This window comes from Alligator mississippiensis, chromosome 1 (genome assembly GCF_030867095.1).
Source record: "Alligator mississippiensis isolate rAllMis1 chromosome 1, rAllMis1, whole genome shotgun sequence".
Taxonomy (NCBI): domain Eukaryota; kingdom Metazoa; phylum Chordata; order Crocodylia; family Alligatoridae; genus Alligator; species Alligator mississippiensis.
The window spans coordinates 22,427,205-22,488,428 of NC_081824.1; the positions used below are offsets into that span (position 1 = coordinate 22,427,205).

A 61,224-nucleotide genomic window follows, 5' to 3' on the forward strand; every position below is an offset into this window, starting at 1 on the left:
CCACCCTCTATCATACATTCAGAACCTGAAGTAATAGGATCTGCTTTACTTTAAATCACTCCTGAAGAAACAGGCAAGTGTCTGCATAATATTTAAGGCAGCTCTGAAACAAGGAAGGCAAATGCCTAAACCTTCAACTCTCTTCACTCCACATAGTGTGTAGGAAAGGAAGAGAGAGGGAAATATATACAATAGCCTGATTTAAAGTAAACAAAGCTAACTGCATCTCTTGGGACCTATAAGTTTCCAGATATTTTTTTATTTCTTAATGTTGTAATGAGGTGTTAATGGGCAGGGAGCATTTGCAAATGCTAGGAGACAGAACTGAAGGAGATCACTTAGGGCTTGTGAATTTCAAACTGTTTTTTCTAGACTTTATTAAATGCCTCTTGCCTCTAACTAATGATCAGTGCCACCCAGGAATCAGCAAGAATGATATCTAAAGCAACAAGGATAGGAAGGAGTTTAATTAATGAATAACATGAATAAACAGGTGAATTAAATTGCAAGTTTATGGCTAGGAGGGAGCATCTGCAAGTGACTTACATCAGTATAAAGATGGAGACTTTGCTTTCATCCTCATTGAAGTGTAAAGCCTTGAGAATGCAGTCAAAATACAGCTGAAAATTGGTTTGAGGCTTTTCTGCTGTTTGTAAAAGTAAAAGGAGAAGAAAAAGATACAGCTAGTAGCTAAGCTAAAGGGCAATGGTGCTAAATCTTATACTGAGGTGAGTGTTTGTACTTCTGTGAATGATGGACTATTGCCTCTTGAGTGCAGGCTGTACTAGCTTGATTTTCTTTTTTTTTTTTTTTTTTTTTTTTTTCTCTCTCTCTCTCTCTCCAACCCCTGTAACTTTAAGAAGCTCTACTTCTGGAAATTTCATATTATAAAATCAAAATCACAAAGCCTGCTTTAAGCAAGTCTTGAACTTGTTCAAATATAGCTTTGCCCAAGTTAAGAAATCTGCTACTAATCCAAACTGATGCATATATAACCTTTCTTTTGTAGGTTGTCACTACTAATAGGGGTATTAGCCTCTGAAACATGGACCCAAGATAGGCCAGGTAACTATCTTGTGAACTGCCTTGAAACTGCGTATACTCCTTTCTGAGCTTGCTGTGGCCTTTCAGTAGGTGGTGCTCTGTGCCTTAATGCCCCAGCTGGGTTTAAGAGGCTGCCAGTATGCGGCTATTCAGCTTAAGCTCCTTGGCTTTAACGTTAAGCACTAGTGTCTCTCTTAAAGACCTTTCTGTTTAGGAAGTGCTAGTAAAGAAGTGTTGAGTCCCCAGATGCTGATGGACAAAATGAATATTCAACAAGAGAACTTCATTCATTCAGTCCTGTTCATTGTTTGTGCTGTATCCTAGAGTGATGAGGGAATAAGGACTCTTTCTCAGGCTCAAACTATTGACACTATCATGAAAGTCTCTGTTTCTTCACTTGGCTAAGACTGAGCCCTTTGTTAACTCTCAGTCCGCGTAAACAGTGTAAACTAATGCTTCTTCACAAAATAGGACTTGTTTTGCCTAACTAATGTAAGGCTAAGGAGGAAACTTGAAAGAGAACATGCTGATGTAGAGCAGTGGTTTCCAAATCTCTTCAAACCAACAGAGCACTTCTTGAAGCCCACCATGCACCCTTCTCAAACTCCTAGTTAAAAATGGATGAGGACAAGTGCAATTTGCAGACCAGCGTTTTGAGAACTACTGCTCTGGAGTCGCAATTACCCACATCCATATGCTGCCTCCCAGTTCGTTATCAACCCACTGTCTATACTACAAACTTGCCAAGCTGCTCCATGTAGGCTGCCTCTGCATCAGAAGAAATGTAACCATGTCTGTATGGCAATATGAGCAACCCACCTAACATGGTTGCTCAGTAGTGCTAATTTTCCTACCCTCAGCACCATATAAATGCAGCTTCACTGCTTCTGGTTGGCAATGTGTGGAACATTGTGATATATTTGAGGGTATCACTTCCTGGCATGTTAAGTTTTGTCAGTATAGATATGCTGTAGTCCCTAGTCTTTTCCTAGCAGATCTCAGTCCTGCAAATACCACTACATGCAACTATGCATGTGGATGTACCCCGTCTTCAATAGGATTCTCTGTACATGAAGTCACTTCTACAGAAATGGTGGGGTTTTAACTTCTAACAATAACCTAGTAGGTTCTAAAACTCCTAGATAATGGCAAATCTCTCTGGATGATATTCAACTATGTTATAACTGTAGGTTCTGAAAATCCAACTCTTACTGGAAGTGCCATTTGCCCCCCTGGCAAAATATAACATAATAAATATAAGAATCTGGAAGACTTCGCCCCTCCATAAAAAGGCTAAATAGAATTGATGTAGTCAGTTCTTTCTATCCATTCTTCACTTGTGTAACTATTGTTTCAGCACATTGCTTCAGCTGGACTCCTACTTGGGGGAGGAAAAAATGCCTTTTTTCCAATTTAAAACAAAAACCAAAAAAAAAACCAAAACCCTCTTTCAGAAAGGAGGCACATTCAAGACCTGAACTCTAAATCTACTTTTCAAAAAAATTATGTAAACTACTTGGTTCTCTTTCTTTGAGATTCCAAGGGTTAAAATGTGGCTATGGAAAAGTGTCAGTTGCATGAATTACCTGGGGGTTACCTGGATGGAAGATGTTATAGAAACAGAAAATTGCTGATAGTCTTATCAACAATGTCAATACAGGGTTCATGAGCTCAGAGTGCCTGGGGAGCCTCTTGAGGATCACATTGAGTGCTGATTACTTTGATAACAAGTATCTGACCTTTGCTGCTGTTGGTAAGCTAAGCATGGGGTCCAAAGAGGGGAGGGGGGGGGGGGAAGGATGGTCCTTCTTTGGGGTGGGGTTGGAAAGAAGCTGAAATTTTACATGGCATACACTCCAGAACAAACCTGAAGTGAGTCCATTAAACTGGCTAACTCTGTGCAGTAATATCCAAGAAAATTTAAAAATGGATATCTTAGTGACAAGTACTATAAAGATCTCCTTAACATTTATACCTGAATAACCCATTCACAGACCAGTTTGGCACAATCTGGGAGATAGATGAGGCTCTGGCATCACAGTGTGGCTACACAATAGTCTACTACTACTGGGGTACTATTGAATTCCGTGCTTCCATTTTAAGCTGCTATTCTCATATTGAGGTAAGGCTTCTGTATTTAGTCTATGGCAGTTGTGTTGTCTAGTGATTTGCATGGGTTGCAGTTACTGACCACATTTACCATTTCCTGCAGAAGATACTGGTAATACACTGTATTCTCCATTCCTGAAACTTAGCGGCTATTTTAACATGCTTCCTTAGGCCCCTGGGTAGTTATTTCCAAGTAACTAGGTATATTGTGATAATAGCACTTGAAGCTCCACTACAGAATGCAATCCAGCATCCAAACAAAATCCCCCTTTTTATGAAAAAGCCTTAAGAGACCTATCTATGCAACAGAAATAGATTTGTATGTCTGACTTGGCATTAAGTGTCCAAAAATGTTGGCTGTAAGGTTTTAACTTGTATAAACTCACATTGGAAAACATGGATACAGTTTTTGAAGGGTCTCTGGCATCCATTTGGACACCATTCATTTAATAGTGTCCAGTGCAATATAGAAACGTTTAAATTATCCTGTTGAAACTGAGGAAAGGGACTTAGAATAGGATGGTCATGGCAAGACAAAGATGGAGGCATTGTGAATAAGAACTGTTCTGCCCTTGCAGGGTGATGTGTTCACAGTAACTGTGCAAATCAAAGTGGCTACTAATCCTGACATGAAAAATGCTGCAACTCACTCAAAAACTGTGAGTTGTCTTTATGATTCATGGCATCCAAGAGAGCTAATATGTGAAACCAACTACATGGAGGTAAGTGCTTGAACATCTTGGCCTTTCCTGGGGAAGTAGGATCTTGGATGTGTGCTTGGAAGGGTTGGTTGGTCAACAACGCTTCTATTGGTTTCGGTGTTCTGGATCAGCTATGGCTTTTGCTTTATACTGGCAGTGTCTTTAATGAACAGCGAATAATCTTTCATAACTAATGCTAAACCTTGCAGAGTTGGGAAAAGAAACTTCACTTCATCGCAACTGTAGCTCAGAGTTGCATTTCTAAGCACCCCTGATAAGTACCACAGTGTCCAAGAACTGGACACCTACATTCCTTTAACAAATTTTAAAATGTCACCCATTGAACCTACTGAAAGGTATCTCTTCGAATGTGGTAAGCAAAATGGCAATGAGTAGCGAAGCATTTTCTTCATTCTAAAGATTAATTGACCAATCCTGCCTAAAAGCAGGAATTCTGTAGATGTGCTGGACTGAAAGGTGAAGGGAGAAACTAAGCTGGTTTTCAAAATTATTGACAGACCTTTCCTCTTCAAGGTGTCTGTTAGGAGGAAAGTACCACAGATCATGCCAGAGATGATCGAGGATGAACCTGAGGACTGGGCTCTGGCTTTTCCAGAGGTAAAAGGATGGCTTCTATGCTAGCTATTCTGGCTTCACAATACTCCACCATGCCTATGATGCACAGATAAAGTATAAGAATCCAAGGGCTACAAGTATGATCTGTGGCCTCTAGTGTTAAGTTTGTTCCACAATTTCTTCACTTTAGGAGCTCTTCCTGACAAGATTGGGGGTATGGAGGGAGAGACCGCTTCAGACTGCTTTGAGTGTCCAAAGCCATGTCTATACTACTTCTCCCACTGAGAAAATAAGCCCTTTCACTTGCTTGCACTAGGGCATGCCCAAAGCCTGCAGTCGGCAGCATAAATAGCTCCAGAGTAGCACTGGGCGATAGTCGGGACTTGAAGGAAACTCTCTGAAAAGCTTATTGCTATTCAGAAAGAACAGCAGGCAAGGAATTGCAGATACTTTGCATAGAAAAACTCTTTTTGAACCTTTATGGGAGACTGGCACTACATAAAGAAGAAAAATTTAAGGAAATGGATTGGAGATCAAAAATCCTGTGATTGCTTTTGCTGTTGTCTCTTGATTCAGGCAAGGGAGGGCGCAGCTTCTCTCTGGCAAATTGTGTTTCACCTGCCAGCTGGAAAAAAAGCTCTGCTTGTAAGCGATGCTCAGGATGCTGGCTATGGACTCAACACAACTGATACCAGGATTTTGCTGCGGGTACCATCCAATGCTGCAGAAGCTCAGCTGGTCAAGGTTGGTACAGCTGTTGAAGTCCCGCATAGCGTTGTTCAGTATGGTTCTAACAAGATCAATCCTTGCAGGTTCAAGGAGTAACCTTTTCTGCTGTGAGATCAAGTACATTCTACAAGCAGCGATGGATGATCTTTATGGTAGATACAGCTGTGGCATGTCCAATAGGTGAGACGCCAAATACCTCTCCATTCTAAGCTGACACCAAATGCTCATGAGGCACAAAGATCAGCCTAGCTCAACCCATGCCTGTACTTCTCTTAATATTCCTAAAATTTAAGATGGTGTGGACTACACTAATGATACAATCACTTGGAGTGTTCCAAAAAATGTTCATCCCCTGTCTGCTGGAGCTACTGGTTTTGAAGATGTGTTCATTGAAGTTGGAGTGGATCTACACAAACTCTCTCCCACAGAAATTGCTTCCAGGAAGTACGTTGTATTAAATGACAGTGATGTTATTACCATCAAGATACCCATAGGTGCAGAAGGTGGCTATTACAAGGTTAGTTGCTTTTTACATCAGGCTGCATTTCAAAATGCTAGTGACTGGGGGAGGAGAGGCAAAGTCTTGATCCTCTAGTGCAAGGGTGACCTACCCATGACATGCCACAAAATGGTTTTGTCAGCCTCTGCATGTGGTGCACAGCAGATCAAGGTGCAGATAGAACACAGAGCAGGAGATTGAGCAGGGAGCAAAAAGAGTAGGAGATCAGGCAGGAGGGGATTGGAGTGGTACTTTGGAAGGGTTCAGAGCTACCTTATGGCATGCTGGTGAAAAAGGATGGCCCCCACTGCTCTAATAGGATGGCTGTGGGGGGGGAGTGGGGACATCCAAGGTAAATAACACCTTTTGGTCTCATGAGTGTAATTTGGAGCATAATGTGATCAAAGGTAAAGGTGAGGGTCATCTTGTCTAAATCATTCACTGGGAATGTCCTAACAGCTCCATTAGCAAGTTGTCCTCTGTCTGCCTTGCTGCTGCTGCTGCTGCTGCTGCTGCTGCTGCTGCTGTCTTTCACTCGCTATTTGCTTTCTCTCCCTTGATTTTTTTTTTGAATCTGTAGCCAGCACCAGGGTGCCCTTTTGGATGCTAGTAAAGTAGTGTCCTGGTACTGACTCTTTCTTCCCCCCCCCCCCCCAAAAAAAATAAAATCTATTTGGGCAAAAGAGAATTGAAATGATATAATTTGACATGGAAAAACAATGGTGAGTTGGGGCGGGGGGGAAGCTGCATGTCATTGTCCATCCCATGTGTTTTTCCTGCCCCTCCCCCCCCCGGGGGGGGGCAGGAAATTTTCAATTGGATGTGAATGCAACTTCTGCTCAGCCACACCAAAAGAAAATCAATTATTTTTCCCCTACTCTACTTTAAGATACCAGTTAACCTGGGGAACACCTTGATGGCAAATCTGACAGCTAGTTGCTCTTAGCTGAAGAACAGGCTACCCCCGTTATGTTGTGTTGCCCCCAGTATTCATAAACTTCTTTTGCTACCTAGAGATCCTAAGCCTCTCTTAAGGGGACAGTGTGCCAGGCCCTGTTGAAGTGGGCTGACCTGCTTAGAATTGAGAATCTTCTGCAACCATGTTCCTGTAGAAACTGCTTCTGCAGGTTTTTTTGGCAACTATTGATTCATATAAGTTAGGAGCTAGAAGGGACTTCATCAGGTCCAGCCCCCCTGCTGTAAGGCAGGAAAGACTGCTGAAGTCAGATGACCCCAGCGAGGTGTGTGTTCAGTCATCTTTTGAAGATCTCCAGGAAAGGTGACTGTGTACCACCTCTGGGGGGAGTCTGTTCCAGACTCTGGACATGCTAGCTGTAAGAAGGTTTTTCCTTATCTCTAATCTGAAGTGATCTTCTATCGGTTTATAACTATTATTCCTAGTCTTCCCTTGGTGAACAGATGTTCTCCTAGCTCCTGATGTTTGCCCCTTATATACTTAAAGGTTGCCACCAAGTCCCCTATGAGTCTTGTCTTTTTCAGGCTGAACAGTCCCATGTCCTTCAGCCTCTCCTTGTATATGGTCTGTTCTTCAGACCTCCAATCATTCACGTTGCTCTCCTTTTGAACTCTTTTTCAGCTACTCTATATCCCTCTTGAAGTATGGTGCCCAGAACTGGATGCAATACTCCAGCTGCGGGCACACTAATGCTAAGTAGAGTAGGTGGATGACATCCTTAGTCTTGCTTGTGATGCATTGGTTGATGCATGCCGGAGTGGTATGCACTTTGCTGGCTATAGCATTGCATTGGTGGCTCATGTTCATTTTGTGGTGATCCACCAAGCCTGTAAGTATGTTATGGATTATTTCTCCCCATATGAAGCGCTTTACGTTTCTCGTTGTTAAACATCATCAGGTTTAGATCTGCCCACTTTTTACAAGCCTGTCCACGTCAGCCTGTATCCTCGGGCTGTCTTGGAGCATGATGGCACTCCCCCATAACTTGATGTCATTTGTGAACTTTGCCAGTACACTTTCCGTATCCAAACCATTGAAAGTGAAAAGCACTGATCCGAGTACTGAGCTTTTAAGGACACCACTGGTTACCTTTCGCTATGTTGACTTGGTTCCATCTATTAACGCTCTGGGTCCAATCTCGGAGCCAGTTTCCCAGCTGCTGGACTGTTAAATTGTCCACAATTTCTCAATTTAACCACAAGGACATTGTGGGAGGCCAAAACAAAGACCTTTTTGAAATCCAAGTGTATGATGTTAACCTCATCTTCCTTATCCAGGTGGCGAGTTACCTGATTGTAGAGATGAGGTTAGTCAGGCATAACCTGCCTGCCACAAAGCCATGTTGGCTGTCTTTTACAATACTGCTTTCTGTTGGGCTATCACTGATGGATTCTTAAATAACTTTTTTTTTTTTTTTTAGGGATTGAAGTCAGACTAATTGGCCTATTATTCCCTGGATCTACCTTCTTTCCTTTCATGAAGATGGGCACCACAGTGGCCCTATTCCAGTGTTCTGGGACCTCACCTGGGTGCCACGAGTTCTTGAATAGCTTTATAATCAGTCATGTAATGACACCACCAGTCCTTTCAGCACTCCTGGGTGTAGTTCATCTGGTCCTGCTGATTTTTAGAGAGGCTGGATATCTACTAGGTATTCCCTCACAAGATCCTCGCTGACTTATAGGTGGGTGTTCACTCCTGCCTTGTCCATCCTGCTTTCTATCGGGCAAGTTTTTATTTTTGTTTTTTTTAATATCCTTGGTCTGGTGGACTACCAACATGAAGTATTCATTTAGAGATTCAGTTTTCTCCCGAGTGCCAGTTATCAGCTGTTGTCCCATCACATTCAGCAGTGGTCCTACGTCTTTCTCCCCCCCACACCCCATTTTCCTGCTTCCTACATATCTAAAGAAAGACTTCTTATTGTCATTGACTTCTGCTGCAGTTTTTGTTTTGGTTTCTGCCTTTCTGCTTTTCTAATCTGTTCCCTACAAGTGCAGGCCATTCCTGTGTAATCCCCAGCTTCCATCTCTTATAGGCTTCTCTCTTTCTTCTTTCTTCAGGAGGTCCACAACCTCCCTATTGAGCCAGAGAGGTCTCTCAGCCCTTCTGCTACCCTTCTTACAGAGGGGAATGAATATCCTTTGTGCTCCAAGGATCATATCCTTCAGGAACGGCCACTCTTCTTGGACCCCCTTCCCCAATGGACCATGGTCCCACAGGGCCTCGTCCACCAATCTCCTTGTAGAAATCAGCTTTCCTTAAATCAAGGACTTCTACCCTACTAACTGATTTTTTTTTCCTGCCTTATAATGGATGGTGAAAGTGATAGCTTCATGGTCTCTGTCACCCAGATGACCCTCAATCCTCGGGTTACTCACCAGATCATCCCCTTCGGCCAAAACCAAATCCAGGAGTGCCTTTCCCCTGGTAAGCCCATACACTTCTTGAGTCAAAAAACGCTCCTTGATGCAAGTGAGGGAACTACGTGACCACTCGGATCTAGGTGAGTGCTCTTCCCATGAGATGTCTGGGTAATTTGAAGTCCCCAATGACAACCATGTTACCTGAGCGTGCAACTCCTGCCTTCTGGATCATAATGTATGCATGAGAGATCACCCAGACCTTCAATGCATATGCCTAAGCAGGAGGGGGGTTTTGTTTGTTTTTGGAGGAATGGAAGCTGACCAGACCTTACGTGCCCCCCACCCCTCCCTGCCCCCCTGTTTAGGCTACTGAGACGGTCTGGATTCTGAGTCCAGACACTTGGTGCCTCCATGGCTGTATTTGTATAAACAAATTGAATTGAAACTGGGTCTCCTGTGTGGCAGACAAGACTTTTACCACTGAACCACAGGGGACTCTGGTTTCTCAGCAGAAGAGGGGTAAGCACCCTAATCAAAGCTTTCTCTTAACAATATTGTATTCTATATAATGGATGCATATCTGCAGCCATCTTCATCTAGTATGTATCTACTTGACACTTTCAGAGGTGCAAAACCACACTATAATAAAAGATGATGACTCTTGCTTTCAGACTCATGTAAATGATGGAGAACATGGGACAAAATATATCATCAACATGATTTTGGAACATCAGTGGCAAGATAACAGGTGGGGAGTAACGAAACATACCATAATTAAGAAAATTGAAACTCCATTTAAACATATGCAACTTAACTTGGTTAACAGTAAGTATCTGAGTACACTTTGATCTGGTAGCAGAATTTAGTCCTGATAAAAGTTGATGTCAAGCCACTCTTCCTTAGATACCAATTACAACATCAGGCTGGTCAATGTGACCATTGGAATATTCCTCCCAGATGTGGAATTGGTGAACTTCACCACAGAAACAACAACAGTATCTGTTCCTGAAGCTTTTCAGTATGGCTATGAGATCTATGAGACTACATATCCTAATGGAACCAAGAGCTACATAATAGAAGCTGCGTTTGATGTGCCTAGCATTAAGAAAGAGGTATGGATTGAAGAGCTATTGTAGAATGGTGTATAGTCAAGATTAATACTCAGAGTTGTTCCTAAATATGATATTTTCTGTGGGGCTCTTTTTTTTTTTTTTTTTTCTTCATAGTACATGACTGAGGATTCAAGAATATACACTCTAAACGTTACACTTGGATTCATAATATATCCAACAAGTCAGACGTTCGCTGTTCCAGTCATAATTGTTTCTGTTGTCAAGGATGCCGGTAAAGAAAACACTTAGCCTTATAAATAGCTAGACTTGTAGTACAGCTTGGTTGAATCCAAGAGAATTCCACTTCGGCTATATTTAAATTCCCCCATTTGTCAACCCTTAATTCTATTGCAGTATTGCCTAGTGCAAGAGGATTTTGTGATGGGGAAAACCTTTATCTGACAGTTATTCGTGGAAATGTGGATCAGAACTGGCTTCCATTCATCTCAAACTTGTACCTGTCACCAGAGGCTGCCCAAAAGCACAACTATGGATTGAATGATAATGGCACACACTTCACAGTTCGTGTCCCTCTCCATGCCCCTCATGTGCTGTATGAGGTAAGTATGCATAAATATCCCTGTTGCACAATAGAAGGTGGCTTTAGTAGAGGTAACTGAGATTATAACTTGCAGGCCCAATCCAGTTTAGGGAGTCGTGCCATTGGTCCTAATGGGCTCCCCACTTTTGTGTGTGTAAACCAGGGAACAGTGGTAATGTTAATTGCCATGGCTGTGGGAGCCACAGTGGCTAATTCTGCTGCCATTTGTCCTGCCCCCAAAATTCTGGACCTGTAAGGAGCACAAAGTCAAATGTAGTTCTACACCCCTGATTTTAAGTTCTTGGACTGACCCCCACATGGCAGATTAGGCCCAATTTTTCATTTTTGAGTTAATCATCTCTTCCCCCCCACCCTGATTTTTTTTTTTTTTTTTTTTTTTAAATAGCTAATAAAAAAAAATACACATAACTAAAGTGTACTTTAAAATGGCAAGCTTTTACTGGAAATAATGACTAGGAAAGAAATAAACTCTAATTTTTCAAATGAAATTTTGTCTAGAAATGCATCCTGTCACTTGTCCCTTAACTTTAAGGGAGAAGCTTTTTAATAAAATCTGTTTGGGGGTGGAGCATTGGAGGCTTCCTTCCCTTCCGCCCCATTGGTAGTAGAGGAGAGGCTAATGACACAGTTTAAACTGCTCATTTCTGAACAGGATAAACTAGGAGCACTTAGAAAGCCTAAAAATCTTTCAAGAACTCTTCCAAGAAGGCTTTGGATAGACCCTGTACCTCTTGTACCATCTTACCTAATGCTTCAGCAAACACTCACTCAAGAAATCCATGGGATTGGTAGCTAGTTTCTCCATGCTGAAGCATCTGAAGGATGGTCACTAGAGTAAGCTTTGACCAAGTATGGCAAGCCAAGCTACAAAACGAGGTAGTGCTAAATTGTCAGAACTCTAGTGCAAGTGGGACAAGAGTAAGCAAGGTAAGTATGGCATGCTGTGGTTTGGTTTTATCCCCTGGCACCACAGGAGCTGTTACTTCCCGCTGATTTCAATGGAGTCGGGGTTTCACCCTTAGATTCCACTGTAAATATCACTTCAGTTTCACATAAACCACTACTAATCTAGACCAAAATGCCTGTCACTTAATCTACTGATCAACTTGTGATTTTTCTTCTTTTTTTTTTTTCTCTCTTTTTCTTTTAGGATATTCATCCCTCAGGAATAATGACTTCATTTCATCTCATAATGAAGGATGACAACAGCCTGGCAGTTATGAGAGACTTCTCAATTTCCTGTAGATTTTCTGCTAAAGAATTAATAGGTATCTCCCTTTTTTTTATGTGAATTAACCAGTATGTGATGCATGCACTGTCGTGGGTTGGGTTTTTTTTGGTAGCACTTTTAGTTTGAGCCAATAAAATATTTTGTTCTAAAATCAAAATCAAACTCTTCTGATTTTTTAGGTTCAGAATTTCTCTTTAACTCATGCAAATCCAACCATGCTTCTAAACATTAGAAACCCTGCTTATTTTCAGATTGTCAGTCCAATGGAACAATGACTGTCACTGCAATTAAACTGGCAGGAATTGAAGACCTGGACACCAGCTTGTTTCACTTGAGAGACCGACAGTGCAAGCCTGCTCTGGTGACAGAGAGGGCTGCAACTTTCATTTTCAATGTAAACAGCTGTGGAACAACTAGAAAGGTAAAAAAACTGTAGCTGAAAACTTACCCTATATCTAAAGAGAGCAGATTGCTAGAACAGAGTTACAAAACCACAACCATGAGAAGTGGAAAACTTGTTCCTCTTACCCTATTTCTGACCTTGCGCACTCACTGAAAATTACTAGGAATTTAAAGATTGAGGAAGGTACTGTGCAAGCCAGTCTTCAGTTTTTGATACTTTAATAATGATGGCCACATACAAGTAGCAATATATTTGACTAAGTGGGTGTCAAGTGTTGGCCACAACTAGCAAAGGTCTGAATTCGGATGCGAGGAAGAGAAGGCCACAAAGCAAAGATTGCACTGTAGTAACTGGAATCTACATGCAAAACATCAAGTGAGCCTGTCTTATGGTAATTCACATTACCATAAGACTATGTTTGTTCCCCATACTGAATAGTGTGGTATTTTTGGGGGGAGTTTTTGTGTTTTTGTTATGACACCTTGCTGTGCGTCTGCACATTTGCCATACGGTGATGGTGCTATAGTGCCATGCTTTAGTATTTCCCTCTGGAAGTACTAAAGCATGGTACAGTAACCACCCATACTGCACTGTGCGCACAGGGCACAGCTGGATTTCGCCACTATGTTGTTGTAGCGGCACGCTAAAATGGAGTGTACTGCTACAGCGAAGTAGCTGCTGATCACATGTAAACCCACATGATTGCTACATTGTAGCACACAGTGATGTAGCGTGTTGCTCTGTCGGCATAGGGAGACATGTAGACAGGACCCTTGAGAAACGAATCTCTTCCCATGAGGCACAGTGTAATAGTGGATAATACTCCCTCTGCACATTCAGATAAATGCACAATGGGCTCTAATGTGCAATTGCCCAATCGTACCTCCAGCTATACCACATGAGCATGGCAGAAGGTGCAATTGTGGGACCGTGCATTAGATCCTATCATGCTTTATTCCTGGTAGAGGGGGAGCCTGACCCTATGCTCCCCTTGCATTAGCAATAGGCAAGCTCTTGCAGCTGGGAGCCCACTCAGTTGAGGGGTTCCCAGTCATGGGGCTATCCTCACATACCTCCCACAGCTGGGAGATCACTGCAGTGGTGATTCCTCCTCTCCCAGAAGTTTCATGCACCCCTTGGGCAGAAAAATCTTGCTACATCCTGCAGCTGCTTGGTCCCGGCACCAGGAGGCACACTGCAGCGCCCCAGAGCCCACAGCTGTGGGACCCTAGGTCCTGACAGCTGTGGGGCGATGCCAGGGTCCAGAGCTGCTGGGATGAGAGTTCCAGGACTTGCAGCCCCGGTTGGGCAAGGTGCACCCCTGCAGCTGATTTTTGGGGGGGTCCCAATGCATGGGAGATGCTGCTACACCTGCACACTTAAGTTTTGATAGTGATCACCTCAAAAGTTGGTACACATTTTTTGAGGTCTAACTTTATAGCTAGTTGGAGTTTGTTATTGCATGTTGAGTATTTGCACATGTAGCTGGTCTTGAGGCAATTGCATGATACCTGTAACATGTAAAGGGTGCCCAAGAGGCACATCCATGCACTACTGGAATGTAACTATTCCGCAGCTCTACCCCAGCAACTATCATTGACCAACATGCACACTTCTGGGGTTTGATGGGGTTAAGCTTCTCTGGCAGTCCTTATGCTAAGTCTCAGCTGACACACTACAGGTGAAAAAGCAATTGAGCAGACATGTGAACTATTGATAACATACCGGCTATGGCAACACCTAAGTTTTTTTTTCTAACTAAACCCCAGTCTTACAGCAGTCTCGTTGATATGCTTAGCAATACTGGTCTCTTTCAGTTTGAGAACACAGTTATGACCTATGAAAATGATGTGCTCTACTTCAGACCTGACAGCAACGTGCCAGCATATAAGTGAGTACCATTCCCCTGGAAAGGGAAAGAGGACTTGACCAACTTACATCCTAAATCTCAATTTCTCTCTCCACAGATTGAAATGTATTTGTCAGTATATGATAAATGAGACTATCCTGGTACAGTATGGAGTTAAAAACAACCCAGCACCCAGTATTGAGCCAGGGTTTGGATCTCTTGCTCTGATCTTTAGGCTGTTCAAAGGTAACATTTAATTATGGGGGGGGTGGGATCTAAAAAATGGCTTCATTGTGGGATGGCTGAGGGGAATGAGAGATACGGGATTTGTACATACAGCTTCTTAATGCATTATTACTGCTACAAATGGCTCTGCTCTGCCTTAATACTCCTTGATCTACCATGTGTCCAGGGGGTTACATGGCAAAAATGAAGTCATGGCTTACCTTAAGAAAAGTGCCTTGCAACCGGTGTAAGGTGGTAACAAAACTTGGAGGCGGGGGACAAGTAAGTTGTGCTAGGATACAATAGTAACCCTAATAATCTATTACTCCTATCACTTACCTCTAAAATCTCACTGCTCAGAATCTGTTGATCTTTCTATGTGAGGTAGTGTCTCCTACAAGTGAGGTGAAGAGGAGGATCTGAATCGCCAGGGATTTGGTATCTTCTCTACAGCACTCCTTCCTCCCTTCCACTATCACTTCTTAATTGTATTCCTTCCCATCCATGGGATGATGCCTAAGAACAACTATAGTGGCTTCTGTAACAGAATAATTTGGTGGCATAGGAATGTGACATGCCATGATGCTCAAGAAGGAATTATCTAATATAGGAAGATTTTTTATTTTTATTTTTTTTTAATGTGTTTTCTTAGAGAGGACCTATTCTGATGCCTACAAGGAAGTGGACTATCCTGTAGCAAAATTCTTAAAGGAGGCCCTGTACTTTGAAGTTGAACTACTCAATTCTGAAGATCCACAGCTAGAACTACAGCTAGAAGACTGCTGGTCTACAAATTCCCAAGATGGAAGCAGTCATCCACAGTGGGCTATTATTACAAATGGGTAACCAAAGATCCCTATCTCTAATGTGACTGCCAAAGCTTAAAGATCTCTCATATTGCCTAAAATATGATTGTGGGGTGGAGAGGGGGATGCAGTTGTGACTTCAAAGACAATTGCTCTTACCTTCTGCAACCCTCACTCCTTTCAAGCACATGGAGAGCACCAACATCAGGTATGCCTTTTCACAAAGAGGATATACACCACCACCACCACTCCTGAGTTTTAGATGATAAACTCAGAGCTAATCATGGCTGCTGTCCAGGCCAGTCAGCTATTTCTGCAAATGATTTGGATTACTGCACACTGGGGCAAAAGCTACTCAACCGTAGTTTGGGCTGACTGGAGAAGTCTCAGTTCCCTTCTTTCCTTGCATCAGGCTTTAAGTTCTTGTAAAGATGACTAATATAAGGCCTCAGGTGCTAACTTCTTTTGTTTTTCCATCTATACAGCTGTGAAAACTCTGAAGACTCTTATCAAACCATCTTTCACAATGTATATCACAACTCGAGAATTAAGTTTCCCAAGCATCTGAAAAGATTTGAAGTTAAAATGTTCACTTTCATACAAGACACAAAAGTGCTACTGGAACAGGTCAGAGGCACTTCCTTCAGTCTTTCTATTGCTTGGTGGTTTCTGTAGCTAAGATTCACAGATAATAAGTTAATTTTACTTATTGTTCTGAATAAGATCTAATCCTAGCCAAAGCTGGCAATGACTTCCTCAGGTAGTGATGCTATAGGGGCAGCTAAGGCAAGACCTGAACTTGGAGGATGGCGATCTTCACTAAGGCCTATGCAACCAAACTGTTTGCAGAGTTAGTTGATGTATCAGAGCTTTAACAATATCCTTTCATTCTCTTGTAGCTGTACTTCCACTGCAGAGTGATAATCTGTGATGCTAGGCAGCCAACTTCAGACTTCCTTTGTGCAAGGAGATGTATTCCCAGGAGAAAGAGGCTTGGTACGTATAGGTGAACTTCTTGTAAACTGGTTCTCAACATGTATTCCTATGTAATAGCAACTTCAGTACAAAATCTTTATGGCTGCTGAATGCTACAGATTACTTCAGACTAGACATAAGGGAAAAACTTTTACAAGTCAAGTGCCGAGGGTTTGAAGGTAGGGGTGTGGGTTGTAACTGTGTTTGTCTAAGGACATAGGCAGACAAGGTTCTTTGGGTGAATCTGATATCTTTTATTAGACCAACCCAAATAGTTGGAAAATCGTTATTAGGCAAGCTTTCGTGTTCAAAAACCCTTTGTCAGGCTAAGGAAGTTTCTGCAGTTGGTGTGTGCTCTTCCTGGATGGAATGAGAAGTAAAGAAGCCAGGGGCTGGGCTGGTATGCATGTGAAACAGGCAGTCAGTGAAAATGTAGATTGAGGAGTCAATGGGTGAGACACAGGCTGGGGGGGGAGAGAGAAGGGGGATGAATAGTGGAGAGATACCTGGGGAGTCAGATGTCAGGCAGGTTATGTGTTATAAATCCAATGTCTATATTTAGTCCATGATTTTTAGTATCCAGGAGGTTGAAGTAGAGTTCATAGGCTTGTCTCTGGGAAGAGTTGTGTAAGTTTCCCTTGAGGATCAGGACTGAGAGATTGGAGAGAGAGAGAGAGTGGTTTTCTTGTGAGAAATGTGCCCCCACCGGTAATTGGGTATTTCTGTCTTTGATGGATTTCCGGTATGCATTCATTCTGGTGCGCAGTTGTTGTTTGGTCTCTCCTACATATTTTCCATCAGGGCATTTGGTGCATTGGATGAGATGATATATTTACATTTCTGGAGGTGCAGCTGTAAGATCCTGGGATGCTGATGGCTCTGTTGTGGGGTGTAGTAACAGTGGGGGTGGTGGAGATGTGTTTGGCAGGTTTTGCATTTCTTGTCATGGCACGGTCTGGATCCTTTTGGTGTGTTCTGGGCTTTAGGGTTTGGAACACTCCTGACCCCAGCAGTCTTTCCTGCCCATGTGCAGGGGGGCTGGACCCAGTGATCTGTAAGGTCCCTTCCAGCCCCTGGCAACTATGAAACTTGGTGACTAAAACTGCAGGTACAGTATAAGTATGCACAATAAAATCCGTCTTCAGTGCCTCTTCCAGATAATACCAATCACTAAAATGTTTCATTAGATCGGAGTGTTGAGACACGCATGCATGGGCATGTGGCTTCTGGAGCAGTCATTCTGGAAAGGAAAATGTGAATGTGATACTATTATCCAGCAAGGTAATATGAAAAACCCCAAACTACCTAATGTACTAGAGTGCTGCTATAGTAGTATATGGTAGGATAGTCTGTTACAATAACTCTACTCTTTTTTCGACAGCTAAATACAAGAAAACATCTTGAACCTAACCTACTCTCCATACAAAGACTTAAAAAATGATTGCTTCAAGCTATCTATCATCTGTTCCTCTTGTTCATTTAACTGCAAGTGAAATCTGAAAAGGTACAACTTGCAGTACAGGGAAAAAATAAGACTAGATAGAGAAGTAATATTTAAATAGTTTGCAATACAGATCAGCCAATTAGATTCGAAGTGATCCAAAGATGAATGTCTAGTCTAACATTAAGTTGTTAAGGAGTCTGTGATGGAGTATTTCAGACCTTTTTTTCCATGTCAGTAGCATAAGATGCTTTTTTTTTTTTTTAAGACCTTGGCCCAAAATCAAAACTGACCATTGGATACCCTATTTAGTCAATGTCACCAAGTTGCTAATAAATTTTTACACCTCATATCCATCTCCTGTCTCAAGCTAGCTATGTTCTTTGCCTTCTAAATGGTGATTTTTGAGAATGTAGACAGCACTTCTAACAGATGGTTAGATGTTGACAGTTTGAATAAAGACAAACAATGCTTTAAGAAATAACTCATTTTAATGTTCGATAGGATTGCTTCTCTTCTCTCTACATGGAGTTGCAAGCATTCGTGATAACACATGGGTGCATCCAGGAAGCTGTTACTTTTGTAAGACTGCTGTTTTTAAGAACTCCGAGTCGAGTCTAATCTATTGGGAGGAGGAGGGGGTAGGAACCAGCATACTCTTGCCTGACCTGTCCTTGCCAAAGCTACCATGGAGCTGAGGATGGCAACCCAAGCCAAAGCTACCATGGAGCTGAGGATGGCAACCCAAGTAAAGGACAACAAGAAATTGTTTTTTAGATATATAGGGAGTAAAAGGAAGGCCCAGGGAGGAATAGGACCCCTGCTAAATGGGCAGAAGCAATTGGTGACAGAGAGGGGGGACAAGGCTGAACTCCTCAACGAGTTCTTTGCCTCAGTGTTCCTAAGCGAGGGGCACAACAAGTCTCTCACTGGGGTTGTAGAGAGGCAGCAGCAAGGTGCCAGACTTCCATGCGTAGATCCTGAGGTGGTGCAGAGTCACTTGGAAGAACTGGATGCCTTTAAATCGGCAGGCCCGGATGGGCTCCATCCGAGGGTGCTGAAGGCATTGGCCGACGTCATTGCAGAGCCACTGGCGGGAATATTCGAATGCTCGTGGTACACAGGCCAAGTCCCGGAGGACTGGAAAAGGGCTAACGTGGTCCCCATTTTCAAAAAGGGGAGGAAGGAGGACCCGGGCAACTATAGGCCGGTCAGTCTCACCTCCATCCTTGGTAAAGTCTTTGAAAAAATTATCAAGGCTCACATTTGTGAGAGCCCGGCAGGACAAATTATGCTGAGGGGAAACCAGCACGGGTTTGTGGCGGGCAGATCGTGCCTGACCAACCTAGTCTCTTTCTATGACCAGGTTACGAAACGCCTGGACACAGGAGGAGGGGTGGATGTCGTATACTTGGACTTCAGGAAGGCCTTCGATACGGTATCCCACCCCATACTGGTGAACAAGTTAAGAGGCTGTGACGTGGATGACTGCACAGTCCGGTGGGTGGAGAATTGGCTAGAGGGTCGCACCCAAAGAGTCGTGGTAGATGGGTCGGTCTCGACCTGGAAGGGTGTGGGCAGTGGGGTCCCGCAAGGTTCGGTCCTTGGACCGATACTCTTTAATGTCTTCATCAGCGACTTGGACGTGGGAGTGAAATGTACTCTGTCCAAGTTTGCAGATGACACAAAGCTATGGGGAGAGGTGGACACGCCGGAGGGCAGGGAACAGCTGCAGGCAGACCTGGATAGGCTGGACAAGTGGGCAGAAAACAACAGGATGCAGTTCAACAAGGAGAAATGCAAAGTGCTGCACCTAGGGAGGAAAAATGTCCAGCACACCTACAGCCTAGGGAATGACCTGCTGGGTGGCACAGAGGTGGAAAGGGATCTTGGAGTCCTAGTGGTCTCCAAGATGAACATGAGTCGGCAGTGTGATGAAGCCATCAGAAAAGCCAATGGCACTTTTTATCGTGCATCAGCAGATGCATGACAAATAGGTCCAAGGAGGTGATACTTCCCCTCTATCGGGCGCTGGTCAGACCGCAGTTGGAGTACTGCGTGCAATTCTGGGCACCACACTTCAAGAAGGATGCGGATAACCTGGAGAGGGTACAGCGAAGGGAAACTCGTATGGTCAAGGGCCTGCAGACCAAGCCCTACGAGGAGAGACTAGAGAAACTGGACCTTTTCAGCCTCCGCAAGAGAAGGTTGAGAGGCGACCTTGTGGCTGCCTATAAGTTCAGCATGGGGGCACAGAAGGGAATTGGTGAGGATTTATTCACCAAGGCGCCCCCGGGGGTTACAAGAAACAATGGCCACAAGCTAGCAGAGAGCAGATTTAGACTGGACATTAGGAAGAACTTCTTCACAGTTCGAGTGGCCAAGGTCTGGAACGGGCTCCCAAGGGAGGTGGTGCTCTCCCCTACCCTGGGGGTCTTCAAGAGGAGGTTAGACGAGTATCTAGCTGGGGTCATCTAGACCCAGCACTCTCTTTCCTGCTTATGCAGGGGGTCGGACTTGATGATCTATTGAGGTCCCTTCCGACCCTAACATCTATGAATCTATGCTCTAGTATTCATTTGGAATTAAACTTTTTACCCTTGAGTTAGCAAGCTTCACTAGCATTAAACAACCCTTAAGTTTGTTTAATGTAGAAAGAGACAACACTCGCTATTTAGGCACAAGATGGCTCAAATACAAGTCTACATTAAGACATGGTATTTAGCAACTCAAGATGCTATAAACTATCTTAAAACTGCACTATAGCCAAGATCATAAATCATTTTAAATGGAACTGAATATCACTTAACTTATTACCAGTGTAAATGGGTTTCTCTGAATATAAGATTGTCATCAAAGTTGCTTGCTGAGGAGATGGCAAATAAAAACACAGAGGAGGATTGAAGGGAACTTCCCCTCTAAGGGAAAAGTAAATTCTTCTATGGCCCTTTTTTTACTTAAATAAACAGCTGCTGCTCCCAAGCAAAGAGACATTTGATAATTGTGTACTTATTTAATAAGAATAAGTGGGCCAGAGAAGTAAAACAAGATTTTTACTACTACAATCCTCCTACATAATCTTTGAGATCAAACACTTAGTACTTACTATTTGTCGAAAGGGACTTTGAAACAAAGTGATTCCAACCACAAGTCTGACTGCTGCCAAGCATGCAGTATATGAAGTAAAGCTATGCATTCATTCCCACTAACAGATTCAACAAAAAATAACTTCAATTCTCAGTTGCACACTTACTCCTTACACTTTACCTTGACAACAACCATGCCAGAAACAGAAGAAAATATAGAGAGATTACTTGTATAGTTCAATGAAATGAAGGCCAAAGTGTACTAAGAAAATAGTTCTTAGTAGCTCTTGCCCAGTTATGAGCTAGTGAAATTTTTACAAAAACAGCCTTTTGTTGGGTGTTAAGAACATTAAGAATTGCTACTTACTGGGTGAGACTGTAAGTCCATCTTGCCCAGCATCCTGTCACATAGTGGTAGTGCGTGGATGCTAAAAGGGAGTGAACTAGGTAGGACCAGGGTTTGGTTTTTTTTTCCCCATAATCCTTTTGGCAGCATTTTAAAGTCTAAGAAGTTCTGACTTGGGAACGATAACCCCAACTCCTGTGCATCAATAGCTATTGAAGTCCCTTTTCCTCCAAGAATGTGTCCAATCCCTTTTTAAAATCTGGCTAAACTGTCAGCCTCTACAACCTCTTGGGGCAATGAATTCTGATTATAAAAAATAACTAATTAACTTTTTTTGTTCCTTTTAATCTTACTCCTTGTCAGTACAAGAGCTAGGAGTCATAAAGGGGAAACTGAGAGGCAGCAAATAATAATAACTTCCTATTTACTTTCTCTTTGCCACTTGGTATTTTGTAAACCCTTATTATGTCCCCTCTTGAGTATCGATTTTTCTAAACTGAGTAGGCCCAACCTCTCTTTAATCTCTCCTCATGGAAATCCCTCCCCACCAGTAATCATCACTAGTAGAATATTAAATTAGTCCTTCTTGACATGGGCAGCAGGAACCTTGGAGAGAGGAGTTCTCTGGCAAAATGGGAGAACAGTTCCTTATCCTTCCCCAAAAAAAATCAACTGAGTCATGCACAGAATAAAATGCTCTCCTAGATGTCAATATGCTGTATCAAAAGAACACAAACCAGGCCTGCCCTGGCTCCTCTGAATAGCAACCCCCTTTCTCTCCATGGAGTTTTGCATGCTGAACAGGAATCCTTGGCCTATCACAATGAAAGAGGCAGTACTCTGCTTTCTTTCCTGTTCTCTACCAAGAATATAAATATTTTAATGTGCAACTGGGAATCCTTAAAACTTAAATTTTTACTTTGATTTCTTATAAATGCAATAAAACTCCCATCACTTAAATCACTTGTTTGAATGGTGTCATAGTTTTTTTCTTCAGAGCCAATTCAAGGTTGGAGCAACTGTATAATAAATTCCACTCTTGCTTATGAGGCCCCTGTCCTTGGTCTCTCCAAGTGCCTGAATAAAACCAGCTTTGCAGAGTTGGTTCAGGTGCTTGCTTTCCACTGACCCTTAAGCTGAAAGATTCTGAATGATGTCTCCAGTAAAGGAGGTAGTGGTGCCTGTTGCTATAAAACCAAGGGAGTAATAAAAGAAAGCTACCTGAGAAGAAATGTGAGAACTACAAATCAGAGGACCCTATATACTAAGGCACAACTCCTAAACTATTCTGGACTGAGCACTTCTTCCTACAGGACTTCTAGGGGAAGAGAACAAATCATGTTGCTCTTCTTACATTGAAAGTGTAGTAGGAAAATGTAGCTACTCAGCCAATCCACTAGAGAAGAGAGGCAGTAAGTAGGTGGCTGGTGTCCTAATGGAACGAAGCCTTTAGCCTGCCCAGGGCTTCTAAATGTCCATTTTGGCTGGGGTGAACTGGTAGGTATGTGGGTACCAGCTCAAAATAACATTAAGCATATAGCAAATGTTTATGCTAACTGAGTTGGAGGGTACAGAAATGACAAAAATGCATATTTTTCTCTTTCACTCTCTCAACTTTTCTGGATTATTTTGAATGTTGTTAGTTTGACAAGTGGAGGGATCACCTGAACATGCTCATAAAGCAGATAAGTGACTCTCTTTATAGTACATTTCTATCTTAGAGGGGTGAGGTGGAAACATGCCTCTTTTCTATCCTGGGGGTGGGGGAGGGCGGGGGGGGAGGCAGAGAGTTCATCTTCTCCACCCCTACACACCTTCTCAGTACACTAGTGCAACCTCTTGCAGCTTTGCACGAAAAAATGAGCTCTTGCTCTAGGAAGCTCGTCTATGTTTAGCTTTCAAGAATCATCTGATAAAATGCATCTAAACGTTAAGAACAGAAGTCAGGACTTTGCCCTCCCAACACAGGACCACAAGAACGTAACTACATCTTTATGCTCCCTCTTTCTTCCTTCTCGTGTGTTCTTGGCTACAGCCCCACCCTTCAACAGAAAGAATAGAGAGTGGTCCTAGCCCTATCTGAGAAGCACTGCTCTAAGGCATAGTGCATATACTGTTTGCAAAAGAACATCCTATTCCTCAAAGTGGTGGGCCACAGACCAGTGCCAGTCTGCGAGCCACCGGTCGCCAGTCCGCAGCAAGTTGCCAGGAAAGAAAGAAATATATTTTTCAGAAGCATAACATTGATATGTTATAGCACCACAGTTTGTACGTTCCAACACTCCAGGTGACACCACGTTGTGCAAGATGAGGAAAGAGAGAGAAACAGCTGGTCGCGCATTTGTGTAGCGCTGTTACATACAGTTGCTGCCACCAGCTGAACTGGGCACTGGTCCCTGGACCACTGGAAAAAAAATTGCCGGTCTGCCACATCAGATAGTTTGAGAAGTACTGCCTTAGAGCACTACTGTGCTTGACAGCTAGGATTCTTTTCTTGGTCTACTGGTTCCAGGTATGAGCTTTTGATTTGCAACTCATTCCTCGTACAAAGCGTGTGGTTGTAGCATAGTTATGTTTATTAACACAAAAAAGCATTAAATAAATATTTAGTACTAGCTGAAACATGAAAAACCACTTGCAATTACATTTTTATCACAAAAGTATTCATTTAAATACAGGATTTTTAGTTATCCTTTGACCAAATACTTTAATGGAATCAAAACTTCTCACCCTCAAAAAGGCTACATAAAGCTGTCCATGTACACAGCATAGGAATATAAATACATATTTTATCAATAGTCTGACCTTGTGATTGTTCATAATCATAGAACAAGAGGGCCCTTGTACACATGAGGACATTGCCCCATTTAGTGCTTTAATTGCCCTTTTTAACTATTTAATTGCATAACAATGTACACGTTCAGCAGCATATTTTGATTTAAATGACTTCTTTACCTAGCAAACTAAAATGTGTACATCCCATGTATCCCGTGTATTTTAGTCTGCTATGTAACAAATTATAACGATATTCCTCACATGTACAAGGGCCCTATCCAGAGAAGGCAGCAGGGATGGTGCACGGGGCACTGCAAGCCCAAGCATGCTCAGGGAAGCTTGGGCTTGGTGGGCCTCCAGTGCCCTGTGCCGCATCTCTGCCACCTTCTCCAGCTGCCAGCACACCCAGTCACCCTCCTGCCATCTTCCTGGGGCAGCCAGCCCATTCTTGGGCAAGAAGGCAGTGGAGATGGTGCATGCAGTGCTGGAAACCCACCAAGCCCAAGCTTTCCTGAGCACATTCAGGTCTCAAACCAGGGTACAGCTGCAATCTACTGCCTGCGTGCGCCTGCCTAGAGTATGCAAACTGCAGATCATGGCTCTGCCCTGGCCCTGGACCAAGCTTTCCCCCATCACAAGATCCCAGCTGCTCCAGAGCAGCCCTCTGCCCTGCCCTGCCAGCATGGCAGGGGCCAGTCTTCATGGAAACCCTAGCCTTGTGCTCTCGCAACACAGATGCAGCTGGGGTCTCCATGGAGACCGGCCTCAGCCGTGTGGGCAGGGGCTGCTGGGAAATGGAGTTTGGTTGCTGACCTGTGGGCCTGACTTTGCCCACCCCGATCTATAAAAATAACATGCCTATTCTACCTGTCCAGAGCACTGGCTGGCACTGTCTGGCTGGAGCACTCTGATTGGTTGCCTTGGCAGCCAATCACAATGCTTACTGAAACAACCAATCAGAGTGCTCCCGATATAATAATAGGCTTATTTTGTCTTATAGATTACTTGAACCAAGTTACTTTAGGCCAAGACATGAAAGCATACATCACAGGCCTTATGTGTTTACCTAGCAATCAATATTTGCAAATTTATGGCCCAGTTAGCATAATTCTGCCTATTGGACAAGTTTGGGAGAGCTGCAGTTATATTAACCATATGAAAAGGCAAAATTCTCTTCTTTTGTGCACCCCCTGGGAGGCCTTTCTATAAATGCTATGCCCCTCTTCTTCACTGCAACATAATGAAGCCCAAAATTGCTCCTGAGAAATCTTTCCTTAATCAACGCAAGCCTTTGTAAGATACCTATAGAAAAAGAAACTACAAGTTTCCACAATATTAAAATAATGAATTTAATCTTTAAGGAGCAATTCTGCAGATGCTCCTTTTGGGTGGAAAATTGTGGCTTAGGATTTCAGTCCATAAACATCACAAATTATGTACAGAAGAGTTTCCTAGAGGTTTTCAGCAGCACCAAGAATATATATTACACTTACAGAGCAAACTGTAAAGACCTTGTGCTTCTGTTGGGCATGATGGGTTTTGTCAATGTGACTTGTAGGTGTCTCCTGTGGATAAAAAGGGGTGGTTTTTGGCAGACTGCCATATCATCCTGGCCTTGCCAGCTTTTTCTTTAAAAAAAAAAAAAAAAAAGTGTGTCCTAATATTATGGTTTTTATTTGAAGTTTTGGTGTCTACAAAGTGGTTTCAACCTTAAAACATCTATTCTGAGGAAAACTTCTTGCAAGTATCTGTTTTCCTGGGAGCTGGTAAATTCATGAAGAATATATTGAGCAATAGAGCATGGGAAATGGAATGTGCCTTCAAAAGAAACAGCATATCTATATTATCACCAGTCCAGTACTTTAACATCTGTCCCCTCTCTCAGGGAAAATAAACAGATGTCAACCCACGCAGCAAGCTATTTTGCCAACTTCTCATAACTGCATTAAAAGATGTCTACTAAACTAAACTGCTGTTTCTGCAACTTTTCTTGCTACTACATCTGTTAGTAGAGTAGCAAATGGATGATGACTGTCTGTCCGCTTCTTTTAGGAACCTGCACAGCTCTTTTCCATGCTCTGTGATAACAGCATGATCAGTTATATTTCAGCATTTTTCACTTGGCTAAGGAGGCGACAGCCTCTACTTGCTTATTAAAACTGAGGCTAGAGAAGGAACAAGACAGATCATGATGCTTTTGCTTTGTTAGGTTACTTGCTTGGAAGTGGGAAGATCTGGGTTTCAGTCCTTGTTCGAAGTACTGTTTCATATCATATACTGAGCAATCTGGATAAAACACAGAAGCGGCTCCTGCAGCTACTGAAGTCTTCCATTAGATATAGCCCTGCATAAACACGTTTTTAGATCATAGAGAATTGAGCACAACCAGAAGTAGAGGCATGACATACAGACATGATCCAAGAGGGAGAGCAGTAATGTTCTCAACAATCCCCTCCCTATCTCTTTCTACACAACTCGCTCATTGTCTTGTTCTTGTCTTTTACTTTCCCCTTCCCCTTTCCCTCTACTATCCTCCCCCACTTCTCTCCCCCTCTTGGATGCCATCTCTAGCTAAGTGGGGAGGATACACTAAGTAAGCACTGGGCTAGTGACATAAAAAGGTGGGAAGGCCTCCCTCCTCCTCCTTGTACACATTAAAGAGGCACCTATTATAAATTACGCACATACATGGGCAATCTTACATGCACCTTTAGGTGCATGAAGGCAATATAGGATTTAGCTTTTACTGTTTCCATTTTTTGGCCCTTTAATTAACCAAATATTCTTAAAGGATTGTTTAAAAGGAACAAAGTTAAATGGTCAAATGGGAGTTTGGGAGTAAAATCTGGTAAATTTGAACATGGTTTAAAGAGAATTTGGATTTGATTTCTAAAAAGAGGCAGCTGATCATCTCTATTGCAGTGTTTAGGAGTACAGACTGGAAAATTCCCATTAAAGCAACTGAATTAGGAGGGCATATAGTTGGAAACGATGGTATGTAAAGAACAGAGATTTACTATGAAAAAACAGTTAAATGCTTTGTAAAGAAAATTACAGTAACTCTTTCTCCACCTCAGGCTTCTATCAATTAAAATTCAGGAACCACTTTCCTTGTTTAATATTTAAAAAAAAAAAAAAAAAAGAACACTACCAAACTCTAAGTGTTAATTTGACACCTCCTCACCTTTTAAGTGGATATTTTATGACCACATGCTTTTCCCAGTGGCCTTTGGGGTGTTATTTTTATGTCCCTGTTAACACAAGTTGAAAGGAGATCCATCTTCGTTGTTTATGCTTCATGTCTACTGCACATTTCAACAGGTGAACGATAAAAGGCCAAGTGAAAAGAGAAGTCTGGTGTGATTTGTTTTGATAAGAAAATAGAAACAATAGCAGAAATGTAACACAGACAGTTATTTCCACTTAAAATAAACTGTGGCTGATCAGTGCTTTAAACAGGCCAGGAGGAAAGCAAATCATAGGCAGTATGGTTAAGTCAGAGGGACACATTTCAGGTCACTGGTGGAGATGCTGACATAATATTTCTTGGGTTTACTTTTAATGTCCATTAGCAGTGAATTTATACTGTGGCAGATATATTTTGGCTAACCAAAACTGCTACTCTCGATTTTTAAATATTTAAAATATTAGAGGTTTTTGTTTCCTTAATACCTAATTGTCATTAAATATAGACAAAAATAACTCTTTTTCTGATAAGCATACCCTCAGTTCAAGCATGGTACATAAATGTTTATGTGACTTGAACTCCAGACTCTCCACTGGGACAAAAGGCACCACATCACCTAAATGATCAAGTGATGGCAGGCATGGATTTTGGATATTTAAATTTGATTCCCAGTCCTCTTCTCTCTCTAATTCTTCTCTGCATCAGTCTCCTCTCTGTGAAGTGGGGCTAATAACATTTCCCATTCTGTTGTAAGAGAAAATGCTAATGACTGAGATACCCAGGTAGTGATCCTTTAAATGAGGACGCTATACCCAAGCAAAACGTAGGGTAGATTTGCACTTCATAGATTAACCGAAATCAATGTATAGTGCAAGCTCATGACTAACTATCGATTTTGGTTAATCTATGAAGTGCAAATCTACCCTATACACAAGCTTCAAATGGGCTAGTACAATAGAGATTAGGAGGAAAACTGTCCGTAACTCAGGACTTCTAGACAAGGTCCATGGAGCAGTGGTGTCTGTTCTAGCAAGGCAGCAGTGCCCTCAAGGGACATGCTGCAGCCCAGTGGTGTGGGGTTATCTTTTCCCAACAACGCAGCCCAGATGTATAGCCATAGCAATTGTTTATACACAAATGGTACATCTCACCTTAGAAACTCAAAGTACATCACAGGCTAACTAAACTAATATTTCTGTGAGGGGTGAGGCAGCATTACACTGGGAAACTGAGACGCTCTCACAGAGCCATTGGAAGAACAAGAGGTGACAGGAGTTTTTCCTCCCATTCTCCTGCTCCAGCCAGTGAAGAACTGTCTGAGTTCTAAGTTTCTAAATGTCTGTATTTCCGCCATCACCATAAGAACCGAGAGCCTCATCATCTTCAGTGCATTTATCCTCCTAATACCCCAGTGAGATAAGTAAGTGCCATCATCTCTATTTTAGTGATGGGGAGCAAAAGCAAGAGAGGTTAAGTTCACGTGAGACGTCCAAGGCAGTGAAAAGTGAATTCATCATGGGCTTCCTTAAATCCAAGGCTTATCCTTTATGACTTTTTTTTTTTTTTTTTTGGTTTACTGCATACCTATGAGAGACCCAGTTTTAATGTCATCATATGTCATCTAGACGCAGCACTCTTTCCTGCTTATGCAGGGGGTCGGACTTGATGATCTAACATCTGACCCTAACATCTATGAATCTATGAATCTATATATTCCCAGTTGGATGGGAATAGCCTGTGAGTCCTTCCTGTGAAATATGGAAATATACTGAGAGCAGGCTGAAAGTGGGGAAAATGTCTCATGATTTTGGTTTGTGAACTTTTCCAGACAAAACCTCTGCAGATCCAAAACGCATCAAGTCCCTTTTTGGCATTTCCCCAGAACCCAAACAATAGCATTGTCATAAAATATCTATGAGACAAAAAGCTAGTTTGATGCAAAATCCTGGCATAATTGAAGTCACTAGGAAAATTGCTATTACCATCAATGAGACTTGGATCTGACCTTTGAATATTACCACCCGTACATAAAGAGACTAGTTGCAGCAGTTTCGGATATTTCAGGCAAGGTAGATGTCTACCCATGCTCTTCGTCTAGGTAACTGATCTTCCCTTTCTTCATCAGCCTTCATTGCCTTCTCTCTTCTATCAGAAACAACACCAACACGTCTTAATCCTCTAGATGACGATCATTTTATTTTCTCTTTATTATGTTTCCCTTCCTCATCAGCGCAAGTACAGTGTGTGCAGAGTCCTTGCGGTTTCTCTCATCAATTTAGAGCAAGTCTTTTTAAGAGGGGGTTTACAAAATAATAATACCCTGGCCAAGCAGGTAGCAACTTGCATCCTTGTCACACTGTTAGAGAGCATCAGCATGATATACTGGTCTGATCACAAAACTGAAAAACAGGACCCACCAACTGTCAGCTTAATGCCTACTGTTCCCCTTCATTCTGTAGTTTTCAAGTATTTTTCTCAGGTATTACTTTTCAACATTGTTCTGAATTTAGCTTAATTTTTCTGCATATAACTGTGTACTAAGGGAAGTGATAAGGTGATGCAGGAGGGAACAACTGGTACTGGATACAGTATTTATGTAAAGGCACCCCTTACAAGACACCCCTTGAGAGACTCAATAAAATGAGTTGGAAAACAAGGGGAGACCAAGGATTTCCCACTCAATGGGGTCCATTGGTGATTAACATTAAGCCCACTCCTGTTTGAACATCTGGATACACTCACCAAGGACATTCAGAGGGATGTGGTACATGATGCAGATAATGACTTGTAAAGATGGATGCTTATCTTGGAAAAGCATGGTCTGCATATCATCTGGGAAGAAATGTGATACATGTGAGACACATTTTCAGGTAATAGTGAAGTGAAGCATTTAACAATCAGCATGTACCATCTGCAAGCAAGTTCGAATATCTGGGGCTGAGGAAGCAAAAAGCAAAATAAATAAGACATGAATAAAATAAAGGGAAGTGAGCAGAGTGGTTTGTGATAAGAAAATGCTGATTCAACTGAAGGAAAAAAGCTACCAGCCAGTAAGGCCAATGTCACTAAAGCAATGAAGAAAAAATAGTATCCCATGATGAGGGTGATGGAGATAAGGATGCTCAAGTAAATTTGGATTCAGCAAGAAAAACTATGTAAGACATGAAGAGGTATGGCAACAGGCAAAGGTGACATCAATAGAAGAAAAGCAGAGTAACTGCTGATTGAGCTAATATGGGCATTGTAGTTAGGTGGCCTGAAGAGTGCCTGGGAAAGAGCATTCAGTCCGTGAGAATCAGTAACAGAAGAAAGAAAGGAAAACCAAGAAGAAATAAAAAGAGACGTAAGAACATCTGGCAATAGACAAAAGCTTGTGGCGAATGAGGACTCAGAAACAGATACTACTTCAGAAAAAGATTACTTTTGAGCCCTATATTTTCCAGAAGATTGTTAAATATCAGTATGTAGGTTGGTTCTTCACCCTCATCACTATAGCATCCTATCACATTCCAGTAGTTCATTAAACAACATGACTAACTTTTGTCATGAGAGTTTATTTGTTGTCTCAGCCTTTCTTCCATTGCAGAACTGTGAGCATGTTGCTGTGTTGTTTTGCTAGGGTTTTAGTTGGGGGGGTTGCTTCAGCATACTTCCTGCTCTGAGTCTATGTGAGAGAAGGCAGAACAAAGTTTGCCATACACTGGAGCAGAAGCAGGTGAGATTAGTTCCTGGGGGAGATTGTTGTATGACCTAAACCAGTGGTGCTCAACTTTTTGGCCCACAGGCCAGATGGGCGATGCCCAATCCTTCCACAGGCCAGATCCTGCAGGGCCCCATCTAGCTGTGCAGAGGGAGGAGGGGAGTCGCCCGGCCCCAATCCAGCCATGTCATGGGAGTGCTAATGGCCTGGCCCCAAAGGAGGAAAGGAACATGGCCCAGCCTCATGGGGAGAAGGGGGTGCAGCCCAGCCCCAACTTGGCTGTGTGGAGGGAAGGGGGCGCAACCTGACTCCAATTTGACCATCCAGGGGAAGGGTGAAGGCCCAGCTGTGGGGCTTGGGATTTGACAGTGTGGAGAGGTGGCAATACTGCTACTGTTCCCCTGCTGCCAAATTTCCAACCCGGGGGGAGCCCCGCAGGACAGATTCCAAGGCTACATGGGCCACATTTGGCCCACAGGTCAGAGGTTAAGCATCCCTGATCTAGACCAATGAGGGCTGAGGCATATCACAAATTAAGCCCTGAGCCCTCCCCAAGTGCCACTCCAGGTCCCTTCCCCTGCTCAGTTTGCTGTTTTGCTTTATTCCCTGCCCTACATGCCCCTGTGCTGCCTGCCCCCTCCCCAGTCTGCTGCATGCCACACACACAGGGTGCCCATGCCACTTTTGACATGTGCGTTGCAGATTGGCCACCCCTTATCTAAATCAGTCCCCAAGAAAATCCTGTCTTGCACATATAAGTGTTACCCTCCTGTTAGAAAGTGCTATTGTACTCTAGGATAAAGTGATTCTCATCTTGGATCTTTAGAGGATCTCTGGGTTACTGTTTTTGGTTTACATAAAGAATATGAAAGGCACATTTAAGTGTTTGGTGTATCTGAAATAGAGGTCTGTGTACATTGCATGCATCTGTGCAATATTTTATCTTCTGTCAGATTGTTTGTCTTGGGTTCCACTTTTAAATCTTTGTCTATAGGCCACTGGAGTATTGCATCAGGCTGCATCATGAAACTATCACCCATGTCAAGCCTGAAAAGAATTGCACAGAGCTCTGTTAACAGCAGAAGCCACCAAAACATAGGCAATGATTCTTTGTTTTTGTGTATTGTCTTTCACTGAAGGGTCTCAAAATAATATATTACTGTCAAAGGTTTGATTGATTCTGGTTGTGTATGGTTATGCAGGAGAAGACAAGATTAATGCTACTTAGTATTTTTAGTACAACAGCACCTAGAAGACCCAATGGGGACCAGGGTCCCACTGTGCAAAGTGTTATGTAACCACAAGACAAGAGACCACCCTAGTCCTGAAAAACTCACAACCAATCTTAATAGATTAGGGAAGGTATCAAGGCAGAAAGGAAAAGCAGTGAACGTGGCATGTGCTAGTGTGCCAGTGCTACCTTAATCTAGCCAGTGTGGCTAACAAGGCCTGTTAATATGAGGTGACCCAGTTTTAGTATACGCTAGTAGTCAGAGTGCAAGCTCTTCAGGCAGCCTGCTGACATACACCGCCTTTAACAAATGCAGCCGTTCTATTGTTACCTGGGGCTGTATCTTTAAAGACACTAAGACCGTGTAGGTCCCATTTAGACCCAACAGACATGCTCAAAGCTGCTGCTCACGTGCTACAAAACTCCATAAGCATCTAGGTTTCAGCCTCTGGACATGGGAAAGCCTGGTGCCACCTCCTGCTCAAAGCTGTTGTTTTAGCCAAAGTAACACTCTCAAACAAGCAAGGGGAACACACAAAGAAAAAGCCAGCGAAGATTAGGATGCTTTGCTTGGATATGGAAGACTTAGGTTCAAGTATCTGATCTGTAGGAGACTTGATGCTCAGTGCCTGAACCACCATGCTTTTGAGTATTCTGGGGTGAGTCTCTCTTCTGCTAAAGCTGTTCTATTTTTTTTTTTATAAATAATTAAATATTTGTCTGTGGTGGGGGGTGAACCTACTTCTCCAGTGACTGCCCTTAACTACTGGCCTATAAGCCAAAGATACTGACTCAAATGAAGAATATAATTAGCATATCAATGAAGCATATAAGGTGGAACAGAGCCCATAGGAGAGGTTGAGAGAGACCCATCCCAGCATACCCAATAACCTAGTAATGAGGGGCATTCATTCACTTGGTACCAGAGATGTGGATTTAAGTTTGGTCTTGCGTAGAATAGGGGTTATTTGAATGAGATCTTTTATCTTCCGGGTAATATAACCGCTAGCCTGCTGGCTATTCTGGGATCTCTCTTTAGTTTCTAACAGACAGAAAAACTAGGAAGGGCCCACCTAAGCAGCTGATTTATACTTGCTTCTGCAAGATGTCTAGGGCAGGCAAGAATCAAACCCAGATGTCACAAGTCCCAGCCCAGCGCCTAAATCATGCCCCTTTTCACAGAATGGATGCAAGGAACTCCCACATGGCTGCCTTCAGCATATATTCAAGGGTAGGTTGGCCACAACCTAGTCCTTATAGAAATCCAAGTACTACTTTTAAGGCTATTAACCATTTCCACTAAATTGCAGTGGGAAAGACAGAAGGAGCAGGGAATTATGGAAGGCCAGTGAGATGTTGCCCTAGGGGCCAGGTCCTATTTTACCTTTTAGGCACAATGCCTATACATGTACTTGGGTGGGAGAGGGTGTTTTAATTAGAGTGGTTCCCAAAGAGCCCCTCAAATTAAAATGCTGCAGTGTTACACGTATTAAGCCCCGCACATCTAAAAATGATGACAGGATGTGTTAACCAAAGTTCATTCAACTAGCATCACGTAAAGCACCCCAGCAGCCATTTTTAAACCCTCAGGGGTTCATACACCCAACACCGCAGCAAAGCTGGAGAGCTCTTGTTACAACATGGAGCAGACGTGATTAATCGAGTCTGCTCCGACTCGTTGTAATTAGAATGTTTTGGAGCATGTGTATAGACCACCACTACATGGATTCAGTGCCCAAATGTGATTCTATCCCACCCTACCCAAGCACCCCAAAAACTTTTAATACAGGCGATGAGTGGCTCCTCCCCCTCCTTGCTACTCTTTTGTCACTCAAGTCTTAAATTGTTCACAGCTCACAGGTTTTACCAGAGCCCTGGGAGTCACTCAACTGGAGTCATGAACTAAACCTGCTGGTTCCTACCCAGTTCCTGCTGAGCTAGTTCTTCTCCACGCAGTCCAGCTATGGTCTTATACTATTTAAACAGACCACTTAAAGTTCACTGTGAAGCCATTGGTAGTATCTTAATTCATAACTGATGAAACTAAAGTAATGGAGCTAAATTTCCCAGCTGAAATTATAGACTGTGTGTGCCAGAGCCAGAAATGAAAGCCCATCTTATTTGTTTCTTATTCCCATGCTTTGAATGCAAGACTCTATTCCTTCTGTACCTACAAGTCTGAAAAGCTGTAACATGGTTGTTAAATTTCATCCTGGAAGGTTAAAGAAAGAGGAAGGACTGAAAATTATAGCACAAACTGGGTACAGTCTGCCTCTAGGATTTATGAGGCACTAGTGATTTCTTGCACCTGTGGTATACTGGGCATGGATTACCAATTATTCAAATATTCATTTTGAAAACATACAAGGCTGGTAAGGTAGATAGTTAATATTTGATAGATGACTGCACATGTGATAACAGGTATGTGTCTGTTTGTTTGTTTGTTTTACCTGTACTGTGATCCTACATAAATTGCTTATTTCTCAGGACAGAGCTGAGACAATAAAGCTTATTTCACTCACCACTCAAATTGGTTTGAAAATCCATTTTGAGTTAAAATAAATAAATAAATAAAAGCAGACCTGTGGAATACATGTGGGTTTTCTCTGGGTACTGTACTATTACCTGTACAGGATTCAACTCATCTACATATTTTGGACACCATATAATACATTTCATGAACAGACTTTGTGAAAGTAGCCTTGGGTAAAATAAGCCTAAACTTTGGAAAAGAGACATGCAAGGGTAAATATATTCCCTCTAAACACATGGCTTTCCTAGGATGTACAGGTAGGAGAAAAAAAGCTGTACATTTACAGTAAAAATAATTCTGCAGCACTCCAGTACCCCATCTATTCATCCCACCCATGTGCACAGTAGATTGCACATCCTGATATTCTGTTTAGAAGAATGGTGCAGTGCTGTGTGTGCCTTACATCCCTCAGCCAAGACAGGGTTAACCCTCCTCCTTCCAAGTCACACAGCTCAGACCTGCATTGCAGCAGTGCACCAGTTCCTCTCTTTTTTCATTCCTCCCTGTACTTTACTGGTCTCAGAGTGCACAGCAAGGCCTTGCTAAATCAGTTTGGAGGTACATTTATGAAGCAACTCTTTTTTCTTTCTTTCACTGGACAATGTAAGGAAGGCTATGTGACAGCCACCACCTGAAAGTCAAAGGCATTTAAGACTTGAACTGTTTCCTGGTTATAAGGAAAGGAGGACTGTTCTTTACTGCAGAAACAGCTGATCTGACATGGAGACCTTACAGATACCCTAGAGAAACTTTCTGGATTTCAAATATACTTTGAGGATGACCTCTGTATATTTCTATAGCCTGAAAGTGATTCACTAAGTTAATTTTTAGCTTATAAGCAGTAGGGTTGGTGGGGAAAAGAGGACAAATAGGATTCAGTCTAATTTTTTCTATCCCTCTGATCTGAAAAGTCCTACCAATGAGGCTTTATATGTGTAAACTGCTTCTATAGAAAGCATTAAAAAAGCAAGGAAAATTTAACAGACAAAGTTGTCTTTACACAGCTTTAACGATTAGCATTCAATATTGGGTTCTACAGGGCTCTAAGGATTATTCCTTCATGATCAGAAAATACTTTTCTCTCAAGCACACAATACAAAATAGTGACTAAGAAGCACTAATATTTATTTGTTTACAGTCAAAGGCATTCTTAATGTTACGTAATATTTCTTCATCTGAGATACATTATTGAAGAAAAGTGGTTAAATAGCCAATACCTGATCTAACCATACATGCTCCTCCTAACCCTAATATTAAAGTGCCTACAGATCAACACACTTAGTATTTTGGCATTATTATAATTATTATTATTATTATTATTCCTATTATTATTTACATCCTTAAAAATTCATTTTAAAGCCACTGATTGATTTTGGTCAAATAACCATTCACTATTAAACAGATGGTTGGTCAGAATTGTGATATTGATCCTGTTAGGCAATCCTAACAGGATCAATTTGCCTTCCAAGCAGACTAATTTTAATATCTCATTGAAGCTGGTTATAAAAAACACCAAATATAACAATCCAGAACTCTATATTGTACAAGCACACACAACTCCTTAGACTTCACGCATTTTTGTCTATACAGCAGCCATCCCCTCCCCCTTCCCGTCCCTGGTGATCTGTCCTTATTTCTCAAAATACATTGAATTATTTTTTAAAGAAGAAGTACATTGAAGTTCCAATGGATTTTTAAAGACTCCTTGGAGGAAGGATCTCAAGGTTCCAGTGGTGGGTTCATCAAGGAGGGAATTTATGCCCCTTTGACACTGTTCAGCAGATCTGTGAGTTCGCTGATATACTTGATAGTGTATTTAAGTGTCTGTATTTTGGTGAGAGGCTGGCCTCGTTGGCTGTACACAGGAGGCAGGTAATTGCGTAGGGTGTGTAAAGCATCCGCCAGGGTCCTCATCCTGAGCTTCTCCCTCTCACTGGCTTTCCTTCTGCGTTGGGCTGACATTCTGACCTTGGTGCTCTTCTGAGCCTTCGCCTGCCCAGCGCTCTGTAAGCATGTGGAAGGAAAATCCATCAGGCTGTATCCGATCAGGCTGCCACTGCCGCTGGTGTTATAAGATGTTTCAATCACAGCTGGGCAAGGGGAGGAAGAGTAGGATTCAAACGAAGGAGATGGAGATAAGCTGTGAGGGGATGAAACATGGTTCAGCTCAAAAGTCCCTGAATTGTTCTTCCAGTCCCAGGAAGAGAGAAAGACAGAACTATCAGAGCCCAAGCCATCTTCCATATGCATCAAAGTCTCATGCACTTTGTCCATCCTGGAGAGTGCTTATGAGAAGTAATTCCCTTAGCTTGTGAGCAAAGGCTGAAGTCTCGTCCAGAGAGACCTTTTATGATGGAGGGGGGAGAAGTGACAAAATGGGAAAGAGGGCTTGGTGAGAGGAGTTCAAAGGAGAACCACAAGTGCTAAGATGGAAAATGAACTCCTGATGTGCTATTTTCTTCCCACCGATAATTATCAACCTTCAGCTAAAATGCCTTTAAACTAACAGGCAACAGTGAGAAGGGGGGAAAAAGATTATCTTCTTGTAACTAAACCAATTAAGACTGCACATCTACATTTAACGTTGCACTGGGGAATATTAATGAAAGAAGCAAAGGGAAAAGAAAACACCAACAGACTTTTTTTATTTTATAAACATGGAATCTCCATAAATGCTATAAAATGAGCACAGAGTTTAAAAAGTAACTAAAATCATGTAGTATTGTTTTCTGTCTTGTTTGAAGTCAATGCATTACAGTACTGATGAACTGAACCCCACCGTCTGCCAACGAGATACTCTCTTATAATCTGTGCTTCAGACAGAAAAAACAAAGATAATTTCCTTGTTTTTTCTGTCTACACTTCTAGGTTTACAGAGTTCCCTCCACATTTGATTTAACTTCTCTTTAGATTTCTTTGTTTTTTATTAGTAAAGCAGGAAGCAAAAAAAGTTTATTCCCTGCAGCCTGCACATTCATTTACAATTATAAATCACCAAATTAAAAACAAAAAAGAAATATATAAATGTAAACAAAATAAAAGTGATATAAATGGAAAATATGTGCAAAATTAAAAACACTCTTTAAAAAAAAAGCGGGCGCTCTGGGCCCACAGCTTTTATACAGAATTTGTATTGAATGTCAAAAGTACAGTAAACTTACATAAAAGGGAATGAAAACTGTTCATCTCTAATGCTGTGCATCCAGAAATCCATTCCTTGCAATGAGAGAGGCTATCTTTCTGGTTCAATGGAAAAACAATCTTTCTGGTTTTCATTGAGAAAAAAAAATTCTCGATGAATTCAACAGTGCAGGGTTAACCTTATACCTCTTAAATGAATAGTAAAACTCAGCACACAGTCACCATGTGTCACCTATAGAATTCAAATCACTTGACCAAGAAGGCTAAGTATCATTACTCTTTCACAGCTAGGGAAATGGATGCACAGACAAGTAAAGTAATTTGCCAAGGTCACAGAGTATATCAGTGCTAGTGCTAGCAGAATAGAGGGCTTTTGACTTCTATTGTTTCCTGAACCACCCAGGGTCCGGTCACATTTTAAGATCACCTGGGAACTAACATATTAAGTGATGTATTAGAAAGAAATCAGTGAAAAAGAGAGGAGTGGAGTAACAAATAGCAAAAAGATTGATTTTAGAATAAAGCCTTGCCCTTGGAGGGACAAACACAACTCTCTCTGTAGTCAGTAGGAATTCTCAAAATGTGTGTAAAAGTTAAACTTCACCCTTAATTTGAATGGAGTCATAGATTTCATAGACATTAGGGCTGGAAGAGACCTCAGAAGATCTTTGAGTCCAGCCCCCTGCCCCAGGGACAGGAAGTCAGCAGGGGTCATAGGATCCCAGCAAGATAAACACCCAAATGTCTCTTGAAGGTGTTCAAAGTAGGTGCTTGAACCACCTCCGGTGGCAGTCTATTCCAAACCTTGGGGGCTTGGACAGTAAAGAAGGTCTTCCTTGTGTCCAATCTGAAATGGTCATGAAGGAGCTTGTGACCATTTGACCTTGACATCCCTTGGGGTGCTCTGGTGAACAGATGTTCCCTCAGATCCTGGTGAACACCCCTGATAAACTTATAGGTGGCCACCAGATCACCCCTGAGCCTGTAATTTTCCAGCCTGAAGAGTCCCATGACTCTCAGCCTCTCACCATAAGGTCTGTTTTCCTGACCTCTGATCATGTACGTGGCTCTCCTCTGCACCCTCTCAAGCTTCTCCACAACCTTTTTGAATTGTGGAGCCCAAAACTGGATGCATTACTCCAGCTGCGGCCTCACCAAGGCCGAGTACAATGGTTGACTCTACAAGTTAGTGGGAACATCCTAAATTCCCAGTGGGTATGAAGCTTCCACTGAAACCAGACAAAATGTTTTTGTCCTCATTTAAATTTTCCCCCACACGTTTTTCATAATCTCCCTCAATTATTTCATTATGCCTTCTGCCTCATATGCCACATTCTCTTTCTATTTTGTTTCTTACTTTCCCTGTCAGTATCTTTATTAACCATCTCTCTCAACACACAAGCTAGAACTCATCAGGCAGGAATATTTTGGGGGGGGAGGAGGGAGCGTTGAAGTAGGATATGTACTGGAGAGGTGAATTTCATTAACGTAAACTTGCCAGGAACATTAGATTTGGGCTTAACTCCCTGACTTCTTAAAATACAATCAAAATGATGAGACAACTTTGTTATGGATACTTACTGACTTGTCTCCTTACTTCAAAAGAGTTGAAGCCACCAGTGAAACAACAGCCATTCATATGCGCACACATGTGAGTTAGTTTAATCACAAGAAATATCATACAAAAGTAACAGATTCAAAATGAAGACGTGTTGCACATGCTCCACACTCTATAGATGGACCTGACTGCTGAATATGCTCAGCTGTGTCCTGGGGAAACCAAAATGGGTTAGGATGAGATTAGGCATTGCACTGGGAGGGAGGAGGGCAAGTTATTTCACATCTGCTCATGGTTGGCAGGGGGTGGGGAAGTGGGGATTATATTTTCCTCTGATTCTTCTACTGGCCAGAGACAGGTTTCAGTATGGAGACCTCCATATATATATATATATATATATGCATTTATAAAATAATATGAAGAATCAGTTTTGAAAAGTAATTTCTAATTTGTAACCACAGCTTAGTGATCTCAAAACTGCTCCTGTATTAACTGTCCATCCCCCACCAAATTCAAGTCAAATTATATGGCAGATCAGCTAAAGCATGTTGCTATTGGTCCTGGAAGGCAAGCATGTGCCTTTATTTAGACCCATTGCAAAGGCTGCCCCTAGTCAACTCAGCTGTAAATAGGGGCTTGGTCAAAGGCAGACAGAGAGGATGGTAATCACTTTGCTCCCTTGTGTGACATTGGCCACAGAAAATCTGTGCACTTTAACCATGCTAGCCCAAGGCCAATATGTAGGCTAGGAAGGTAAGGGGGTAGATAAGGAGATGAGCTTTGATGAGTGCAGAAAGTGCATGTTCACTTTACTGGAGTTGACAAATTTGCTCCACAGTAAAGCATCACTGTCCACATGTGAACTCATATAAGGGTGCAGTAAATGCATTAACTCTGCTATAGGCAGACAAGGTTCCTTGGGTGAATTTGATATCTTTTATTAGACCAACCCAAATGGTTGGAGAATAGTTATTAAGCAAGCTTTCGGGTTCAAAAACCTAAGGAAGGCTAAGGAAGCTTCAGCAGTCGGTGTGTGCTCTTCCTGGATGGATGGAATGAAAATTAAAGAAGCCACAAATTGCACACCGCTGGTTATGACGTATCACCCCCTCCCTTGAACCTGTACGGAAAATCCTAAAAAAATTGCAACCCATATTAGAAAGAGACCCTATTCTTAAAAAGATCTTCCCAGAGCCACCCATCTTAGCCTTCAGACAAACACCGAACCTTGCCAACCTCATCACCAGAAGCAAACTTCCTCAAGCCCAGAACACACCAAAAGGATCCAGACCATGCCAGGACAAGAAATGCAAAACCTGCCAACACTTCTCCACCACCCCCACTATTACTACACCCCACAACAGAGCCATCAGCATCCCAGGATCTTACAGCTGCACCTCCAGGAATGTAGTATACCTCATCCAATGCACAAATGCCCTGATGGAAGATATGTAGGAGAGACCAGACAACAACTGCGCACCAGAATGAATGCATGCCGGAAATCCATCAGACAGAAACACTCAATTACCGGTGGGGGTGCATTTCTCACAGGAGGGCCACTCTCTCTCCAATCTCTCAGTCCTGATCCTCAAGGGAAACTTACACAGCACTTCCCAGAGACGAGCCTATGAGCTCCACTTCATCAACCTCCTGGATACTAGAGATCAGGGACTAAACATAGACATTGGATTTTTGATACATTACAATCTGCCTGGCAACTGACTCCCCAGCCCAGCCCAGCCCAGCCCAGCCCCTGGCTTCTTTACTTTTCATTCCATCCAGGAAGAGCACGCAGCAACTGCTGCAGCTTCCTTAGCCTGATGAAGGGTTTTTGAACCCGAAAGCTTGCTTAATAACCATTCTCCGACCATTTGGGTTGGTCTAATAAAAGATATCAAATTCATCCAAGGAACCTTGTCTGCCTATGTCCTTAGACCAACACGGCTACAACCCAAACCCCTGTTAACTCTGCTATAGGATAAGTACTATCCTACAGTAGAGTAATTTATGCCACCACAACATATGTATAGACGGTGAACAGGGCTGGCTGGGGCACAAAGGTGCTACAGTGCAGGGGACTGCCTGTTAGCTAGCCCTTCACTATAGTACCCTCATGCCCCAGCCAGCCCCTCCAGTACCCGACACCACAAACCAGAGCCCAGCCCACATCCCCACCCCAAGCCTGCTGCCAGCCTAGGGCTGCTCTGTCCCAGCTCTAACTGCCTGGGAGCTGCTGACTGCACCAGAGTTTATTGCTCTGTGCTAACTGCATGTGTAGATGCACCCAGTGTGGATTGTTTAACTAAATACCAAGATTGTGGTGTTTACCTATAAGACTCAGGAAAAAAACCAAAAGCTGAGACATTCAATTTTCAGTTATTCTTAGCAGTAGATTTCTACAGGTTTTTCATCTACTAAGCTATGCATTTGACAGCTAAACTTCCCTCTGTCTTAGAAATCTGGGTATGTCCCTCAGTGTCTTTCAGTAATGTAATAATGCTGAAGGTTAGAGAGTTATGAAGCTAATATTATAGAATAGGCAGTGATACTTAAAAATGATAAGACCTTTTTTTTCTTGACTGATAGTTTTGTTTTTCATTTTGGTGATTTATTCAGCAATATAAAGACTAGCATCTCAGTCTTCCTGCCCTCTAAGATGAGAAGTTCCTTGATCATACTTCTGAAAGGGGGACAAGTAGAAAAATGTAGAAAAAATATTATTAAGCTTGTTTCATTTTGAATGATTGCAGGCAAATAGCCAAATGGAAAGGAAGTCAGCCAGTGAGATTCATCCTATTGCTTTCATGTATCTCTCGTAGAGGTTTTAAACTTAATATAAATTGTCTAAACAAGCAAAGTCATTCTTTGGGAACATTAGCTTTGAGGAACAAAATATATTCAGAAGGATATTTTCAGGAAGTCGTGGAAACAACAACCATTTAACAAAGTGAGCAAATGATAGAAAAGAAAAAAGTCTTTCTATTTGGGAAAAATAGTTGTATCATGTTATAAATGATTTAGCCTAGATAGGTATGTTTCAGTAGCACTATGGTTAACTGTAGTAATACTAGTAGCACTAATATTTTAATACTTAGTATTATTTAAAATTAAGACAAAAATCCAGCCCATGTTTGTCTAAAACAGATGGTTTTATTAATATTATCACAGGGGCACTGGAACGGTCGCACAAGGCCTCATTGTGTACAAGTTGTACAAATGTTACAAAGAAATAGTCTCTACCCTGAAAAGCTTCTGTAATAACCATACATAACCCCTCTGTTAACAAGTTCACAGAGTCCTTCACTGCTAAATCCTGATGTGGCTGGGTAGGTAGGTAGAGAGGTATTACAACACCTGTTTTAGCTGATTAGTTACATAATTGTTGGTAGTTGTCAACGTTTGCTTGTTTTGTACCTGAGAACAATCCACTAACGAACATGGAGAAACCACCAGTTACAATTCGCTACAGAAGAAAATGACAAATTATTTTTAAAAAGAAAGCAGAAAGCAAATAGGGAATGAACCTAGGCCCACGCCTGTGAAATGGAGACAACAGCTCTTACTGAAGTCAACAAGAGTAGCATATGCACATCTGAGAGTAGAGTTGGGTCCGTAATTATTACTTTCATCATTAGCCAAACATCTGTAAACACTTTAGTGAGGATTTTCAAAAGCACTAAGACTTGGAATTTTACTATCAACTTCAATGGAAACAAGAGTCCGGCCAATTCTAACACTGTTGAAAAAAGCATCCTTAAACCTTACTGCACTCTTAATGCTCACAAGGCAGAGAAGGCCCTGCGCCTGGAAGCAAACCCTGCAAGGAGATGCTATTGACTTCAGTGGGATCTGCTGTCACAGGAGTCTCCCCACACAGGATTGGGGCCTATATATTCACTTTAAAACCTCAGAAGTGAGGCATTTGATCCTTTGGAAAGTGGCAATCTCGATTGACTGAAAAGTGACAGCAACTCCCCAATTCATTAAAACAACTGATCTCTAAGCAACTGGCTTCCTAGATGAAAAGACTTACGTGTGGAATTTACACCTACCCACCTTTTAAGTAGAGAGTTTATTACTGAGTGTTTTCCAACTGATATTTGGGATTGTCTTTTTAATACCCCTGTTAACAGAAGTTGAAAGGAGATTAGACTGTGTGGTTGGTCTTTAATGTCTGCTGGTCATTCTAACCAGAAGGAAAGAGCAAAAGGAGGAAAAATAGCTGAATTTGGTTTATTTTTGCTCAGAAAATGGAAAGCAACAGACCTGTTCAGTCAGGATTGCTCAGGCAGTTATTTCAGCTTCATTTCAGAGACCCATATAGTAATATTTTGCTTTCTTAATTCACTTTGGCACATTCAGTTGATTTTGACATTTTAAAAACATTTGAAGACCATCAGCTGTGCCTGTTGTACCAAATAAAAGCCTTTGAAGCCCTAGTTGATAACATAAAATACAACTCAGCTTACTTTCAAGTGATTCTTTAGTCTCTTCAGGAAAATCCTAAAGATCTTTTGTAATGTGCGATGTATTTTTATACAGTACCTATTTAAATTATAGTAGCACCCATAGCTCCCAGTATGGAAGGGAACCCTACTGTACAAGACACTGTACTTTATAGGCAAAAGCAAGTAAAGCAAAGGCAGACTTGTTAAAACAATATTCTATGTCCTGAGTTTTAAAGAGTTCATTTCCATGAATGATGATAATAGTGAATCTCTGTGAACTTGCAACCAACTCCCACAACCAAAAATCAACAGCAAAATGGTACATCTCAAGTTTCACAAACCAGTAACATGAGTGTGCGTGAAGAAAGGTTTAAATTAATTGTTCTGGTGAAAGTTTAGCTCAAATCATTCCATTTTGTCAGACTCAATGACTTCTTCACATTCAACAGCAAACATCATTTTCTCTTCCTATTGTAAAGCTGTAATGGAGCACTGCTACACACTGGTAAGCAGCTGCCATGTGCCACCCCAGAAGTAGCTGCTTTTCAGTGTTTAAAGGAGAGTCCTTCTGGCCATAGCTAACATAAGCAGCTTCATAGTTATAAAACTAGTAGTATCTTTGGGTAAAATGCAATGCGGAAAGGGTAGATCAGAAGTACGATTAGTCCTCATGTATTTTATATATTCAAACAACTTTGCCTGTAGCATGGTTTCAGGTTGACAAAGCACTTGCACGTGTCTCTGAGTCTATTTTTATTCAGCCGTGCACTTAAGTACATTGATTTCAGAAGCAGCTCACCTGCAGTGGGAAGGTTGCTTAACTTTCAGATGATCTCGTATGAAATACATGTATGTGACTAAAGGAAAGCACGTGTTTACCCTGCTTATGAACAGGGATGGACTTCAACACATGCTTAAAGTTAAACAAGTCCAATAGGTGCTTTGCTGCATTCAGGCCCACAAATGAAAACTGGCCTGTGAAGTAGGAAAATACATAAGAATCATTGTTCCTATCTTAAACATAGGCAAACTAAAAGCAAAGTTAAGTGAGCTGTGAGAGGTTGCACCATATATCAGTAGAAGAGCTGGAACGAATGTCAGCGTCTCCTGATTCCTGGTCCCATATTCTAACATTTATATGCTGTCTTTGCATAAAAATTCATGGTGTTCTCCCATTTCCAGAAATACTAAGATCAACGCAACAAATCCAGGAATGGTATGTGTAGAGAATACCAGGTAGGGAAAAAAACACTGGGCCTAATGGACCACTATATAATTGAGTTATCTTTCTAGCATCTTCCTTCTTGATTTGTCACTTGTCAAATTTCTCATCTTGGCTCATTTTGACAGCATTTGCCAGATTTTTTTGCTACACTATCAAAAATTTGCATCAACATTTTAAGAATCACACTTCAGTCAAATTCTGATTCAAGTTTTAATCTTTTGCTGGGCTTTTTTGTTCACGGTCATTTGAAAAAAACTTGATAAGCTTTCAGGTTTCCTACCATAATTCTGGTGAGTCAGGACTTAATTTTCCTGCTACTTCTGAATGTCCGCATTTATTTTTTGAGAGTTGGGGCTCTTGTCTTTGACAGGAGACCTAACTTTATGTGTGAGTTGATAAATCTACCTAGTTAGAATCACCAGCTGAAATTCTTGTCCCCTTGCAGTCGGTGACAACATTTCTTCTTTTTCTCATGATCATCCCATTCTATCCTCTTACTTTAGCTTTAGCTTCTTTCCTGTAGCTCTGCCAGGTTTGTGGGTTTTTTGCTTCCTGCCTTTTTTCTCTACTCACATAGTTACTATTTTTGTTTTTCTCTGATCATTCCTTCCTTCTTACTTTTATTTTCCCTGTTCATTCAGGCATCAATTAAATACTCATCTTCTCCTCCTTTCTTTATCCTTGTATACTGTAGGTAGAACATACTCTTTCACCACCCCTGTATACAAAGCACACGTGCCCACTGACCTGCTCTGCATAAGGAGTATCTCTTTGCAACCTCCACAGAACATTGTAATCACTGTTGTAAAGAGAAGGCATTTAATGACAGGCTTTTTTTCTAGACAAACATCTGATGGGAAAGCTCCAAAGGACAAGTATGAATGAACCACTGCTGTCTGGAGAAGATTGGATAACCTGTTTTCATTGCCACTTTTAAAGTAAATGAATGAATAGAAAGGCCAGCTTAACATGAGAACCGTTGGACTAGTTCTCGTGTTAAGAGACTGAACAGTGAATTCAGCCAATTAACCTGATGCATCATACAAAGTGACAGTAAAATGGAGACTTGCAATGGAGAAATGCCCTGAATGATGAGGTTGGCCCTTCCCTTCTGTAAGTGCCTTCTACTGGTGCACTCCTGGTGATGCTTTCACAAATGAGTACACACCCCTATTTCACATCTTAATTAGTTGCTGGAGTTCCTACTAGCAGATTTGTATAAACGCAGTTTATGGGCCTGGTCAAGCAATCAATTATACTTACAAAAGTGGGCATCCAAGTTTGAAGGCTAGTTACCAATTGGATGAAACACTGATATTTTGGTGCTGGTATGCCCTTCCATGAGCAGGAAGCAAACGTGCAGCTCAGAGAGGCAACATGGCTGAAGAGGGAGTCAGGAGTCAGAGGCTCTCTTCCTACCTCCACCTTAAACTAACCTTCTTGGCAAGTCCCTGCCTCTTTCTATGCTTCTGTTCCCTCCTCTCCATGTCCCCACTTCTTCAGGGATAAGGCCATAATGATTTAGGCATTATGGACAGAACTCTGAACACAGTTTGGAGGCTCAAGGTATTACTATTGCACAAATAATATTCTAGACTGGAGACAAAAGCAGCAAATACTTAAATCTAATCAAGCATCTGTCTCCTAGACCCTCATGTCAATATTCTCTTAAGTGACCCGAGTCCCTTGCAGAAACAATTTACCAAAGCAAATACTGGCAACCAAGACAGAAACAAACAGTGGAGCCAAGGGGAATCTTTAATTTCCCTAGCGGTGGCGTGACCTTTCAGGCTCTGACGCACATTCATCACCAGACTATGGCTTGCCTCAGACCTGATGCTCACCAAAAAGTTGAAGCTGAAGTAATGCAGCCAAATACCTCTGTTTTCTGAAAATCAAAATGTACAATTAACTCAATTTTCTAGCATGTAATTATCCTAAAAGATACCAATGCCATTTAATGGAGAAAACAGAAGAGAGGCCAAGGGAAACTCTTCATTAATAAATGGGCATATTAAATAACTAAGCACTCATATATATCTTCCTGTTTGCAAGGCACTTTAGACAATAACTAATGGTGGACAGATGAACAAATTATATTGAGTTAAAAGAGGAGGAATGGGGCTTACTGTGGATCAACTGATGCACAGTCACTAAGATTATAAAAGATACAATACTGCATGTTTCAAAACACTACAGGGAGCTGAAATGATTTAACAGTGTAAAAAGACAGATGGAAATTTTAATACCTATTTACAAACTCTGAGATACAGTCCTAAGTCTGCCTAGCTATGTTCATAATGTGGATAAGCATGATATGTTCTTTACCCTCTTTGTCACGACTTTCCCTGAAAGAGAGGGGTGAGAGGCTTTCCAAAGAATGACCTCTGTTCATTATAAACATAAACCAAATATCTGTAAAACTATTAGCAAACAGCTCTCTGTGAATTTATTAGATGTCAGAATACAAAGTGACCCACCTATCCAGCGCCAAAAGCACTTTATATGGTAAGTTACACAAGAATAGAACAAGCCAAACTATAGATAAATTAGTCTGAACTTGACTTCAAGGAACATTGAATGAAGCCCGATACGTGTTTCCTTTAAATCCTTTCAGAACTTTTTGTTAGATAATATAAGCACATACAAAAATATATTGTCCCCCTGTTACACATAAGGTCACAGTAGAGCATATCATCACAGGCTATAAAGTCTATGAATATTCACTTTTGTTGCTGTGTTTTTCAGGTTAGTCTTGAAACTAGTTTAATCACTCCCCAATTTTCCACCTGGTAAAAATGTGTATGTGCATGTGGGGGTAGTGATTGTGAAAGAAGGGTAGGGGGGAGGGGACAGGAGATCAAAGGGTCTATAAAAGTGTCAAACTCTAAAATGCAAATCACCTGCCATAATGTTGCTGAGAACAAATCCTTCATTATCACCTTTCTGTGAAATACTTAAATTAGTCTGAATTGGCTAAAAGAACAAGCCAAAAACAACAAATTTATCTTCTTGTAGGTTTTGTTACCTTTTAGATTTATTTGAATAATGGTATAATAGTCTATTAATCAGAGTTATGTTATAACAGATACTTCAAATGATCCATAAATAAATAGCAGTGATCATGTAACTTTGTCATTACAATTAACTGATTGCTGTGGCAATGGGATTTTGTGATGCCGAAGAGTCCTTGCAATGAGATGCTCTCTTTAATTGCTGTGCTGTAGGCTGTTTTCCTTTGTGCACCAGAAGAACTCTACTGTTTCAAAATTCATATATAATGACACTGGAAAACAGACCTTTTATATCAATTGTGCAAATCAATGTTCTTTCAGAAGTTACAACAACATTTGGAGGCTAGGATTTTGCTAAATTTCCATCTTGCAAAATCTAAATAATTTATCCCTGGAAAGATTACTATATCTTTCAGGTATGCATTTTGAAAAGTAAATTTCTCCCACAAAACGTTCTCTCTCTTACCTATATCATTCCCATAGTAACATGTTCTAAGGAACATGTTTTAGGCCCTAGTTCTTCAGTGAGCTATGCAGAGGACCTTAGCTCATACAGCACTCATCATAGGATCACAATCTTAGTTTAATACATACCTGACCCTAAGGTTTTAAAAGTTGAATGCTCCAAATTTCTTTCTGCAACAGAAGTCTAAATGCATTTAGGAATTTCACTGAAACAAAACATCATTTTAATTCTTTGTTGATCAAGAAAAAGCCAAACATTTCTGAACCTGGAAAATCAAAATCGTGATATTTCTTTAAACTGTGATGAGTGTTATGCAGCACTCCCTTTCCAGGCTGGAGGTTTAAAACTAGCCCAGATTAGCAGTGACATAATTAACAACTGTCTCCTTCGAGCTGCCTTTTGCACACATATGTGTGTTAGGAAAGCAAGCGCTCTTAGTAGCTGGTATTTTCAGCTAAAACTATGACCATATACTAAGAATAAAAATATTCTTTACTGCTCCTAGAGCTAGACATTTTGTGGGAAATGTGCACATTTGTGGGAAATTTGCACATCTTCTTCCTAGCTCTGGAGTGCAGGCAGTCCCAGTGTACTTGGTGAGAGCTGTCAATTCATTCCAAGCACTTCATTCCTCTTTTATAGATCTCCCCCCCACAACTTAACCTGAATTGTTCAGTGTTCATAAGTGACTTCATAAGACTAACAAACACATCCACTTCACATGAACCTCTTCATCCTGCCCACATAGCAAGAAATAACACCCTAGGATCTTCCTGGTACTCAGTAGAGTTTTGTCAGTATGGACAGATAAGGAAGCAAGCATAGGACCTGCTCTTTTCCATTACACTGATTGAGCAGGCCTAGATGGAAACTCCTGTGATCAGGAGTTATGGTTTGGAGCTCTGGCCTGTAGGACAACCCTCCAGAAAATAAAGTGCAGTATCAAAGGGTGGCAGAAGAGAAAAGCATTATAAGCTTATATGCATTATAAGCATTATAAGCATTCAAGGGAACATACCGGGCATGTCTACACATGACATTAATGCAACGCAATTAACTCCAGCATGTATCACACTGGAGCTTATTGCTCCCATTCATTGCTTATATGTGCACCCAGGACCACAGCATGTTGAACCAGGTCAGAGCAGCCCCAGCTGGCAGTGGGCCCCAGGATTCAGCCTGTTGGCCCAGGGCTGATTTGACATTGCTCAACATGCTGTGGAGGGGCTGGTTGGGGCACGATGGTGCTTTAGTGCAGGGCTAGCCAGCAGGCAGCTCCCTCACTAAAGCAACCTCATGTACCAGCCAGTCCCATCAACATCTACATGTGCATTGCTGCTCACTAAATAATGCCACCACAGGATAGTACTTGTTTTTAAAATTACTAAGCTATGGTGGAGTTAATTAGTTTACTGTGCCCTAATAGGGCCACATATGTAGACGCTGAGACTTTACTGCAGTGCTAATTAGGCAGCTCTGAAGTAAATGACTCATGTAGATGCACCTACTGTGACTTTTGCAACCAAAAATTTATATTGCAAATTAAATTGTGGAATCTGCTCGTGTTATGCTTTATAAAAAGTGTGGTCCTGATCATGCTTACAAAGTCACATGTACAAGTCCCACTGGCTTATTGGAAGTTGTTTTCCCACAGATATGATTGCACTCTGAGTAAAAATACAGAACTCAATATGCAGAATATTGGGTGTAAATATTGGGATTCATCCCACGACTGAGCAGTACATATTGAGGGCTATAGATTGTACAGAAAGGACAGGGTGGGGAAAAAAGGGGGAGGAGTTGCGCTCTATGTCAATGAGCAATATACATCGACCCTCATCAAGACGGAATCCAAGGATGAGGAAGTAGAAGGATTGTGGGTTAGGCTACATGGGGGGCAAGGAGAAAGGGATTTGGTGGTAGGGGTCTGCTACAGACCCCCATATCAAGGGAAAGAAATAGATTCGGGTCTCCTGAGGCAACTCTCGGAGACCATAAAAGCTAAAGAGGCGGTAGTCATGGGGGACCTAAACTACCCGGACATCTGCTGGGAGTCACAGACAGCAAAGTCCCACCACTCACACAGGTTTCTAACCTGTGTACAGGACCTCCACCTGACACAGGAGGTACACGGTCCCACTAGGGGGAATGCCATACTGGATCTGGTATTGGCAACGGGGGGTGACATGGTAGGGGACCTCCAGATAGGTAGCCATCTGGGGGACAGTGATCACCTAATAATAGAATTCACCATAAGACGTCGAGTGGGTAAGGTAACTAGTAGGGTGAAAGTGCTAGACTTTAGGAAAGCTGATCTCAATGCACTCAGGCGATTAGTCAAGGACGCACTGCAGAGTAGGAGTTTTGAAGTGATGGGAGCCCAAGAAGGGTGGCTGTGCCTTAAGGAAACGATCCTTCGGGCACAAAGCAAGACGATCCCCGTGTGAGGCAAAAGAGGGAAAGGGGCCAGGAGGCTTCCCTGGCTGACCACAGAAATCCAGGGCAGCCTAAGGGCCAAAAGGGGAGCACATAAAAAGTGGAAACAGGGTGAGATCACCAAAGACGAATATACCTCCTCTGCTCGTGCTTGTAGGGAGGCAGTCAGACAGGCCAAAGCTACCATGGAGCTGAGGATGGCAACCCAAGTAAAAGACAACAAGAAATTGTCTTTTAGATATATTGGGAGTAAAAGGAAGGCCCAGGGAGGAATAGGACCCCTGCTAAATGGGCAGAAACAATTGGTTACAGACAGGGGGGACAAGGCTGAACTCCTCAACGAGTTCTTTGCCTCAGTGTTCCTAAGCGAGGGACACAACAAGTCTCTCACTGGGGTTGTAGAGAGGCAGCAGCAAGGCACCAGACTTCCATGCGTAGACCCTGAGATGGTGCAGAGTCACTTGGAAGAATTGGATGCCTTTAAGTCGGCAGGCCCGGATGAGCTCCATCCAAGGGTGCTGAAGGCACTGGCCGACATCATTGCAGAGCCACTGGCGGGAATATTTGAAAGCTCGTGGCGAATGGACCAAGTCCCGGAGGACTGGAAAAGGGCCAACGTGGTCCCCATTTTCAAAAAAGGGGAGGAAGGAGGACCCGGGCAACTATAGGCCAGTCAGTCTCACCTCCATCCTTGGCAAAGTCTTTGAAAAAATTATCAAGGCTCACATTTGTGAGAGCCCGGCAGGACAAATTATGCTGAGGGGAAACCAGCACGGGTTTGTGGCGGGCAGATCGTGCCTGACCAATCTAGTCTCTTTTTATGACCAGGTTACGAAATGCCTGGACACAGGAGGAGGGGTGGATGTCATATACTTAGACTTCAGGAAGGCCTTCGATACAGTATCCCACCCCATACTGGTGAACAAGTTAAGAGGCTGTGACGTGGATGACTACACAGTCCAGTGGGTGGCGAATTGGCTGGAGGGTCACACCCAGAGAGTCGTGGTAGATGGGTCGGTTTCGACCTGGAAGGGTGTGGGCAGTGGGGTCCCGCAGGGCTCGGTCTTGGGACCGATACTCTTTAATGTCTTCATCAGCGACTTGGACGTGGGAGTGAAATGTACTCTGTCCAAGTTTGCAGATGACACAAAGCTATGGGGAGAAGTGGACACGCCGGAGGGCAGGGAACAGCTGCAAGCAGACCTGGACAGGTTAGACAAGTGGGCAGAAAACAACAGAATGCAGTTCAACAAGGAGAAATGCAAAGTGCTGCACCTAGGGAGGAAAAATGTCCGGCACACCTACAGCCTAGGGACTGACCTGCTGGGTGGCACGGAAGTGGAAAGGGATCTTGGATTCCTAGTGGACTCCAAGATGAACATGAGTCGGCAGTGTGACGAAGCTGCTGGGACTGTGGGAACTGCACAGTCATTTAGTACTTGCTGTCATTTAGTACTTGCATTTAGTACTTGCTGTCATTTAGTAAATGCTTTAGTACTTCACTGGGTGTGTCTACATGTGCATTTAAGTTACTAGGCAGTAACTTACTGTGCAGTAAACAGGAATAAGGCCAGCATCTACATATGCAGTCAACCTGGGATGAGATTTAGTCCCAAGTCAGAGTAGCCTGCCATGCTGAGGCCAGAGGCAGCTGCCAGCACGTCCCACCCGCACAGCCCTGCCTGGCCCCTCCCCTGCCCAGGAGCTGCGGGCCCAATGTAAGGGCAGAGGACAGAAACTCCTTCCCTGCCCACCCTGCCTCACCACGCCACCCCTGCCCCTGCCCATGCCAATGATGCCCAGATCCCCAGTGCTCCAGCCAGGTGCCTGCTAGCATTGACCAGCACCCTGTGCTGCTGCTGGCCATGGTGCTGGCCCTACCAGGCCTTGCCCCACCCAGGTCCCAGGGCAGCCAGGCACCCACCAGCCTGCAGGAAGCTCTGGCCCACCTTGTCCTTCTGCACTCCCCACTCTAGCTTGCCTGCCCCACTGCCCACACATGCCTGCCCCCAGCACCACTCCAGGACACACACAAGTGAAACTATAAAAACTTTATTTTACGTACAAAACCCACCCTCATCCCTCCCTCCTCACATAACACAGCCCCCTCCTCCCTCCACCAACAGTGCCGCTCCACCACCCTTCTCAACCACCGACAGTAAAAAACCTGCATCCCAAACCAAAAACTATGTGTAAGTATCCAACCCACTCCCTGAGTCCTGGCGTGGGGGGATGAGGGATGGGGCCACCTAGCGCACAGAGCCCGATGGCAGATGGCCAGTACCTCAGGCCTGAACAGCTCCCCCCGTGGGTTTAGGGGCTGCAGTGACTTCAGCGAGTGGCAGGCTTCTGCTGTGGGACAGGTGGCCAGTGGTCCTGCAGGGCAGGAGGCGCCCCTTCCCCACCCCGAGTCCAGGCCCAGGAGGGCAAGTGTCCCTTGGTGGGGCCACGCTTGGAGTCCCCAGCTCCTCGGGTGCACGGAGCCGGTGTAAGTGGCAGGACCAGGCCTTGGCAGGAAGCAGCATGGCTAAGGCAGGGGCCCTTTTTGTTGGAGGTGCCAGAGGATCTCCTCCCAGATCCTGGGAGGGTGCTGTGGTGGGATGGCAGGTGGGAGCCAGGGGCCCTGTGGGGCTGGGACAGGGGGCTGGGCACCAGGGGGCATGGGTGCGCCTGCCAGGCATAGATGGGCATCCAGGACCTGGCGGTCAGTGTCCATGGCAATCAATGCCTGGCTCTTAGCCTGCCACTCAAGGAGTGCAATGTGGTGCTCCTCGAGGGCCTCCATCTGGCCCCAGTACTCCCACATTGCCTGCTGGAATGCCTCTTCCAGGGTGATGTTCTCTGCCTGCCACGCCAGCTCCCACTCATCCCACGCCTGGTCCCGCATCTGCTTCGATGCCTCCCACTCCTCAGCCACTGCCACTAGTTGCTGGACCAGAACAGTTCAGTCCTGAGTGCGCTGCTGCCAGTGCCACTGCATACAGGTGGGTCCAGCAATAGGTGGCAGCAACCTGGACCACACATCCCTGCTGGGGCTGGTTGCCTCTCCTCCACATGTAGATATTGGCCCTGCAGAAGAAAGAGAGAGAAACCTTTTGTGAGAGTTTGCAACAGTTTAGGAGATAAGATGCTCTGCACCAGGGCCCATGCATCACCACTGGCATTGACACTGTCCTTGGGGTAGATGATATGCTCACCTAGTTGTGGGGACACGCCCTGCTCAATAAAGTTCTGAACGGTGTACTGCCTCTCTGTGTACTGTGAGGTGGGGCTTTGGGGCCAGGGGAGTACAGGTGGGCCAGGCGGGGAGTGGGGCCAGGGCGTGTACTGAGAGCATCCACCCTGCAGTGCAGGACTTACCATGTGTCTGGGACTGGTGAGGCTGATAGCTCAGTACAGGACTCCCCATTGGCATGGGCAAATGGCTGCACCCGTTCTCTGTGGCCCACGGGGCACCCCCTGGGGAGAAGCTGGCACTGCTGGTAGCCAGCATTGTCATGGCCAGCCACTCCTCGTGGTGGGGCAGTGGGGTGCAGAGCTAGTGAGGCAGCCACTGGCCAGGGCTCCCTGAGCTGCTAATGGGTGCAGCAGCTGGGGAGGTGGGCAGGGGGCTGAAGACCCAAGGCCCCTCCTCCAGGAAGATGTCATGCCCAGAGGGGTAAGGGTGGGGCCGGGACTCTACCAGGCCACCCCCACTGGTGAAAGTCACAGGATTGCAGCCTGGGCTCTGGGGTACCAAAATGCTGGTTAGCTCCCACACAAAGGGCATGGCCTTGTGGACATGACCAGACTGACAGCTGTGGTTAGTCACAGCGACCAGGTGTGTGCACAAGTTCCCACCGTTCACGCAGACAGCAAATTCCCACCATTCACGCAGGTTCCTATCCTGTGTACAGGACCTCCACTTGACACAGGAGGTACGCGGTCCCACTAGGGGGAATGCCTTACTGGACCTGGTAGCGGCAACGGGGGATGACATGGTAGGGGACCTACAGATCAGTGGTCACCTGGGGGACAGTGACCACCAAATAAAAGAATTCATCATAAGGCGTAGAGTGGGAAAGGTAACTAGTAGGGTGGAAATGCTCGACTTTAGGAATAGAATGTGATTTAACAAGGAGAAATGCAAAGTGCTGCACCTAGGGAGGAAAAGTGTCCAGCACACCTACAACCTAGGAAATGACCTGCTGGGTGGCACGGAAGCAGAAAGGGATCTCCGAGTCCTAGTGGACTCCAAGATGAACATGAGTCGTCAGTGTGACGAAGTCATCAGCAAAGCTAACTGCACTTTATCGTGCATCAGCAGATGTATGACAAATAGAACAAAGGAGGTGATAATTCCCCTCTATCGGGCACTGGTCAGACCGCAGTTGGAATACTGCATGCAGTTTTAGGCGCCACACTTCAGGAGGGATGTGGATAACCTGGAGAAGAGAAGCAATGCCACCATGCAGCTGCCTCTGTGTGGCAAAGGCAAGTGTACCATGGTGTATGCACATAGCTGCAAAGACAGGAGACAGTGCTGGGTCCAGAGAAGGGCCACTCGTATGGTTAAGGACTTGCAGGCCAAGCCCTACGACGAGAGACTAAGGCAACTAGACCTCTTCAGTCTCCACAAGAGAAGGTTGAGAGGCGACCTTGTGGCTGCTTATAAATTCATCACGGGGGCGCAGAAGGGAATTGATGAGGCTCTACTCACCAAGGCGCCCCTGAGGGTCACAAGAAATAATGGCCACAAGCTAGCAGAGAGCAGATTTAGACTGGACATTAGGAAGAACTTCTTCACAGATAGAGTAGCCAAGGTCTGGAACAGGCTCCCAAAGGAGGTGGTGCTCTCCCCTACCCTGGGGGTCTTCAAGAGGAGGTTAGATAAGCATCTAGCTGGGGTCATTTGAACCCAGCACTCTTTCCTGCCTATGCAGGGGGTCGGACTCGACGATCTATGGAGGTCTCTTCCGGCCCTAATATCTATGAATAAGTACTTGACCTTTATGTGGCATTGCTTTACTGACTGGGAGTGGCCTGTCTTGTGCATCCCAGCCGAAAGGGCTTCATAAAGTTGGGCAGTCAAGCGCCTGCCCTGCACAAACTGCCTCTACTTCCACATTTCTCCAGGGGACCATGAGGTCACGCACCTCCTCCTGGGTCCACTTGGAAACCTGGGTACTCAACTCAGGTGTGCACACATGGGTGGGATCGGGCCTTGCTAGGAAGGATGGGGAGGACATGGTGGTGGTGCCTCCCATGCTGGCTCTCTGGGCCCCCATGCAGCTGCCTCTGTGTGGCAGAGGCAAGTGTACCATGGTGTGTGCACATAGCTGCAAAGACAGGAGACAGTGCTGGGAGTGTACAGGAACAGGGGGCTGGTGCTGCCCACTTGCCACAGTCAGTCAGGCAGGAGCCCTGGGGAGCTCTGTGGGCTGGACAGGGGAGCAGCAGGCTGCAGCCCTTTACAACATTCACCTGTCACCAAGAAGCACCTCTGACTAGTGGACAAGAAGAGCAGCAGCCACTGCTGGGACTATGCAGCAGTCGTGGATACTGCACAATCATTTAGTACGTGCTAAAGCAAGTCACCGGGCAGTCTGCTTGGTGAAAACACATGGCAGATCATTCTCGGCAGTGACACCTCAGCTCTGGAGCTCCCTCCCTCTTGAGGCTTGCAGAGCCCAAACCTGGACATCCTTTGAAAGTACTGTGAGACTTTCCTATTGGGACAGGCATCTAGCAAACAAAAAAGTTAGGTTGAGACAGTGTTAAGGGGTCTGTTTTACATGGATATTTTAGTTCCCTTTTAAGCTGTTTTGTTCTTTTGTTATGCTCCTGTCTGATAAGTTATCCCCTCTTATTTTAAGGTATTCTGCCCTCTTAATGTTAGCTGTCCTGAGCCTTTTTTTTTTTTTTTTTTTTTTTTGGACTATAAATTGAATGGATGGATGGATGGATGGATGGATGGATGGATGGATGGATGGATGGATGGATGGATGGATAATAATAATAAAAACAAACCTGTACAAGCCCAGAACTGCTCCTTCTAAGGAACTCTCTGAGCAAGCTCTCCTCTTTATGGCCCAATCAAAAGCCAGGATCATCAGGCAGTCTTTTTAAATCCCTGCAGGGTCCCGATCTCATAGGCACTCAGAACATACTTACCACATAGATAGGATCAGGCTACACGTGAAATGCAGCTGTGGCCACTTTTCACTAAAACAGGGCTGGAGGAGGTAATGGTACTACCCCATTATCATATATAGATATCTCTATATATCTACAGATATATCTATATATATATATAGATAGATATAAATTACTATGCATATTATAGCCTAGTGGTTCGAAATCTCACACAGGAAGTGAGACATTATTTTGAAGGTTTTCAGACTTACAGCTCTCACCTCCCACCTTCATCACCAGGCTTCATCTGTTAGATGGGTTGGTAGGTCTCTGCACATGCCTCCTGTCAAATCTGTGCCAGCATTCAAGATTTATGAATTGAGAAAGAAAGAACATGTGAGAGGAGCATGACTTTGTAGCATAATGGTTAGGGCACTTGGCTGGAAAGGGAGATCCAGGGTTCCAGTCTCTGATCCTGCTTTTGCGTTTTATCAAATGACTGTTAAATAAAAAATACAGACATTTGAGACAAAGATCAAAACCCTGGATTCTCTCCTCCCATCTGAGTGTCTTATCACAAGGTCAGAAATTTACGTTCCCTCTTGATTTTTTTTCCATTCCCACAAATTGAACTCTTTGCTATTTCAATACAGCTTCAACAAGAGGGGCAAAAAGTGCAGCTTAGCACAGCATGGGGCAACAGGCATTCTCTTGGCATTCTCGGGCTGAGAAGGGTATTAAATTCAAGTCCTCCATTTCCAAGGTGAATGTTGTAACCATTAGGACAATGGGTCTCAAGGCACCCCTCACTGGACTTGATGTACCCCACCATGACATTTGTGAATTCAGTGGCACCCAATTTAAAAAAAAAAAATTTACATATTGCAGCAGGCCAGGCAGTGAGGGTGGGGGATCAGCTAGGCAAAGACAAGCCGGAGCCTACACTTATCTCCTCACACCACACGGCACCCTTCAAAGGCTCTCACATCACCCTGGTTGAGAATCACTGCACTAGGATATTGTAAAAGAAGGAAGAAGCATGAACACCTCTTCCTTTTTGGCAGATGAGAGAATTTAGGAGAGAAAGGGACGTCCTGGGCCATCACCTGTAGTCCCCTGCATTCACAGCCAATCACGTACCCTAGAATTCTCCCAAATTATTTCAAACTAAAACCATCTCTTCAAACCCCCACACAACTACAAGGCACAAAACCAAGAAAAGAGCAAAAACACCCTATAATATGCCATAGATAAAGACAGGAGAGACAAAGGCACTGCCAATGATAGAGAAGTAGTTAATTCGTATCTACTCAGATCCTGGGGCCCGTGCCACAGAGAAGGGCAAACACTTCCGTGGTTCTTGCCACTCTGCTCAGCTCTTTGAAAGAGTGGAGGGTGGGTGCCTAACCTCAGGATCCCAAGTTCAGGATCTTCACTACAGATGTATCCCCAGCAGGCTGGAGTCAAATGCCTAAGCTCCAGGAGGGTGTCTAACATCTCCTATTGGCTGGTTCCAGGAAGCTGCACAGCCATGTGATTTTTTTCATGACCACTCTAAGATGCCCAACTCTTCCAATACATTGTATAGTGACCCTAGGTGCCTAACATAAGTCTGCCATAAGCATTCACATAAGGGGACAGGCACCTACAAGATGAGTGTTGGAAGCCTTTTTTGGATCTTGTCACTTCTGCATATCAAAGGAACTTACATCTGGTTTTCTCCATGTGAGGGTGTACTTTCACATTACAATTAGCAGCTGCTAACTTTAAAGAATGGTTTGTCATTGTTAAAGTTAGCAAGTGCTGGGAGTCATAGTATGTTCAGGGTTAATCTCTCTGCAATGTGCACAGCTCTGACCTGCCAACAGAGAGCTGGCGAGCAGGGGCATGCATGCCTAGGTAAGAGGTCTGCTCCATGCCTGCCCTGCTCCTCAGCTTTTTAAGTAGCAACACTGCCCTCCCCCAGCATGGCACATCATCCTCCCACCCCCCAGTGCACATACGTGCACACCCGCTTAACACCATCCCTCCCTCTTGCCTTTGGCTGTGGTCAAACAGCACAGCCAGGGCATGGGGACAGCTGTGAGGGAGGGGCCATCCCTGACTGCAGAGCCCTACTCCTTTGTCAGGAGGCAGCCCCCCCCAGCTGCCCCTTTTGTAGTGTGGTGTGGTGTGTATCCCTCCCACCCCAGCAGCTACCCTCCTCCCTCCCCTGCTTGGCCCACTCAGCTCCTGCCCCCTCCCCACTTACCAGCTGCTGCTCTACTGTCCAGGCTATCAGGGGGGAGAGGGAGTCCACCTGGGAATAGTGCAGCCTGGGATACTGGAGTACTGCAAACTGGTTGGTTGATCTCCCCAGAACAATTAGAAGTTAGGCAAAGTCGGACTGGTTAAAGCAGCTCAAAAAAAATCCTCACTTCAAATGGTGCAACTTTAAGACCCCTAGAGGGTACTTAGTATTTGTTAACAGGCATGAATGTGTGATCCTTCACGTTTTAAGAGTCCTTAACAAGGTTTAATGGTAACTTTTAATCTTACCCTGAAAGATCACTTCACCCAGCCGCAGAACAGAGTAATCCAGAATAGAGCAAGAGTATACAACAGTTTGGGATAGAAAGTGACAAAATATACTCTTACAAGAGAAACTCAGATAATTCTCAATAAAGCTGACAAAACAGAAAGATGGTTTTTTGATAGCTGAGAATTAACACACCCACACTCAGAAAAAAAAATGCCAGCACTTAGCCTGCATGTCATCTGAAAGATGCTACCATCAGCAGCAGTGCGCTGCTTATGCCATGCCAGAGCACTGACTCAGTTACAACTCAGAAGAAAGTAGACCATTCAATTCATCCCCAGACAGGCAGATCCTGCCTAAAAAAAAGACCTTTTAGTGACTATAGAAAATAGCAACACATTAGATTTGGCATCATCACCTAAAGAGCAAGCTTGTGTTGTAGTTATTGGAGGTTTGTATTAAATTCCAGGCTTTGTGGTTGCTGAATATGGGCAGAAGGGCCATCAGAATCATGCCCTGACTCTTGTAAGGCAAACAAACTTATGAAAATAAAAGATTAGATATAATTAGAAATTAGGAGTTTCTGATTTATTTTAATATGTAATTCAGTGAAAGTTCCCACTGGTGCTCTGTCAGTCATAAAATCTGTTAGCCAATGGTTACTCCAGTGAAAATTAAATCCACGTTATAAAAAGTTGGTTAAATACATTTCTCTTCTTTCTTTGCATATTAACTGGAGCACATCTAAAATCTGTTAATTCTCTTTAAACTGTACAAAAATGTTTTCACTGGGAAAAAGAGATAAAAAGGGGTATAGCTCCCCTCTTTTTAATTTGTGATGTAGAGTTGTATGGTGTCTAAGTCTCCTCTCCCTACTTCCTTAAGACACAAAAAAAGGAAAAGGAACTTGGCTTGCAAGTACTTGGGTCTTTTTGAAAAATGATTGCCATTTTTGTTTAATGTATGCAATTAAAATGTTGCCCTCAATAAGCTAAGTTACTCACATATGGGTTATTTGAGAGCAGGGGAATGAATAAATACTACTATAAATTGGTTCTATCAATGACGTATTGTACCAGTTTTAAGGTTACAATTAAAGTGTTTGTTTACTGAAGGAGAAAGTGCTAAATACATCACTGAGTTTTACTGTTTTGCCAGTAACACTTAGGTTGCAACAGTGCCAGCAATATTACTCACTGCAGTTTCCTTTCATCTGTTGATGTAATAGGCTGGGTTTAACACCTCTTTAGACATGAAAAGATCTTATCTTGTTTTAGATATCAGTTCCCATTAATCTCTCTCACCATGATAATTTTCCATGTTTCAGTCACACAGTGCAAAGCCAGCCTGAGGCTCAGTTCAACCATCTCCTTAGAATTATGAACCTTTTTGTTAATTCTCTTAACAGGAATTTATCACAAGTTTGTCAATAGCAAACGGAATAAATTATGCCTTTTAGCAATAAAAGACGAATGTTTGTCACTTGGAGATTTGCAAACTATTACTCAGATGAGAATATTTTTTCAACTACTTTCCTACGATAGAAACTTATGAAAAAGTATAGGTAATTCTAGCCAAATGACTGATTATTAGGGCTTTGGTGATACATTTCCTGTAGTTGTTTTTGCCCCATTTCATTTGTAATTGACTCACACCGGAATTATTTTAACTGAGTTTCTGGAAGGCTCCCAGAAGGCTCCTTGTCTGCCTATGTCCTTAGACTAACACGGCTACAACCTACACCCCTGGAAGGCTCCCATGGATTTGAGATTAAAAGCAAACAAATTTTGACTTCATGTGTGTTCTTACACAGTTCCTACATGGTGCATGACATACTACATG

General features: G+C 43.2%; 2 protein-coding genes across 2 annotated transcripts; one reads left to right on the plus strand and one right to left on the minus strand.

Moving 5' to 3' along the window:
• The first annotated feature begins 544 nt into the window (after nucleotides 1-544).
• Nucleotides 545-18,079, plus strand: LOC102558415 (uncharacterized). Its single transcript, XM_014601600.3, has 22 exons — nucleotides 545-728; nucleotides 1,010-1,065; nucleotides 2,705-2,797; nucleotides 3,039-3,166; nucleotides 3,732-3,875; nucleotides 4,389-4,472; nucleotides 5,007-5,174; nucleotides 5,243-5,339; nucleotides 5,453-5,676; nucleotides 9,672-9,825; nucleotides 9,904-10,112; nucleotides 10,227-10,344; nucleotides 10,467-10,672; nucleotides 11,825-11,942; nucleotides 12,157-12,326; nucleotides 14,126-14,199; nucleotides 14,276-14,403; nucleotides 15,035-15,224; nucleotides 15,674-15,815; nucleotides 16,088-16,184; nucleotides 17,351-17,444; nucleotides 17,545-18,079. Exons 1-21 carry the CDS (start codon nucleotides 706-708, stop codon nucleotides 17,419-17,421), a joined length of 2,694 nt encoding a protein of 897 aa, XP_014457086.1. The 5' UTR covers nucleotides 545-705; the 3' UTR covers nucleotides 17,422-17,444; nucleotides 17,545-18,079.
• Nucleotides 18,080-35,585: 17,506 nt separating this feature from the next.
• On the minus strand, nucleotides 35,586-36,774 carry MSGN1 (mesogenin 1). Its single transcript, XM_006276290.2, has one exon. The coding sequence runs from the start codon at nucleotides 36,734-36,736 to the stop codon at nucleotides 36,218-36,220; it is 519 nt and encodes a 172-aa protein (XP_006276352.1). The 5' UTR covers nucleotides 36,737-36,774; the 3' UTR covers nucleotides 35,586-36,217.
• Between the last annotated feature and the right edge of the window lie 24,450 nt (nucleotides 36,775-61,224).

Excerpts from the sequence above, each read along its gene's own strand:
- LOC102558415 (XM_014601600.3), top strand. The coding sequence starts at position 706 with ATGGTGCTAAATCTTATACTGAG. Across the intron at positions 729-1,009 it reads GTGCTAAATCTTATACTGAG|GTTGTCACTACTAATAGGGG; the intron begins GTGAGTGTTTGT and ends TTTCTTTTGTAG. Across the intron at positions 10,673-11,824 it reads CCCCTCATGTGCTGTATGAG|GATATTCATCCCTCAGGAAT; the intron begins GTAAGTATGCAT and ends TTTTTCTTTTAG.
- MSGN1 (XM_006276290.2), bottom strand. The coding sequence starts at position 36,736 with ATGGACAAAGTGCATGAGACTTTGATGCATATGGAAGATGGCTTGGGC.